Consider the following 61687-nt stretch of genomic DNA (forward strand, 5'->3'; position numbering starts at 1 on the left):
TTCCCAACTTCTCCACACCACCCCTACAACCTTCACAACTTCTCCACACCACACCCCCACAACCTTCCCAACATCTCCACACCACCCCTACAACCTTCCCAATTTCTCCACACCACCCCTACCCAACACACCACCCCCAAAACCTTCACAACTTCTCCACACCCCCACAACTTTCCCAACTTCTCCACACCACCCCTACAACCTTCACAACTTCTCCACACCACCCCCACAACCTTCCCAACATCTCCACACACCCCACAACTTTCCCAACTTCTCCACACCACCCCTACAACCTTCCCAACTTCTCCACACCACCCCCACAACCTTCCCAACATCTCCACACCACCCCTACAACCATCCCAATTTCTCCATACCACCCCTACCCAACACACCACCCCCACAACCTTCACAACTTCTCCACACACCCCCTACAACCTTCTCAACACCATCCCTAAAACCTTCCCAACTTCTCCACACCACCCCTACAACCTTCACAACTTCTCCACACCACCCCTACAACCTTCCCAACTTCCCCACACCACCCCTACAACCTTCACAACTTCCCCACACCACCCCTACAACCTTCCCAACTTCTCCACACCACCCCCACAACCTTCCCAACATCTCCACACCACCCCTACAACCTTCCAACTTCTCCACACCATCCAACCTCTGAGCCATCATTATACCTCACACTGCACCTCGTGTTCTCCGACCCTCCAGTCCTGCTCGCCTGGTCCCTCCATCTCTGAAGATATGAGGAAGGCCCTCATTAAATGTGCCCTGCCCTCTTCTCTGTCTTGAGCCCTCGGTGGTGGAATGAACTTCCCCTCGAGGTCAGAACAGCTCAGTCGCTGAGTATTTTCAAACGGCAGCTGAAGACCTTCCTCTTCAGAGAAAACTTGAACTAACTTGTAACCTTCTAACAGTCTGAATTATGTAAGGAAAGTAATAAAATGATTGTATTGATGGTTGGGGTGCTTTGCAGGCCTGGACCACCGTACGTTGATATCTTACCCGATGTGATTGGTCCGCAGCGATATCTCCAGCTCCCTCAGGACCTTGGTGGATTCCTGAACCCGCCTGCGGAATTTCTGTGGGGGGCGCAGAGGAATTCTCGGGTTGGTCTGATGCTTATCGAGAGCTTCTGTTGAGGATCGGCTCAGTTGCTGGGAAAAAGTCTCACCTTGCGCGTGACTCCGGGGTCTAAGTATCCACGCAACTTCTGGATGTACGTGTGTGGGGGGTTCTTCACCTGGAACCGTTCCTGACAAAAAATCCAGACAAAAAGGTTCTACGTGGTTTCTATGGCTGCACCGAAAACGCAGGAGCTAGGAACCAATATCATTTCTGGAAGTCATTTGTGGTAGTAGCCTAGTGGGTAACACACTCGACTATGAACCAGAAGGCCCAGGTTCACACCCCACTTACTAGCATTGTGTCCCTGAGCAGGACACTTAACCCTGAGTGTCTCCAGGGGGGGGGGACTGTCCCTGTAACTACTGACTGTATAGTCGCTCTGGATAAGTGCGTCTGATTAATGACATAAATGTAAATGTGATTTGTAGAACCATTTGCAACAATGAAGGTGGGTAGAAGGGCGTGGTCACCTGGTCACATATGAGGTCCCATTTCTTCTCGCTGTCGTACTGGCGCAGGAGGCGGGCTTTGTCGGGGGGCAGGTTCATAGAGTTCTGCAACAGAGGAACGAAATTGAATGAGAGGCGGCGTGATGCCCAAACCCCGCCCCCTGTCACAGAGGGGTCCGAGTCACACCCTCGAAAACACAGTGACACAGCACTGTGACATATATTTCCATTTGGATGAGTCCAGAATAAGAAAAAATAACAGAGCTGAACTGTCATTCAGTAACATGATCTTTTTTGCCGATGACGAGTGACAAAAATTGAGTTTTTTGGGTGCATGGAATTCAGAGACACTGCTATGGGTACACAATTCCACACCAGAAAGAAGCACGAACAATATGCAAAACCTTCCAAAAATATCAATAACAAATCACATATTGTCAAAAAAAAAAATGTATTGACGTAAAAAAAATCACTTTCATCCAGAACTTTCCACACGTGCATGAATCCTCCTCACTGCAACAACAGTGATATGTGTGTGTGAGAGAGAGACGGGAAATGGGGGGTTTATCCCAAATTCTCAGCGTTGTGACGATACTAAATCCAACGAAAAGTCCGGGACGGACTTCTCGGTTTAAACGCACATGAGCTGCAGCAGCGCTGCGCCACACCAACACGGTCCCTCATCTGAAAGAAGCCCCAGAGATGGGAGCCTGGCCTCAGCCCCGGCTTCCATAACCCACCCGGTGCGGAGAGAACAGGAGGAGAAAACCAGGCAGGCTGGTGCATTCCAGATGTCCGGAATTACGGCAGGAATGCGTCCTGTTTATAACACTTACAAATTGCCCATAAATTCATCCTCTCCCACCCAGAATGCATCTCTCCTTCTCCAGCCTCATGCGCCAGAGTGTAAAACCGGTCTGTGTGAAGGGATGCGACAGAACACCATCACAGTCGAACCCACAGAATGGCACAACGGCCACAGTTTACAGATGCACAAAATACACCCAGAACGATCAGAAGTGTAGGAATCCCCTGAAATGATGAATGTTCAATAACCTCAAAAAACCAGCAGGGTTGGGTGATACCAAGTGTTCTGCAGGGGCTGTGTAACTTTACCGGATGATTAAACATGCCATTATTTGGCAAATGAAATCAATTAAGAAAACCAACAAGTTATTAATGCAAGATAATGAATGTATTTATTAATCGGAATGGTTTGATTATATGGCTGGATCAGATTTTTGCAGGGGTCGTGACCCCCCTAACCCCGCACAAATTTGGCCTACGGACAACGTGAGACAACGTCCCTCACCTCCAGTGGGTGGCCCAGCCATTCCTACATGTTCCTATACATGGAAACAGTTTGGACAAGCCTGCTGTAGACGAATCGTCACAGCACACAGGCACACCATCACAGCTGCGGCGGGAACTCGATCGCGGGTTTTACTAATCAAGCCGCCGCCCACTCCATCAGCAGGAGGTAGAATTGTAGCCTAAATCACAATTTTCCTGCATACATGAATTTCTGTCTTAACGCATCATAATCACTGTCCTCTGAAATAAGGAACCAACTACAGTACCACCCGGCACGTTTTGTTGGACAAAGTTTGAAAAGGGGAGGAGCCTGTAGGCATGATTGACAGCTCTCAGAAAAAAAGTGAAGTGATTGTCACTGATACACAGCACACGGTGCACACAGTGAAATTTGTCCTCTGCACCCTGAGTGAGCAGCGGGCACCATGACAGGCGCCCGGGGAGCAGTGTGTGGGGACGGTGCTTTGCTCAGTGGCACCTTGGCGGATCGGGATTCGAACCGGCAACCTTCTGACTACGGGGCCACTTCCTCATTCTGACTGTCAATTCATCACATCAAAAGCATATTAGTATCATGTGACAATCACAGTTCAGATAGCGACGCTGCATGGACCAATCAGAATGCAGTTAGCTAGAATAAAATACCTAGAACACAGAACCCTGGCTATAAAACTCTCTGTTGTCCTTGTTTGGGAACTGGACCCTACTTGCTGCCATTCCAGGTCAGATCTAATTGGATGCCAGTTAACCTAATTCTGCAAATTACATTTCCTTCTTCTTCTTTCTCCTTCCGTCATCGTAAGACGCAGGAGCAGGGATGGCGTTCCGTGCCGCGAGGAGCGGGTGCAGCGGAACAGCATGCGTTTGTTCCATGGGAGACAGCAGACACCCAGCCCAGGGCCGAAAATCAAGTCCAGAAAGACTCCTCAATAACTGGCGGCCGCTGCCCACCCCAGTGGCACAAAAACAGGCCTTCTGTAGTTTGATGAGAAGAGCGCGGGCGTGGGGGGGCGCGGCGCGCCGTCCGCTGGCATTTCCAACAATGGACAAAAGCGGCGGACTCACAGCGGCCCAACAGGCACGACTGATGTGGTTCGCAGCGGCTGCGAGGTGGAACGTTACGTTTCCGGTTCTAAAAGGCCTCTGGTTGGTATTTCAGCAAGAAAAAAGGCGGACATGACAAAAACGGAGAAGGAAAGTACCGGCCTGGGGGGCGGGGCAGAGGAGGAGGACGCAGGATGTGGCGCGGTGTCGGATTGCCGGGCGACGCAGAGGCCAAGTTCAGCAGATTAGAGTCACGCACAGCTCATACACACACACACACACACACACACACTTACTCCCAAATAAACAAATGAAGAAAATACCCTGCAGGGGCAACAGGAAGTTTCCCACAGACTGACGCGTACGCCTCCCTGCTTGGCACTGGTGCATTCTGGGTCCAGCCCCCGACTGAAAGGTCACCGCGGCATTCCCGCGCTTTTTAGCCCCTTTTCGTCCGTAAACACCCGGTCTGGGTTGCGGCGCTTCCTCTCCGTGACCCATGAAGAGGTCGGTAGATGCCACTGACGCTTTCACCATCGCGACCAACCTGCAGTGCATCATGGGTATCCAGAGGCTGCCACACATAACGGTCACCACCTTGGTTATCTAGAGGAAGGGGCGGAGCACAGACAAACTGCGAGCAGGAAGTTGCAGCTGTTGGAACAGTGACCCCTCCCCATTCAGACGTAAGGGCATGTCGTCATTGGCAACGGTGGTATTATTCCCAAAATGATGCTCAAGAAGTTCCTCAGGAATGGACTGCTGTTTGTGCTAATATTTCGATATTTTTTGGTGTCATCATAGATATCGGTATTGCACATTTTCTTGAGAAATCGTGATATGACCACTATCACTGTGACCCAAATGTCTCAAGTCATGCTAAAAATGCACCGTTCTCTGTAAAGTAGCACCGGAACGTTCTCATATCATGTTGAGCAGCGCGGAGCACCGGCCTCCTAAAATCCCCTCTTCCCACACAAAGGCATATTTTCATAGTACATTTTTGCCGAACAGATCCTGGGCACGGGCGATGGGAAACGCAAACCTTGAGCGTGGCGACTGGGCCGGAGTGTCTGGACCGGGGTCAAAATAAACGTCCCCCCGAAAAAACCGGGAGACGATTCCCTTCCTTTCCTGCAGCCAGAGGAAACCCAACCCAGCTCCAGGAGAGCTTCCTGTCCTCAAGTCTCTCTCATTCTGACCGTCCAACGCTGTCATCAATGAATCAAATAATTTGGACAAAAAAACTTTATTAGTGAAATGGGGAAATTCGTGGAATGGGGATTTGCAGAGACAAATAGCCAGGAATGAAAACATTCCGACTCCACCCACAGCCTGAGCTAGACCCCGCCCCCTCACCACACTGACCAATTGTTTATAATGCAACCATCTGAATGCATATTGAACGGGTCAGTTCTTCTCTCGGATTACCAAGACACTTTACGAAGTTTCAAAAGTCAATAAGTCGATCATTTATTCAAAAATTAATTTCCCACAGCTGATGCATCAAAACAGCAATCCCAGAAGTGAAAGCTGGAACCGTGAGCAGATTCACCAAACCAGGGGTGACTTCCTCCACCCTCATGACAAAAGCCAGAAACAGATGATGTGAATGTAAACACGGTGTTCATACAATGGGTGACAAATGACGGCCTTCCACTCGCTCCTGTAGACAGGAAGTCCTGTTTATTTCCCCCGAATCCCTTCCCGCCAACATGTCACCTGCACCAAGTAGTGGTGTTGCCGGATACGTCAAAGTGAAGCAATGAACACTTAACATGCGTAAAAAATCAATCATGTTCCGCTGAAATATTGAATATTGCGATTTGTTACAGACATGTCGGAAGCGGACATGCACATAGATCCTCGGGTCGACTTTTATTCCAGAATCCTGACCGGCGAGCCAGTGAACCTGGCGCCTTAAATAACGCGGCGTTTCTCAGGTGAGCGAGTGTGAGAACCGGCGGCTTCCCTTTCTCCACACCGACACCCGATCTGACGCCATTTACACAGAAACCCGAACCCGCCAATCACAACAAAGACACCGGACCACCCCCCCTCCACGCGGCCAGCGGCGGTCAATCAGGCAAGCGCACAAAGCGCCTGTCACGCGGTTTACTGCGAGGCCACCGGCCATTAAAACACTCCCGATGACACCAGCACCTCCACGTCCAGCGGCTCAGGAACGCAGCTCCTTCATTTACACGCTCATCTCTGGCGGTCCGGCACCACTTTTAATGCCAAAGAAGACTGGAAAGGGCCACTAGGTCCAAATGCATGCTGGGAAGTGTGTGTGTGTGTGTGTGTTCTGCCCGTCAAAGAAATTCATTCCTGTCGTGCCCTGAAAGCCTTGAGCTCTCCCCAGAGGCCCAAACCACACAGCCTCCGGCCCCTGACCTTCCAGACAGGCACGCAGAAGACCCCCGTCCCCCACCCGACGCACAGGAAGGAGGGGACGGCGCTGGGCCTCATTTACAGCCCGTTAGCGCCCGGACCCGGGGGCCAGATGTGACGATTTTATTAGTAATAAACTCCCGCTGGTGCCGCACCTCAAATCTCGACTGATATCTGGTCAGCATCGTATTTTATTGGTGTATTTTTGAGGTGCTATTATAAAAACGTGTGCTGGTGAGAGTGTAAGAAAAACTACACTCCGGAATGTAGAACGTAATCTGCGGCCATCGCGGAGCAGCTAGCAATATTCCGGAGGGTTCCAGAATATCCGGAACAGGTGTGACATCTGCCGTTATCACAACATTCATACCTGTTCATGCAACCATCAAAAACACATTGCAGGGAGGTAGTAGCCTAGCAGGTAACACACTCGCCTGTGAACCAGAAGACCCAGGTTCAAACCCCACTTACTACCATCGTGTCCCTGAGCAGGACACTTAACCCTGAGTGTCTCCTGGATCAGCCTGGATCAGTCAAGCATGGACAAATATGTGATTTTTGGCTAAAAGCGTGTGAATTGTTGGGCAGTGGTGGCCTAGCCGTTAAGGAAGTGGAGTCATAACTTTGCAGTTGCAGGTTCAAGTTCGGAGCTGCCAAGGTGCCACCGAGGTCCCCTTGACGAAGGTGCCGTCCCCACACGCTGGTCCCCGGGCGCCTGTCATGGTGCCCACTGCTCACCAAGGATGATGGTTAAATACAGAGGACACATTTCACTGTGTCACCGTGTGCTGTGCTGCAGTGTCTCACAATGACTAAAACTTTCGCCATGTTCCTGTTTACTTACACCCCAATATTATAATGATATTAAGTGAAAAAAAAAAATTAATAATAAGTTGCCAATATCACATGCTGGTGCTTCCATATATAACACTGAATACCAAAAATCCTTAGTTTATGTACGTTTTTAAACCAATTTATTATATCAATAATCCACGATCAAGCAGACGTTTCGGGGTCTGACCTTAATGTTTGAGCGACTGCAGATTAATGCTGGACTCGTCTGGGTGACCGAACCCGTCGGCGCCAGAGGCCTGAGAACCCGGGAGGACCCGAGTGATCAAACAGAACCGAGTGCAGAACACGCCTGCGGTGTGACAATCATGAGATTCTCCTCGTATCGGTCATGATCGCAGGACCTGCTCAGAAAGGCAGAGGTCTGATGGGCGAGAGACTGTGTGAGTGTGTGTGTGTGTGTGTGTGTGTGAGAGAGAGAGAGAGAGGGAGGAAATGTTCCTCATTCAGTAACGTCGTCGCACAGAAGTTCTGTAGACTCTGGTCTGAGTGGATTAGCCGTACGGTATATTAGACTTTGTGCGTGTGTGTGTGTAGGAGGGGGAGGTTCTCTCTCTAAAACAACACAATCACAGAGCCCCCATTGTAGAGAGAAGGAAACCACTACCCTGAAGCACACACACACACACACACACACACACACACAGCTGCACCATGCCTCACCAACCCCCTACCACAAATGCTTCCACATGTACGCAAGCAGACACACACACACACACACACACACACACACACACACATTCCTACACATTCACACACATCTAATGCTGAGATGGAGACCTGGCGATGATGATGATGATGATGATGGAATACTTGATGTGGAACTGTCTGGTGTGTGTGTGTGTGTGTGTGTTCTCTTATGAAGAAGCTAGCAAAGCCCCAGATGGTGAAGAGTCCCGGTGGTAAATATGGAGGTGTTACTATGAGGAGGAGGAGGAGCTCCGCTCTTGCACTGTCAGGCCAGGCTCCTCCCACCACGGCAGATCAACGGAGTCAATTTCGCGCAGATTCAGGGTTCCCAGAGCCCTCCGAACGCAACTGAGAACGATTTAGGTGAAATGTCCCGTAAACACCGCGCACAGCCTGAGCCCATTAGTTCCAGACGAGTGGTGTCTATCAAACGCGCCGTCCGGGGGGTCAGGGGTCACGCCGGGATTCCGCTGTTAATAACGGACCCGTGAGAACGAGCCTGTCGGCCCACGCCGGCACGGCAGTTGCTGCCCATCGACGAGAGCCGGAACGTTGGTGGAACCGTAACGGGAACCGTGGCCCGCCGCCAGATCGAAAGGGGGAATTTTCTCCCTCCGCGGCTCAGGCCGAGCGGCGACCGCAGGAATCCGGCACCGCCGCCGAGAGCCCGGAGCGGGGCGCGGCCTGAAAGGGGATACGAGCCGAGAGCCCCGGCTCGCCGGACGGCCCACGCCCCCCTCGCGTCACCCCGCTGCTAACACCAAAGCCATCTGGAGCAGCCCGGCCCGGCCCAGACCTCAGGAATTCACCACGCCGGTCCAATCAGGAGGTTCTAAACACAGGAACCGGCCCACGTCACCACGCGCCGGAACGCGTTCCTCTAAAGTGTCTTGCTCAGGGACACGATGGTAGTAAGTGGGGTTTGAACCTGGGTCGTGTGGCGGCTGGACGGCGGGAAGATGCCTTCAGCCAAACCCGGCATTTTATTAGCTTCCACGCCACGCTTCAGTAGCGCCTCTGCTCAAGACATTAGCCGGAATGACATCAGAATGTCTCCACAACCACTCCAAGCGTGTCTCTGCACTGCGGCATCATGGGATACACGGACACACAATCCCTGGAAATGTAACGTGGCGGCTGAAAGAATGGCCATTGTTCGCGTTTGGAGGACAGAAGACTAGAAGGGAAGTCTTCGACGCCGCATGACGTTTCTCCAGAACGTTTCGACAAAATGTCTAACTGATGGAGAAAAGATCGTTAACACAATGGGAGGAGCTAAGTCTCGTTTACCTGTTCCTGCATGAACCACAGACGACCAAAAAGTGAAGTGATTGTCACTTGTGATACACAACAGCACAGCACATGGTGCACACAGTGAAATTTGTCCTCTGCATTTAACCATCACCCTTGGTGAGCAGTGGGCACCATGACAGGCGCCCGGGGAGCAGCGTGTGGGGACGGTGCTTTGCTCAGTGGTACCTTGGCGGATCGGGATTCGAACCGGCAACCTTCTGATTACGGGGCCGCTTCCTTAACCGCTAGGCCACCGCTGCCCCCAAAAAGCCACGTCCAACCAATCAATGTTCACACATGGGCAGAATAAAAACGTATAGCATCATATCATGCGTATCGTGGTAACCTAGCGGAATAAGAAGCAGACCCGGAAACGGAAGGTTGCCGGTTCGAACCCCGAACCGCCATGGTGCCACCGAGGTCCCCTTGATGAAGGTCCCGTCCCCACACGCTGCTCACCAGGTGCCTGTCATGGTGACCACTGCTCACCAAGGGTGACGGTTTCACGTGATGTTCTGACAATCACTTTCACTTAAAACAGTGAAATTTTATAGGAACGTGACATGGCAACGGGTCTTATGGAGCAATTTTGGGTTCGAAGTGCGGAGAAGGTCAGGAGAGAGCTGCAGTTTTGGGGTTTGGAGCTGCGGTCAGACAGTGATGCTGGAGATCAGGTCAAAACTGATGTTCTATTATCCATTTCCTTTAACGAACTGACTACAAATTGACCCTTTCTTCCCTACAAGACCTCGCCCCGAGAACCCAGCAGCACCCTGACCACTAAACTCCACCGAAGACCAGAGCCACGGCCCTCACTTCCTGAGGAGCTCTGATGAAGCTTCATCTCTGAACAAGCGCAGAACATCGCCTGATAGCAGCAAGATGAGGAAAACGTTCTCGTTCCCACAGATACCGAGTATCTGAGTGACTGTTCTATTGAAGACGTTCTTTATTCCAGCTGGCGAGTTTCAGAAAACCGATTTGCATTAAAACCGTTTCTGTTCCCTCCAAACATTCTCGATTCTGTTTGCTGCAACATTCCGCCGCGGCGCGTCCCTGTAACTCCGCCCACTGAACTTGTGACTTGTTTATAAACGGCAATAATAAACGCAGAACCCAGTTTTTCGTCTGGAGAGGAGGGCTTTCAATTGTTCTTTCATAACCACTCCGTGCGAGAACAATGTCCACATTGCTGCAGCTTCAAACAAGAAGCTGGCGAAGAAACAGCACGCAGAACTCGGAACCGGTAAATCACAGTACAGCCGGATTTACCAGTAGCCAAGAACAACAGGAGAACCATGCAGAGGTTCTCGACAAAACATTCTGTCTGAACAAGAGGCTGCGTTTTAACCAGAACTTCACAGCAGAACATGGACCAGTCATTGTGATGAGAGTAAAGGAGCTCAGGACAGTAGGAAGGTGTAAACCAGACATGATATACGATACAGAACAGACTTATAATAGAACACAGAAACAGAATACAGAGCTTTAACGGAGTGTTAGAACACGGAAGAGTAAGAGAACGCAGGACAGTATCAGTAACAGGACATGGGAGGGTAGCAGAACACATGACGGTAGCAGCACAATAACAGGACACAGAACTATATCAGAACATGAAAGAGTATCAGTATACAGAGCCGTAGCAGAACATGGAACAGTATCAGTATGCAGAACAGTAACAGTCCAAGACAGTATCCATATGCAGAACCGTAGCAGAACATGGAACATAGTCAGCATACAGAACAATAACAGAGTCCAAAACGGTATCAGTATACAGAACAGTAGTAGAAATTGGAACAGTGTCAGTATGCTGAACATCAGTAGAACATGGAACAGTATCAGTATGCAGAACAACAGAACATGGAACAGCATCAGTAGAACATCAGTAGAACATGGAAGAGCATTGGTATGCAGAACAGCAGAATAACATTGAACAGTATCAGTACGTAGAACATGGAACAGCATCAGTATACAGAACATCAGTAGAACATCAGTAGTACATGGAACAGTATCAGTAAGTAGAACATGGAACAGTATCAGTATGCAGAACAGCAGTAGAACATGGAACAGTATCAGTATGCAGAACAGCCGAAGAACATGAAATAGCATCAGTATGCAGAACACTAGTAGAACATCAGTAGTACATGGAACAGTATCAGTAAGTAGAACATGAGTAGAACACGGAAGGGCATCAGTATACAGAACATCAGTAGAACAGCAGTAGAACATGGAACAGTATCAGTAAGTAGTACATGGAACAGTATCAGCATGCAGAACAGCCGAAGAACATGAAATAGCATCAGTATGCAGAACACTAGTAGAACATCAGTAGTACATGGAACAGTATCAGTAAGTAGAACATGAGTAGAACACGGAAGGGCATCAGTATACAGAACAGCAGTAGAACATGGAACAGTATCAGTAAGTAGAATATGGAACAGTATCAGTATGCAGAACAGCCAAAGAACATGAAACAGCATCAGTATGCAGAACACCAGTAGAACATCAGTAGTACATGGAACAGTATCAGTAAGTAGAACATGGAACAGTATCAGTATGCAGTAAGTAGAACATGGAACAGTATCAGTATGCAGTAAGTAGAACATGGAACAGTATCAGTATGCAGAACACCAGTAGAACATCAGTAGTACATGGAACAGTATCAGTAAGTAGAACATGGAACAGTATCAGTATGCAGAACAGCCGAAGAACATGAAACAGCATCAGTATGCAGAACACCAGTAGAACATCAGTAGTGCATGGAACAGTATCAGTAAGTAGAACATGGAACAGTATCAGTATGCAGAACAGCCGAAGAACATGAAACAGCATCAGTATGCAGAACACCAGTAGAACATCAGTAGTACATGGAACAGTATCAGTAAGTAGAACATGGAACAGTATCAGTAAGTAGAACATGGAACAGTATCAGTATGCAGAACAGCCGAAGAACATGAAACAGCATCAGTATGCAGAACACCAGTAGAACATCAGTAGTACATGGAACAGTATCAGTAAGTAGAACATGGAACAGTATCAGTATGCAGAACAGCCGAAGAACATGAAACAGCATCAGTATGCAGAACACCAGTAGAACATCAGTAGTACATGGAACAGTATCAGTAAGTAGAACATGGAACAGTATCAGTAAGTAGAACATGGAACAGTATCAGTATGCAGAACAGCCGAAGAACATGAAACAGCATCAGTATGCAGAACATGAGTAGAACATCAGTAGAACGTGGAACGTGAAAGTAAGAGATGAGGAAGAACACGGAACGCGTATGAGGGCGTGTGGGTCTGCGGGACTTTTGGGGGACTGGGACGTGACGTCACCGCGGGCTTTTTATTGTAAACTCGAAGGAATAAAAGTCCGACTGACCAGAACCAGGGCGAACCTCTCCTCCAGCTCGGCGAGGTCGGGCATGGGGACTTTCAGCGGCATGATGTGGTGCTTCATCTCCGCCTGGCCGTCCGCGCTCTCCATGTTCCCCATCGTGCAGAACACAAGTAAAAGTTCCTGTCGTGAAGAAGGTCTTCAGTGCCGATCCTCCACCATCCCGGTCCAGAAAAGCGTCATGGTTCTGGTTCTCCCGGACAGTCGGTCCATGTCACCCCGCCCGGCGCACGGAGCCCATCGGTCCGGCCGCTCCGCATCTGTCCGCTGCCTCCATTCATCAAGCTGCTCCGCGCCCCCGCGGCCGAGAAGCGCCGTGCGCGCCCCCGACGCCCGGTCTCCGGTGGGCGGGTGTCGGGGACGAGCGCGCCGCCTGCTGCCCGGGACAAAAAAAACAGAAATAATAAGGACCAACAGGCCCTGTAATCCAGTTCAAAACGAACTTCCAAAATCCTCAAAAGAAAAAAAAAAAAAAAGACCGTTATGTACTTTCTAGAAAGTGAAGTGATCGTCATTGTGATACACAGCAGCACAGCAACACGGTGACACTGTGAAACGTGTCCTCTGCTTTTAACCATCACCCTTGGTGAGCAGCGGGCACGCCTGGCTTTAGCCCATCTGAAGAACATCACGGGACACCAGCTGGACCTACCGGGCAAACAGGTCGGTGGATGACGTAGTGAATATGGGGCTGCATTACATCCTGCAACATCTCGACCGCCCGGGAACCGACGCCAGGATCCTGTCTGTGGACTTGAGCTCGGCGTTCAACACCGTTGTGCCTGAACTCCTCACCTCCAAACTCTCCCAGCTCAGCGTGTCACCTGGTACCTGCCAGTGGATCACCAGCCTCCTGACAGACAGCGAGATCACTTCTGGAACACGGTCCCTCAGTACTGGTGCCCCTCAAGGATGTGTCCTCTCCCCACTGCTCTTCTCCCTGTACACCATTGACTGCACCTCCAGGAACTCAACTGTGAAACTCCTGAAGTTTGCAGACGACACCACTGTCATTGGGCTCATCCAGGATGGTGATGAGTCTGCATACCGACAGGAAGTTGAGCGGCTGGTACTGCAGGCAGCACAACCTGGAGCTGAACACGCTCAAGACTGTGGAGATGGCGGTGGACTTCAGGAGACATCCTTCAACATTGCTCCCCCTCACCATATGAGACAACCCGGTGTCTATTGTGGAGACCTTCAAGTTCCTGGGCACCACCATTTCCCAGGACCTGAAGTGGGAGACCAACATCTCCTCCATCCTCAAAAAGACCCAGCAGAGGAGGTACTTCCTGAGGCAACTGGGGAAGTCCAGTCTTCCACAGGAGCTGCTGATCCAGTTCTACACTGCGGTCATTGAGTCTGTCCTCTGCTCCTCCATCACCGCCTGCTATGGAGCAGCCACAGGACAGGATCAGACTGCAGTGGACGGTACGGACAGCAGAAAGGACCACCGGTGCCCCCCTGATCAGCTTCTTCCCCCTCGCCATGTCCCTCCTAAACAGCTGGAACTGTCTCACTGCGAATCACCATTTACAGCATTTACCAGACGCCCTTATCCAGGGCGACTTACAGTCAGTAGTTACAGGGACAGTCCCCCCTGGAGACACTCAGGGTTAAGTGTCCTGCTCAGGGACACGATGGTAGTAAGTGGGGTTTGAACCTGGTTCTGGTTCATAGGCGAGTGTGTTACCCACTAGGCTACTACCACCATGCCACTTTATGTGATTTCTGCCTATTTATTGTATTACACATTGTTTTCATCTCTATGCACTTACAGACCTACGTACATTCTTACATATATTTATACTCTACAGTAGATATATTATTTATAAATAAATTCCACAACTTGTACAATTACACTTACACTCGTCCCGCACATTGTCGGTGTTGTTGTTTGTATTCTGTACTTGAGAGACACCGTCTACCGGAATCAAATTCCTTGTATGTGCTCCACTTACTTGGCCAATAAATACAATTCTGATTCTGATTTAAAGTGTACTTGTTTAAATGCAGCTCTTCTAGATTTTAAGTGAAGTGATTGATAGATATATAGATGTTTGAATAAACGTGAATTGATTTGAAAGGTAATACAATCAAATGTAACTTGAAATATTAGTTGTAACAGTAATCCTTATGCTAAATTACTTTTAGTAAAACTGATATAGTATTTCATGTGTGGTAAAATATGACATTTACAAAAATTTCTAGATGCTACGCATAGCCAGAATTTGTTGCTGTTACCAACATGTGACCATATTGTGTTGAACAGTATCGTTATACTAAGTTGATTGATTCGTTTAAGTCATTTAAGTCCCTACTGCAAAAAGCTATATAATAATTAGCAAACTAAAATGTTAGTGTTTTTCATCCGTTCATTTGCACCGCATTAAAAATGAATTGTAATGTGTTCTGTGAACAGGTCTGTTTTGTCCCTGCTGAGCTTACAAACTGTAATAATGGGATAATCACAGGCATTAATGCACACGTGTAAAATTCAGAACATTCCCACATCAAGAACCACAAGATCACAGCTCGGTGCCTGAAGTGCAAACAGGGAGTTTAATCAATCAAATGCAGCACAGGCACAAACTCGGACATTCGTCAGCAAGAAAACGTATTTCCACGCCACCTTCCGCCATTTCATGTCTTCACGTAAAACCCGTAACATTATCGGCAGCGTAAGAACTGCCAGGCAAAGCAACACGGAGACACTGTGTCCAAGTGGAGAACTCTTTTTGTATAAAATATATTCTCTGAAAAACAGCCGATCCCGGGACATCACGGTGCACAGTGCAGCGATAGATAAGGCCGAAAAGTGCAAATATGTAAAAGAGTAACAGCATACAAACCAGACAGAAAGAAGCACAATTTAAAAACAATGCTACCATCTTTTCTTAAAGATACGATCCTTTGGTGTTTTGTGCTACAGTAAAATACAATTTACATAAATATATATAAAGCATTGCATACACAAAACAGTTTAATAACGACCACAATAGTTACTGAACATAAAAATCTGCCTTTGGCAATGGACTGGAACTCACTTAGAATTTGAAAATTCAAGACAAAAATTCTGCTTTATCTCCATCCCGATTCATCCTGCATTTCCCAAGACTCCCTGCATGCCACCCTGGGCCTTGGATGGATACGGCCTACAAAGGCCACGCCCTGATTTGGAACAAACCTGCTGTATTAAAGTAAATCACTTTTTCTGACCAATGAGGAATCTTCATGTGTCTTAGCTCCGCCTTCGATCGCCCTCCGTACGTACCACATTACTCACCAACGTAGCTACAAGTTCCGTGGTACATTACAATATAGAAAATGACGTACTGCAATGACATCAGAGCAACGAAATCAGGATTGGTACACTGACAACCAGCATTTTATATCAGTTAAGGACCACTTGATTTGCATAGTGATCATTTAAAGCGCCGTTCCATTTGCTGCAGTAGAAGACGCGGCGGCCTGCGGTGGCGCCTCAGTGCATCTCCTCCGTCAAATCGTACCTGAAGGATGGATAAGAGTGAGAATGAATGTACAGATTGGCAGCACTGGTTGAAGTTTAGGAACGTGGGGGTGGGGACGCACCACTGCGTGACCCCTGAACGGAGGTCAAGCTGATCCAGGTCCAGCTGCAGCTGAAAGAGGGAAGAAAACGAATTAAAGTATTTAGTGAAGAAACATCACGCTGCCAGCTCGTGGTGCACGTACCTTTCCGAGGACCTCTCGTTCTCGACTCATGAAGGAAACGCTGTGTTTGACGGTGAGGTCCAGTCGTCTCTGCGCGGCCTCCTCCGGCAAAAGGTCCAAGTCAAACCTGGCGGGGAGAGACGAGGTGAAAACGAGTTTGTCCTCGGATGCACGGGAGTCACATGACCAGCGGCAGTGGTGTCCACCTCTCGTTGTACTCCGGGTTGAGGTCTTTCTTCTTGATGCCGGTTTTGCGCTTGGTGGTCTTGCCCTTGTCCGGCAGCAGGGCGAACGTGACGTAAGGATCTGACCCCTCCTTGCTGCAGGCAGGCAGGTTTCTAATCAGACAGAAGGACCAAGTTGTTGTTCTGCGGGCTCAAGATCGAACAGATTCTTTCTAAACTAGTTATGTTATGTTTAGAAATGTATTTCATTTCATCCCGCCATATTGAGCTCATCCACTACTGCGTGCTTTATAGGTTTATTTTGCCATCTAATGACCATAATGATAAGAGTTTATTGTGCTTGGTTCTCTGTACAAACTGCTCATGGTCAAATTGTGATCAGGCTGTGTGAAGTGTCTGCTCAACTCATCAGATGTTCTCTAGTTGGAGCGTATTGGGGTGACGTGTTAAGCAGAATGCGGTCATATTATCAAGATGAAATGAAGCGAGGCTGAAATCACTGCAGACCTGCAGGCATGGACGGTGATGACCAGTCGGTTCTCTGCTGACGAGTGGATGAGGGACATCTTCACCTGGGCCCGCTGGTCCGATCCACCTGCGTCAGCCCCCCTGCGGACAGACAGGCACAGACTTGTCCCCAGAGACATGAAGCCAAGACGGGACTATCTGTCCATCTCTTTAGTGATTTTCTCAACCTGTTTCTAGACCGGGTGGAACATCTGCCCTGAGAAACTCACACGCTGCTAGGCACGGCCCTGTGCCTCAGGTTGGCTGCAGTCGGAGCCTCTTTGGCGGGAACGGTGATCTCCACGTCGCCCGGCTGCTTTTCCGCTGTGATGTCACCTCGCGTCACACCGCAGTCGGACCGGTTCCGGGCCGAGTCCAGCAGCTGAAACGGACAACGCAGGATGGGATCTGCGGTTCCGTTGCAGAACTCTGGGACGCGGTAAAACTACCTTGAGCTCAGCCCTCAGCAGAACCTGACTCTCGGGCAGAGCGCCATCCAGTGGCAGCCAGCGGTCCAGCAGCAGCCCCTCCTCCAGAAGCAGCTCCCGCACCGGGAGGACCGCGGAGCCCAGGGCCTGACCCCAGCTGTGGGAGAGCTGGAGAGGGGAGCCGGCACGTCACCATAGCAATAACTACCCGAGATAATAGCCAGGCATGCTCAACGTAAGAAATAGTAACCACTTCCTCACACCTTGACTATAAGGATGTCCTCTCTGGGGTCCCGGACCAGAAAGTGACAGGCTTCGTCCCAGCGAGGAGATGTGGACTGATCACAAATCTTAAAAAAACAGGGGAAAAAAGCAACACAATTCTAGTATTTACTAGTTTTCAATAAGATTGAAAATTATTGTATAACAAGGGCCACCTTAGTCCGGTATGTGGTGCGGTTCAGCACAAGCTCCGCCCCCACTTTGGGCTCCTTGCCACTTTTCTTCAGCTGTGGACCAGAGAAATTAATTCGGTTTAACGTGGCCAGTGAGCTGACAGGAGCTCCTCATGCCTCCATACGGCCACCACTGGTGCCGTTCAATTCGCTTCAAAAGAGTCATAAACCTCACCGGCAGGCCGAGACCTCGCTCCACGAACACGAACAGCAGTGCCGCGGCGGGGACGCTCTTATTCTGATAGACCTGCTGCGACTGGAACTGCATGATCTGAAAGCCCGGAGTCAATAACAGGATCGAATTCACCAGCCAAGTCTCCATCCTTACCAAAATGACAATCGCAGACCGGACATCTTTCTGTCTTTGTATAACGTTCTACCCATGGTGACTTGACCTGCTAATTTAATAGTGAACCACCATTGAAGTGTTCCATTCTAGTATGGTTTGTACTGATTTATTGGCACATTTTGCAAATAATTAATAACAATTCAATTTTGCTGTGATACAGTGTGTAAAACTATTAGAGAGGCGAGTGTGAGCCAATCAAATCCATTTATGCAAATATTCTGAACACTTTGGCCACTCAGTTTATTGCAGGTTAAGCAGCAATGTGTCCAGCATGGGTGACCTGTGTAAGCCGGGCCGGGTCGGTCACAGTTGGCAGCCACTCCAGCTGCAGGTGAACCTGGCCGCTCTGCACGTCGGTCAGTGTGTACCACTGCAACAGAAACATGTGGTGACGCAGCGGTCCCCTGGGGCGGTCATATGAAAAAATGGTTTAATATCGCTGCACATCCGGCCCACCTGGTCAGTTAACTGGGCACTGATCAGGTCCCTCAGGCTAATCTTCAACCTGCGGGGACAATGACATGACGAGAACTGGAGAGAAATGGACCTGTTAGAGGGGTTCGGTCTCACCTGCCAAGGAAGTCATCTTCATCAAGGTCTTTATCAAAGAGTTCCAGCTGAACCTCCTGTCCGGGGAGCTGGGTCAAAACCACCTGACCACACAGAGCGAGGAGGGAATAAAGATCAAATGAGCTGGAGAAACCAATAGATTCATATCAGACAATATCACTACATATCAAAATAAATGTATCGTTAAATAGAGTGATTTTCGTCCCAGAATAACGCCTCGTACCTCGTACATCTCGTTCCATGTGGGGTTGAGATTCTCTTTGATCACGTGACTCTTGAAAGTCATGCCGCCCACCCGTACCTTCACGTAGGGGTCGCTCTTCGCCGCCTTGCCCATGAACTTGTCCTTGGCAACAAGGTTCCGGGCCTCAACCAAGTGGATCCGCAAAACCCCCTGAACCCGGAGACAACGTGTTTGTAGAGGAAATTTTGGAGTGTAGGAAGACCAGGGCTCCTTCAGCGTCTCACCTCCGAGGCGAAGCTGGACTCGGGGCTGGTGTGCTGCGGAAGCATCTCAGATGGGATGGGCGTGAAACTGGACCCTCCTTCAGACGTCCCACCGCCCTGACTGGGGCCTGTGCTGGGGGATGTAGGGTGTAGTGACATGGGACTGACTGGTACAGCCTCCTCATCCAGCCAAAGGATCTGAAGACGGAATATGTCAATAATATAAAAAAAGTATTCAAATCATTTGTTCATTCTGATCACACAAGGAAACTTCCAGACTCACCCTCAGCACAATGTTAAGGTAAATCCGACTACCGGGTCCAGAGCGGTCCAGCTGAAACCACTGGTCCATCGTGAGCTCCGGACACATGAGCAAACGAGACAGGGGGACGGACAGACAGCCCAGGGACATAGACCTGTCATCATCCTTCACCTGGGAACAGCAGGCATCTACATTTCATTACTCCAGGTCTACCATCAGGCAGAAATGGCTTTTTCACTCACATGGATAAACAGTCCAAAATTGCAAGAATTGCATATCAGGGTACATATTCTTTAAAAAAAAAAAAAAAGTTTCCACGACTCCTCAATTTCCACGACTCTAAAATGTCTGTGCAAATTTGAAAATATTGTTAAAATCTTATTAATGTGAACTCTGAAAAGGTTAACTTCCTACACGTTTATGCAAGCCCCAACCCAAGTAAAACAGTCCCAGTCATTTTATATAAATGTCCAATTTATATAAATGAAAGAAATATTTCACTTTTAATGGCAAGAAATATGAATGGTGTTCACATTAATTTGACAAAATGTGATCTGATTATCTAAGTCAAGGACATCAATAAATATAATGATAACAAAAAAATACTGATCTTCCATGATCTTTTTTTCAGAACAACCGTAAACCCCTAATGATAAAAGCTATTTTATGACAAATTAATGCAGAAACACATTCAATTCAAATGGGTTCACATACTTTATCTTGTCACTGTATATAATAAAAAAAAAAAAAAAAAAAAACAAGAAAAAAATGTACTTAATTTGTACCTGAATATCAAGGTCCTGTTTTTGAGGGTTTTGGATGAAGAAAGTGAAAGCATCTTCCCAAATAGGACTGTTGGTGCCGTACGAAGTCTTGAAAAACAGAAGGAACAACACAGCTTCTCTTGACATGACATGCTTTTTCACAAATGTACGCCTATATTTGGTGGTTGTAGCCTAGCGGGTAACACACTCGCCTATGAACCAGAAGACCCAGGTTCAAACCCCACTTACTACCATCGTGTCCCTGAGCAAGACACTTAACCCTGAGTGTCTCCAGGGGGGGACTGTCCCTGTAAATACTAATTGTAAGTTGCTCTGGATAAGGGCGTCTGGTAAATGCTGTAAATGTAAATGTTTACCACCACATTTAAGTCAGTATCCTATTTTGACAACTTTGTATAGGAATTGTACTGTACTGAAATGTACAGGTGGTGGCACTACAGCACCCCAAAATATATACAATAACAACAAATACATGCATACGATAAAAGTAAGATGTTATTCCCATGACCTTACTGATAATCATGTAAAGCCATCAACCCTTGTTCAGTGCACATCCATGCAGCTGTTGATGCTCAGATGCTCCACAAACCAATAAGCAATAAGTCTTGTTTTGTGTTGAATGCGTGTTTTGAGGGGCAGTGGTGGCCTAGCAGTTAAGGAAATGGACCCTCAATCAGAAGGTTGCCAAAGTGCCACTGAGGTGCCACTGAGCAAGGTACCGTCCCCCACACACTGCTCCCCGGGTGCCTTTCATGGCTGCCCGCTGCTCACCAAGGTGATGGGTAAAATGCAGAGGACACATTTTATTGTCAACGTGTGCTGTGCATCATAAAGACAATCGCTTTAAAATTTAAATAGTTGCAAATATAGTTCCATTTTTGGTTCCATTGGCTTTCCATATGTGCTGAAGGTACAAACGCTTAAATTTGCCTCACCCTGCTTTCTCGTGTTGTGTCCTGGACAGAGAACTGCACAATGGGGCTGGGGTACTTATTGCCCTTCTTCATCTGAAGAGAACACACAGGAATTAGCCAAGAGTGCGCACACACACACACACACACACACACAGAGCAAAGCAACATACTACAAAAACCACCGAGGCACACAGGAATTGTGCTGAAAATACACTTCCTACTGCAACAGGAAGCAGCTGACCCACACCGGAAGCGGTGAGACACTCACAGGCAGGTCCTGGGCCCGGTCCAGATACACGGCCAAGATGGCCGCCGAGGGCGGCTCCGTCATCCTGCTGGAAAGAGCCAGGCTGGTGTTCCTCTGCAGGACCTGAGCACAAAGAAGCGAATTTCTTCACCATCTTCTCACTAAAAGGCATAAAGGTTCTTGTCCAGAATCCAACCGGGCTTTTAATGATGTCATTCTTTATTCTTCCCTGGGGCGTGGAGTGATCATGTCTAATAACTCCAACACTGCAGCCAGGGATCAGCCATGGACTGAAACCATTATCATATGAAGAGAAGACAGGAGAGGAACACACGTGTACGAAGTCCCAAAGTAAAAGTAAATTCAACTCCTCTGCAGGCCAGAAGATGAGACGGGGTTACCTCACTCAGACGCTCAGCGGACGGCAGCAGCGCCAGCCAATCCAGCCTGAGGTGGATCTGCCCAGACTGAGCATCTTTCAGAGGAAACCACTGAGGGGAAAAACACAGAGCGAGGGGTTCTGAAAAAATGTTCCACGCTCTGTGATGTGAAATAACCAGCAAATGTTGCTAATGATGATCAATAAGCATCAGTACTTTTTTCAGATATTAATGAGTAATTAAATGGACCAACCCTTAATAGTTTCAGTTGCAAAGTTGACATTCAATATCATTTAGATTTGATATTGCCCCCTACTGGTGTGAAAAAGCTATTATTCCAGATTACTTTAAACAATCCATATGAAAGCATGAAATATTTATATATCAACACATCAAAAACATACTGATGAAATAACTGTAATTAAAAATAATCTGATCATATCAATATTTTTCAGAATGCTGATTGCCAGATTGTGATTTTAGAAGGCAGATAATAAAAACATACTTCATCCAAAATTCTGGCCTTCTTAACAATGTCCAGATCCAGTTTGATCCTGGAAGTAAGATGACATCAGGAAAATATGACGACATGATGGAATTGAATTCTGACCCTCCTTTTTAATACTGGATATTAAAGCAGAATGCACGCTCAACACATCACGGCAGGAAGCCTTTTTAAAAATGCTGATCACCTCCCCAGGAAGTCATCCTGATCTGGGTCTTTATCAAACACGTCCACTTCCAGCTCCTGCCCTGGGACCTCATGGACGATGACCTGAAAAAACTCTTTTTATCATGAAATGTGCACAGCAGCAACGCAAACCCACTCTCATTTTCAAACAAATTAAAATGACATTTTGTCCTCAGTATTATAACCAGTATTATTTTGAACGTTGTCCTCTGACATAATCATCTCCTGTCCAAGCATCTTGTTTTTCTCCATTTTCAGCGTTTCATAACCCATGATCAGCGCACATGATGATCACATTCTGCCATCTCCCAGCTTCCCCCTGCTTGTCTGCAGCACTGTCGCAGCAGATGAAATGCAATAACAGGCATGAGACGGCATTTTAATCGCCCTCAGCATGCGGAGTCAAATTCACACATCCCTGCGGACTGTTTCTGACGAAAAGGCTCCTTCTGCGCCGACAAATAAAAATCACGTTAAATTACGTCTGTAAATAATAATTAGAATTAAGGTCTTTCCTTCTCTACAACAAACACAATGTGTGTATATAGATCCACTCTCTACATATCTACAATTTGAAGTGAAGTGATTGTCACACGTGATACACAGCAGCACAGCACACCGTGCACACAGTGAAATTTGTCCTCTGCATTTAACCCATCACCCTGAGTGAGCAGTGGGCAGCCATGACAGGCGCCCGGGGAGCAGTGTGTGGGGACGGTGCTTTGCTCAGTGGCACCTTGGCAGATCGGGGTTCGAACTGGCAACCTTCTGATTACGGGGCCACTTCCTTAACCACTAGGCCACCACTGCCCCACAAATATGTATATACTGACATAAACTCACATTCACTGGTTTTTCTTTTCTAGGACATTTTTTATATTATATTTTATATTATACAGTCTGTGCTAAATTTTTTTTGCTGCACTTATCTTGTACTGTCCACATTCTGCCATGATATAAATTTCCCACTTGTAGAACTAATAAAGGATCTTCTTATCTTATCTTATGAGAAAGGAAGCCCTTGCTTCCCAGCTTTGACAGAAGATGTCCCACCTCATACATCTCCCTCCATTGGGGGTTGAGGTTGTTGTCCACATGACGGGACGTGAAGGTCTGGGTCCCCACCCGGACCACTGCGTACGGGTCAGACTTGCCGGCCAGCACCCCCTTGATGTAGTTATCCTTGGCAGCCAGGTTCTCAGCCTCCAGCAAGTGGATCCGGACGATTCCCTGCAGCACATCGAGCACACAGACCGCTGGGTTACACACACAGGGCGGAGCTGCGGGTTGGGCGTGTCCAATAAAAAAAAAAAAAAGGTGAGGGCACTGTACCCGGGGGAGAGGGGAGCGGAGCTGGGCGACGTGCAGGTTGGCCACCAGGGGGACGGTGAGTCGGTTGGGGAGAACCAAGAAGGAGGCGATGGCATCCATGATCATGGAGTCTGACATGACGCTGTGTTCCAGGAGCAGAGACAGAGAACAACATATAAACACACAAACACATCAGATCGCTGATAACGCTTATTCTTTTATCATGATTATTTTCCACGATCATTATAAGTTCAAATATTATAAATTCTATTGATCTGTACATTACCCATACAAACATATGGGGTTATAAGATAAGAGACAAGATAAGATAAACCTTTATTAGTCCCACAAGTGGGAAATTGCACTTGTCACGCCAGAAAGTGGACAGAAGCAGAAGGTAATAGCAGCAAAAACAGAGGTAATAGCATCACAAAAAATAACATAAATATGTATCTGTATATATGTACAAATTTACAATTTAAACAGTTAACATTTTTAACAGAATGTGCCAAAGTGTGTGTGTTTGTCAGTGTATGTGTGGTCAGCTGTGAGGTCTTTGTTATAGAGTCTGACAGCGGTTGGAAGAAAAGAAGTTACTTGGTTTTTGTTTAATAACTATTATGAACTATTATTGAGAAATAGATTTTCAAGAATTTTTCATGAATAAATTGCTGATCAAAACCTTTTGATTTGAAATTGATTCTCAATTTGAACCAAAATGTCACTTACGCCCCTATATTGTTCTCATGCCTCAATATCTATATTATATAAATCTAAGAAAAAAACATAAATATCTTAGATTTATACAATACCGATATTGATTTATTAATTCTTATATTATGAAATATATAATATATATACGCACACACACAAACACACAATTTTTCAGAAGAGAATGAATATAAATGAATATACACAGAGACATCCACTTACTTTAGTCCAGGGATGTCCAGTAAGTTGGTCAGGCCTGTCCAATTAATATCAAGCTTCTGAAGAAAAAAAAAATGAATTCAAATACATCTTCTATCAAAAAGTGGTGGTCCTTCAGAGGAACACTGAGCTGGAGACTCACGGGTCTGCGAATGAAGAACATGGTGATGGCCCCGACAAAAGGAACGTCTCCAATCAGAGGCTCTAGGATCACCCTCAACTTCCCATGGAGCTGAACACAACAGGAACACATTCATGTCACCGTGTCATCATTAGCCCCTCCCCCTCCGTTAACAACTAGCTCCTTACCTGAATTCCCTTCACTCCAGCTTTGCAGAAGTATTTCTTCACCTCCACGTTGATCTCCACGTCGCCGACGTAGCTGCAACAGGAGAACGACCAGAACGAGTGAGCAGGTGAGAAACCAGGAGGTGGAGAACAGTGAAGGACGAGAAGATGACTCCACTGGAGACCTGCCTGATGTGCAGGTCGAGCAGCACCTGCCGCCGGTCGTGTTCAGTGTGAGCCTTCACCCCCACCACTCTCAGAGGCTGCAGAACACACCAAAAACGGTTTAACTTCATATCTACAGATCTTCTCTACAAAAAGAAGAGCAAGAGAAGAGCCCTGGAGACTTTCTGACTCTTCCTCTATTCATATCATCAGTGTTGTTCAGTATTATATGGTGATATAACAGGCCTGTCACATGATCCATAAGCAGAAGATGCAACTCAGAACCATCGGAATTCCAGTGGCCAGTGTGGATGCGATAAGAGCCGAAGTGAAGCAGTACCCGGTCTCCCAGGTCCACCTTAGTGAAGCCGAGGGTCTGCAGGTGGACGCTGGACTCTCGGATGGACGCCGCCACGGTCTCCACCAGCAGCTTCTCCACGTACTGTCCGATGAAGGGCCAGGCCTGCCGCAGGACCTGCAGGAAGAGGGAGCAGCGGCGTTCAGAGCGCCCGGAACACCGCGCAACTTGTTGCGAAACTGGATTGTTCAGCGTATGAATCACGTTCTCGCGCCGCTGCGCGGTTGTGGCCATGAACTGCCGGCGGTGGAGCGCGGGCAGCGTCTACGCGGTGAAAACCCCCCCGGGGTCTCCGGGAACGGAGCTTTTTAACCACAGGCCGGAGGTCTCAGGGTCGGCGTCTTGCCCTGCGCTTAAAAGCCTGAATCGAGGTCTAGGGAAGCTGATCCCAGATCAGAGGCTGGTCGGATCCTTGAAACGGCGCTGGGGCGGGGCTGGAAATCTCGCCGCCACATGACTGTGGTTGAACTACAGGGAGCTCATGGGAACGCGAACAAACGGTCCCTCTCGATTCCTGCAGCAACTCTTTACTTTCACCAAGGCAAGGGACACAAAGGGACACGTTCTCTGTTTCCGAACCACATGCTGTTCTCAAGACACCAAAACATCCTGCAGTTCATGTGGAAAAAAGGATCTGAACAAATCAGATCCTTTTCAGGGCCTGAAATGTCCGTAAAAAAAACAAAATGGCCTGCAGGAAAAGCTGAGACATTTTGCAGTTAAATATAATATTGTACCGAATCATCCCATAAATATAACAACTAAGGTTCTAATGAAAGGTTCTGCTCGAGGCCGGAGCGGGGGTTCGATTTGCAGCGGGGGTCCCTTGGTGCCATAGCTAAGGCTTGTGAGAGTAATCGGGGTGACGTGCATTAATTATGATCTTATGAAAAACGTTTACAACTTTCCCAATAAATTCAATTGATGAAAATAATCAGAATGGACACAACAAACGGACTACATTACAAAAAAAGCTCTTCGATAACATTAAAAGGGCACATAAACTGTAAGAGGGACACGTTCTCCTCACCTTGTTCAGCCATTCCACCTTCTCCACGTCTGGAAAGTTGACCTGTTCGCGGGGGAAACAGGAAAACTTCCATCAGCAACACAAAGCGAAACGATCTCAGTACCCGGCCGTGATTTATATCTAAATCCCACAATCCCATCTGCTTTACTGTCCAAAACAGCTGTTCAGAAATAATCCGGATGAAATGCAGCTATTGGATTGGCTAAAATCATGAAAATTCTGATTCTGAAACTGGGCTGAATCTGAATCTGGTTCATCATCTTCCAAAACCTTTCAATTTTGCACTTGATTTGATTAAACATTTTATCCGTATACTAGCATGGGATTCGTGGTGCAGCGCGAACGAAGAGGACAGTGAGACAGTTCCCATAAATGCAGAGAAAAACTTTTTGGATCTTGGTTCTGCAATTGTGGAAGAGGGCGGATCCCCAAAGGCGATGATGACGATTCATTTCTTCTTCAGAGCACAAGTACAGATTCGTCTGGGAGAGGACAAAATACAGAAAACCAGAGCCAGACTAACCCACTTTCAGGATTTGCAGAAAGATATTTCTGCACATGTCATATGGGAGGAACCTACCTACCAGTCCAGCGCTTTTTGTTGGTGGGTAATTATCTCCGACACCCGGAAGATGAACTTTGATGAGGCTTTTATAAACAAAGTTCAAAAGGGGGAGGAGCCTGTTGGCATGATTGACAGCTCAAATATGCTCATTCTGGACTATTTAAACCGCCTCCTGTCAATACATGACATGCCCAGGTGTAGCCCAGGGTCCATGTCCTCCTTTTCTTATCCGTTTCCCTCCGTTCTCTACACTCCTGATACCCCGTACACAAATGTGACCATGCCCACCACCAACACCAACAGGGTGGTAGTAACACACTCAACTATGAACCAGAAGACCCAGGTCCTAAACCCCACTTACTACCATCGTGTCCCTGAGCAGGACACTTAACCCTGAGAGTCTCGGGGGGAATGTCCCTGTAACTACTGATTGTAAGGGTGGTAGGGTACTGAAAGTAGGGTGGTAGTGGCCTAGTGGGTAACACGCTCGCCTATGAACCAGAAGACCCAGGTTCAAACCCCACTTAATACCATCGTGTCCCTGAGCAGGACACTTAACCCTGAGTGTCTCCAGGGGGGGACTTTTACAATGCGCCTAATTGTAATTGCTCTGGAGGGGGGGGGGGGGGGGTGTCTTATAAATGCTGTAAAACGCACTGGTTGTTAGAGCTCAGTATCTGTACAGAACTGCACAGTGCACAGTTAAGACAACAGCATCCATGTGATGAAGCTCTAGAAGCCTCACTAGAGTGCGTGAATATAGAAGCGCATGTTGAAACTTCACAGTCCCGTCAACCAAAATCACAAGATCAAGAGATAACCAGACCATCTGAGGCCTCATCACATCCACGACATTGCGAGGCGTGTGATTTCCTGTTTACACAGAACAGGCCGCCGTTATTAAAACCCATACGTTCAAATAAATTGGAATTATACAGCGCTTCGATTCCCCAACAGCCGGTCTTCTGTACGTACACGGTGAACAGAACCTTGCAACATCCAGACAGGTTTCTATTAATATTCCCTTTTACTGGATGTGCACGTCGTGGTATAATATTTACACCAGAAGAAGTTGAGTAAATATTAACAGAACGCTAGGTGTGCGTGTGTGTGTTTCTCATAATGCATGTCAATTACATCGCCATTTAACAGACCCCGGTAAACCACACAAGCGCAACAGGAAATGAATTCGAGCCAAACCACCGAAAGACACGCTTCTGCAGCCCCAACAGCCTGAAATCTCCATCAACCTCACCAAAACTTATTTTCTGGGTGGATAGGGTTCAGGTTGCGGCTGTCGATAAATACATGAATATACATACACCCTAATTTAGACCTGATAAAAGTCATAAGTACTGATGCTCGAAGCCCCGCCCACAGCACAAAGTTTCAGCCAGAAGTCTATAATATATCTGTCTTGACTATTACATAGCTGGTTTGATATTAAATTACTAAAAGGTCCCCTATTATGAAAAAAGGTGCAGAATTACAGCCATTTTGATCCAGTCCCACAATGAGATTTCCCAGGACGCGCCGTTTCGGTGTCTGTAGCTTTAAATGCTAATGAGGAGGAGAGGGGCGGGACCAGGAGGAGAGCGGCCAATAGATGTTGAGCGGGCGTTCACGGAAATGAAGCAACTTTCAGATCTCTCCTTCGACAACTGCACGCATCCAACGTCGTCAACACCATTCACCAACCACAATGTTCCGCGCAGAGAGAAAAATAACGTGAACCCACTGGTTCTTCAGAGTCTCGCGTGGCGGAAATAAAGAAATACGCTTGTGCTCGTTGTCGCATCCAATCACCGAGCAACCGCGACGAAAAAAAAGCAAAAAACGGGAGGTAACCTTTCCCCCCTTGTGACGTCATAAGGGGGACGAATTCCAGATCCGACCGTTCAAAAGTTTAGTGTCTTTTGTGTTCCGTGAAACGACTTTAACTTGCATCAACAGGCATTTACGGCGGCTTGAATGAGGCGGAATGAGCGCCGTTACCCATGCCGGTAGATCCCGCTGGCTCCTGAAGACGCCGGCGTCCTCCTGCAGGTACATGGCGGACTGCAGGCGCGCCTGCTTCTGCTCCCGGTTGTGCCGGTAGCCCGTGTAGGCGGCCAGACCCAGGAGCACCACGCCGAGACCCAGACCCCAGTAGCCGGCCAGGTAGACCGGCAGCAGGGCGCACAGGCAGCGGCCGAAGGAGCGCAGCAGCGCCGGGCGGCCGGAGGACGTCGGCGGACCCTCCTCCATCGAGACGCGGCGCAGAGACGCTGCAGCTCCCGCCGCAGGAAGTGTGCGAGATCCGGAGAGCAGGCGCGCTGTGTGGGCGGGGTTTCCGCATCATCATCACCATCATCATCATCATCATCATCACATTCATCTCGGATTCTGGCGCCACCATCGTGCACCACGGACACAGAACCAGAACCAGAATCAGAAGCACTTTATTCATCCCGGCGTGGCAGCAGAATAATGCAAAAATACCAAAAAATCCGAATAGTCTAATAAAACGCCACATAATAAACTTTAAATCTAAATGAAATAAAATCAGTAGGAAAATAATATATGGATAGAAGTAATAAAATTGCACGTCAGATATTAAGCATGGCACAGATTATTTTGTGTAGGGTTTTATGGAAAGACGGTGAAGGGATTGTCATTGTAAAAACGTGTCCTCTGTATTTAACCCTTGGTGACAGTGGGCACCATGACAGGCGCAGTGTGTGGGGACGGTGCTTTGCTCAGTGGCACCTGCCGGTTCTGGACTCGAACCGGCAACCGTTTCCTTAACCACTATGCCACCTCCGCCCCAGCAGCACCTGAAGCTGGTTATTCTCAGATCCTTCACCCCCCTGTGGAGTGGTGGCGGGGGTCTTCATTGTCCATGATAGACTGAAGTCTAAGTGGGGCTTGAACCTGGCACTCGAGGTCCACTTTATGGACGTGGAGTTGGAGAATCTGGACGGCCGGCCTTGCTAATAAAACTGTCCGGTGAGTGTACGCCACCTTTTTTAAAAAGATTTTTTCCTGCTGTTCACGTTTGCAGACATTCAGACCCTGAGAACGTTGTAGATGGACTCCAAACCTCACAGATTTTATACGGTTCATATCTCAGAAAGAAGCCAAGAGTTGAAACACGTGCAAGGACTTTTTCTCCTGACGCCCACACTAATGCGATACAGAGCAACAGAATTTTCAGCTTCACTAAAGACGTATTACGAGGATTGTCTATATAATTCCCCTCCAAACCCAAATAAGGCGGCGAATGAACACGTCCAGGGCCGCCGGGCGCCTTGAGTAAATACAACGACGGCACAAATCCTCAAACAAAGCGGCAGGCCCGTTCCCGGCCCGTTAGCCCTGCGGCCAGAGAGCGTGTTTACCCGCCGCCGCTGGGATGGGCGTGTCGTTCAGGAGTACCTGGCCGAGGTGGATTATTAATGAGCGCGCAGTACGGCTGCTGTTGCCTGGAAACGGCCGAACAGTCAACAGACTCCGACGGGCAATAACCAAAAAGAATATTTCTAACAACAAGCCCTGCGTTCGGCGAAATCCTGGCTTTACATCACCACGTGGCTCTAGATTTAATGCCGAAAGTAATTTTTTTTTTATTGTAATTAAGGTAAATATTCAGATTTAAAATAATTACACGTGCCCGGTGAATGTAGTATAACCTGCAGTGAAATGTGTCCTCTGCACCGAACCCTGAAATTTCCGGGCCTGTTTCCAACCGCAGAGTGCTGGTTACTGGAGTACATTTACCAGACGCCCTTATCCAGAGCGACTTACAACCAGTAGTTACAGGGACAGTCCCCCCCTGGAGACACTCAGGGTTGTGGGCAGTGGTGGCCCTAGCGGTTAAGGAAGCGGCCCCGTAATCAGAAGGTTGCCGGTTCGAATCCCGATCCGCCGAGGTGCACTGAGCAAAGCACCGTCCCCACACACTGCTCCCCGGGCGCCTGTCATGGCCGCCCACTGCTCACTCAGGGTGATGGGTTAAATGTAGAGGACACATTTCACTGTGAGCACCATGCTGCTGTGTATCACAAGTGACAACTTTGACTTGATGAAGGTCCCGTCCCCACACACTGCTCCCCGGGTGCCTGTCATGGTGGCCGCTGCTCACTTAAATACAGAGGACACATTTCACTGTGTCACCGTGTGCTGTGTATCACTATGACAATCACTTCACTTTAAGTGTCCTGCTCAGGGACACGATGGTAGTAAGTGGGGTTTGAACCTGGGTCTTCTGGTTCATAGGCGAGGGGTAAGGACGCGATCATGACGACCTGGTGTCTGGATGAACGTTTTATGATCCCCCTTCCACATCCAGACTGTGGTAAGTGCTGGTTGCCAGGATTCGGGAAGGATTCGGGTGTCTTCTCCCCATCCTCTGGCTCCGTTACAGGCCACACCGCCAAATGACTTCACGTGAGAACACACAGAAGGTACTTACAAGAATTATAATTCTTGTTCAGCACGTTTGAAGATAAAACATTTAAACAGACACACACGGACCGATCTGGAGAGGGGCGTGGTGTGAAATCTGAAATTGGCGGCGTGTGTTTGGAGGTACGCGCCATGTGACGGGCGGTGAAAGTACTCCATTTACAGACGAACATGAAAGAAGGTCACAATTCTGGTTTCCCTGGTGACAAAACCAGCCTTGTGGAACAAACACAAGCGGCCGCTGGGATTCAGACAGAATGCTGGAGGTTATTACAGCAAAAGCCCTAAAAAATAAAATGTTTCTCATCTCGTCATGTTCAGGGGGTACGGACAGTATTCAGACCCCATAACATTTTAGCCATTTGCTAAAGTCCTTCAAGTTTGTTATTCTCCCTCATTAAAATGTGCACAGCACTCCATAAAAAAAAAAAAAACATACTGAACTGAAATAAAATCACATGATCTTAATCACACCCTTTGCTCAGTATTTAGTAGAAGCTCCCTTTTGAGTCTTTTTGGGAAAGATGGGAAGTTTTTCCACACCTGGATTTGGGGATCCTCTCCCGTTCTGGCAGGTTGGATGGTAGACGTTGGTGGACGGCCATTTTTACATCTCTCCAGAGATGCCCAGTTGGGTTTAAGTCAGGGTTGTGGCTGGGCCATTCAACGGTCACAGAGTTGTGGTGAAGCCGCTCCTTCCTTCCTTCTTTCGGGGTCATCGTTTTGTTGGAAGTAAACCTTCGGCCCAGTCTGAAGTCCTGAGCACTCTGGAGGTTTTAGTCCAGGATATGGTTGCATCTTTCCCTCAATTGCAATCATGCTGCCACCATGCTTCACTGCTGGGACTGTATGGACAGGTGAGGAGCAATGCTCAAACGGGCAAAAAGTTCTACCTGGGTCTCATCATACCAGAGAATCTGATATCTCACCATCTTGGGGTCCTTCAGGCGTTTAGCAAACTCTTGCACTGAGGAGAGGCTTCCGTCAGGCCACTCTGCTGCAAAGCCCCGATTTTAGTGATCCTGACTGCCTCTCTGGAGCCACAGTCATCTTTGGGCTCTTCTCCCCGACAGCTCAGTTTGGCCAGACGGCCAGCTCTAGGAAGGGTTCTGATCGTCCCAAATGTCTTCCATTTACGAATTATGGAACCTCTTAGGAACCTTAAGTGCAGCAGAATATTTTTGTAAACTTCTCATTTGTAAGGTCTTATATAGACAGGGGTGTGGCTTCCCTAATCAAGTACAATCAATATATATAATCAAACAGAGCTGGACTCAAATGAGGGTGTAGAATCATCTCAAGGATGCTCAGAACAGCAGAGGGTCTGAATATTTAGGACCATGTGATATTTCAGTTTTTCTTTGTTAATAAATCTGCACAAATGTCAACAATTCAGCGTTTTTCTGTCAGTTTGGGGTGCTGTGTGTCCGTTAATGAGGAAAAAATGGCTGCAATATAACAGGAGTGAAACATTTCAGGGCGTCTGAATACTTTCTGTACCCACTGTACATACATCAAACGTAAAAAATACAATATATGTTCTACATTGTATAGAAATGCCAGGCCAGGCTTTTCATTGCTTTTCAACATTTCCAGCGCCAATATAATGATGCCAAGCAACTACTCTATGCAAAATATGCAAATTAAGGAAGCAGTTACAGTGGAATTGATCAGAGTTAAACCTATTTTAGATGCAAATCAGAATTGTTTAACTCCTCAGAATGCTGTCTAGATGACGTCCTGCAGGAGTCAGGTGTATCTGAACCTTCTTTGATGGCTGTGTCACAGTAAAGCCACCAACGAATCTTGCCTCTTAGTCTCGGTGTGATTAAAACGGCCATCGGGGTGCGTTCACTTTGTAGACGTGTCTGTGGCAGCCTGGCACCAGTTGGCCTCATTTACATTTATGGCATTTATCAGACACCCTTATCCAGAGCGACTTACAGTCAGTAGTAACAGGGACAGTCCCCCCCGGAGACACTCAGGGTTAAGTGTCCTGCTCAGGGACACAATGGTAGTAAGTGGGAGTCGAACCTGGGTCTTCTGGTGAGTGTGTTACCCCCAGGTTACTACCAACCCCAAATTAAACTGGACTGGAGCAGTTCTAAACTGACCAACACATCAAGGACGATAAGCGCTGCAGTTAAAACAAAACTAATTTATTCGTTGTTCTGCGTGATCAGTATTCAAACAAACATCAGCGGAAACCTGCCAAAGCGGCGTCAGAGTCAGGAATATTTCTCTCAAAACCATAACGCTTTATTGAAGGCCGTATGAAACGGAAACAGTGCAGAGCTGGACCGAGGTCCGCAGAGAAGATCTTTCCTGGGTCCGGAAGGCGGTGGACCTGCCCAGGGATGGACGGCTGGCCGCCGCGGACTTCTCCGCCCGGACTTCACTTGGACCTCTGCCTCATCTTCCTCCTTTTGCGCTTCAGCCTGGGAAAGCGCAGCACAGACGTTGAGAACTTCGCTTCTCTTCTGCTCCACTTGCACCAGCTGAGAACTCACCTGCGCATGCGCTTCTTCCTCCACTGAAAAGAAAAGGAGCAGGCGGGAGATGATCAGTTCCAGGTCGCGTTTAAAACCGCGTTCGCGACCACAATTCGGTACGTGGCTGGTTCCGGTACTAGACTGACGTGCACGACGCGGTTCCGTCAAGCTGGACGCCGCAGAGCTCAACGCGGCGCAGCCTTACGTGCAAGCGAGCTCTGCTGCAGCCCAGTATTTAGAAAAGGGAATTAGTTCGTTTAATTAAAAATCACGCTTCATTAGCAGACGTGAGCTAGAGACGCCTGGCACCACGGAAGCGGCCTAAACCGACGTCAGACGCGGCCAATACTCACCTTCGCCCTCATCGTCTGGAGTCGAGCCTGCAAAACATGCGAGAGGAGTTAGCAAAATTCACGGATTACCAAAAGCGACGACAGATGCGACACGAGGTCTTATTTCAGGGCCAGCGCCACCACCGTACCTCCCAAAGACGGAAGTGACTCGAGTGCTCGTCATCGGCGCGACACGGGTGATTTATAGCTGCGATGACGTCAAACGAGCGCTAGCGCAAGTGCCGCCGGGAAACGTAGTCCTTTTTAACGGCATGGCGGCGATGGCAGAACACGTGACACTGACATTAGCTTTGTTTTTAACTCGGAAGTGCTGAAGAACTTCCAAAATTACAAGTGGTAGTTGTGTTTGAAAGCGAAGCGAGTGTCATCGTGAAACACTGCAGCACAGCACACGGTGAAACGTGGTCTAAATTCCTCAGAAGGTTCATAGGAAGTGACATGCAGGCGTCGGACTGTTGCACCGAGACCATCGAAAATTGTGTTTTGAATTAAACTGGATCTTTTGATTCAAGGTGAAGAACTACCATGGATCTTAGTTTTCATTTCTGCTGTCAGCAGCTTCAAACCTTAATTTTTTTAAGTTAAACAGGTCAAACGCAATAAAGACTACCCAGTGATTCCCAACTCCACTAAACAATATACGAGTCAATATATTCTTCTAATTAGTCTTGTAATGCACGTAGAAATACAAATTCACACCATGTATAATTATTATAAAGTTTTATTTCATAAGTTCTCTGCAAGGAAAACAGAAACAAACCCAACTTTCGTGTTCACCCCCAACTTTTAATTTGTCATCCAATAACCTGGCTCCTCAAGTCCAAAATCTGAGTAGTTTTACACTTGGCCAATCAATAATGGCGGCTACAACAGGCTCCGCCTCCAAAACAGCCTTTCCTTCTCATGGTTCAGTTAAAAAAAAAAAAAAAAAAAAAAAAAGCGCAGCACTACGCAAACTTTTGATTGGTGGATCTGTAAACTCGTATCGTGGCCATAGTAAACACTGGGGATTACGCTGTAGTCCTGAAACACGTTAAAAACGCTTAACGAATGCAGAGTAGCATTTCGGTCGTCCTAAACAGAAACGAACGAATGGTGGTGGAAAAAAAAAAAAAAGACCCGGCAGAAGACCAGACGCTCGGAGAGGATCTGTGCGGCAGTTTAAGCAGAAGGCCGTCTGCACGTAGCGAAAAGGGCTCGTGCGTCGTTACCGTGTTCCGTATCAGGCAAGACACCCGGCAGGAGGACTGAGACGTGGTTCGCTATGCTACTGGCAGTGAGACAGAAGCTCCTGCTGAAACAGGATATTCAGCGAACGAAAAACGTTTTTTGGTCATTTTCTTTTCTTTTTTGGGGGGTAATTTGGAAGAAAACTGCACGCAGTCGTTTGTCCATCTTACCAGTGAAGACCAGAGAGAAAAATCACTTCATGCAAACACCACGGGATGGCACGGGAACATTTCACATCATGATTCTCGTTTTGGAACGGCCCATCCACCCGCCCCCGATTGGACGGCGAGGAGTCTGGGGACGTCACTATGAGCCTGTGTGGGCCCTATTTTCTTTCTTTTTTTTATTTTTTTCTTTAAATCGTAAATTTTGCTCCGTAGGTGCAGGAGGTCTCTCATTGGCTGAGGGCAGTGGGGGGCAGGTGAAGGTCGTGGATCTCGTTCTGCTCGGCCTGGTTTTTGGGTGGTTTCCGTCAGTCAGTCAGTGCCGAAGGCGGGACGGCAGTTACTCGGCGGCTTCGCTCTCCTCGCCGGCCTGGCCGGTGGCGGTTTCAGCGTTCTTGGAGGCCTGTCACCAGACAGTCGTATTCCATAAACAACTTTTATATTCATCATGGTGTGTGTGTGAGTGTGTATACAGGGTGGGCCATTTATATGGATCCACCTTAATAAAATGGGAATGGATGGTGACATTGAACACATTTTATAAGTGGTCAGAAACTTGTAAATAACTCATGAAAGAATAAAGTTAAAATAAAACCAAGCACAACCATTGTTTTTCTTGTGAAATTACCAATAAATTTGATGTGTCACATGACCCTCTTCCTATTGAAAAAGTGGCCACTTTGGTTGAAAAGTTTGCCCCCTCACATATACTAATGTGCCACAAACAGGACGTTAATGTCACCAACCATTCCCATTTTATTACGGTGTATTCATTTAAATGGCCCACCCTGTGTGTGTGTATATATAAAACCTTAAGGAAGAAAGAACAATACCTTCTTTTTCTTCTTCTTCTGTGCCTTGCGGCTTACAGAACTTTGAAGCAGAGCCTATAAGCGAAAACCGGACGTTAGAACATCATGAAAAGACAAAGCCAGGACACTGCTGGACATTTCTCGTGAACCTTGCCAATTTTTATCATTTTTTTTGTGAGAGCATTTTCAGTCTCACCTTGAGCTCGGGGTCCTGCACCTCATGTTCGGTCTTGAACAGATCAGGGTCAAAAGGGCCGCTGGTGATCCTCAGGGGCCCGTTGGCCATCAGCAGCACGGTGAACTTGAACTGAGCCACGAACTCGCCTGAGCAGCAGCAGACAATCACCACACGTTCACCGTTTTCCTTTCGTCCTCAATTAGCCAAATTTAACTGATAAAAGGGCGCCACCTACCATGTCCCAGTGGTATTTCAGATTAATCACAGTACTAATAATCTAATATAAATAATGTATGATTCAAAGATTATTTTTGGCTCAACGTTCCGGTCGTAAACAGATTACTTACCCTCCTTCTCATGCAGGACATTGAAAGGCTGCAGAAGCTCGTGCTTGGCACACTCCACCACACCCAGACGTGCCTTCCCCTCATCCTCAAAAGCCCTGACATGGGACACACAGCAACATCCACGGTCAATATTGTCACAGCAAGTAGATTCTACGCTGAATATTTAAACATTAATGATTTTTAAATAAATAAATTTTAGTTGTACCTGAGAGTAAAGGGCATGGTGTCGAAACGGCGTTCCACCTCGCTGAAGAACATTCTTGAGGTCTTCATCTTTAGTCCGTACTGCTTGCTGGGGTCACGTTTATAAATGGTGGTCCTCTGTCCGGAGTCTTTGGCCTTGGGCAGAATGAACTGTTAGGACCGGCACGTTCGGGAGGGCGAGACGCGCGGGAGCGTGAAATTCAGCCTCACCTTGCCTTCACCGGTGCTGATCAGCACGTCCACAGCGTACACTTCATGCACCTCAAACTCCGCTTTCTCGTGGTCTTTCCTTTATACATACATACATACATACATACACATACACACACACACACACACACACACACACATACATATTATATATATGTGTGTGTGTGTGTGTGTGTGTGTGTGTGTGTGTGTGTAAAAAAACCCTTTAAATCATACACGGCAATGGAAGTGAACACATGGTCCCCTCACCTCTGCTGGTCGGTGGGATTCTGAATGATGGTCTTCTCCCCATCGATGACGTGCTGCTTCAGCTGGTGAGACAGCATGCCTGTGAAGAGTAAAGCGTAAGTGCGTGCAGGTCGGACCGAGCGGAGGGACCGTCGCAGTGCGGGACTCACCCTCAATAGGCGCGCATTTGAAACTCTGGGCGATCTTGTTCCACGCCTCTGTGACTTGTGTGTTCTGCCAGGATCATCGAGAAAAAGGTCAAATGTTTCAGACTGTGCAGGGCGACTTTCTGTATTAAGTTAATTTAAGTGATTGTCACATGTGATACACAGCAGCACAGCACACAGTGCACACAGTGAAATGTGTCCTCTGCATTTAACCATCACCCTGAGTGAGCAGTGGGCGGCCATGACAGGCGCCCGGGGAGCAGTGTGTGGGGACGGTGCTTTGCTCAGTGGCACACAGGCAGGTCGGGATTCGAACTGGCAACCTTCTGATTACAGTGCAGTTTCCTTAACCACTAGGCCACCACTGCCCAACAATTGGCCTGAACAGGGACTTCAACCTTGGACCCTCAGATTAAAAGTCTGATGCTCTACTGACTGAGCTATCCAGGGTCACCTATCATGAAAATGTGACTTTGTGAAATGATTGAACATTAATACGAGTTCCCCGATCCTGTCTATGGTCCTGCAGTATCTAGAAATGGTGATCGCTGTATGGTGATCAGTTTTTTTTCACCGTTTTTTCAGTTTTCACCGTTCAGAGAGCGGCAGCTCAGACGGTCGGACCCGGAGTTTGTCCCCTTGTGACGTCATAAGGGGAAAGGTCACCTCCCGTTTCTCATGTTTTTTCTGCCCAGAGAATCTCCACCGACCGCCATGGCTTCCAGGTGCGTGTTTTCGAGTAATCAGTTCGAAAGCGTCGCCCTACAGAACAGAAGAAAAGACTCGTGCTCGGTCCAACGTTCGTACCTGGTTGCCGGGTTTCACCAGACGCAGCGCGGCCTCAGCACAAAGGTGGGCGGCCTTCAGGACGTCAGCCTTCCGACCAGTCACTGGGGCATCCTGAGACAGTCACATGGCTGAGACGGGCACAGCGCCGACGCTTTCCGTAAACCAGTCAAAAACATTCGTAAGACAGTTTCAAACCTTAGACGCGCCAACGACGAAGCTGTGAGCCACGTTGGAGATGAAGCCATCGACGTGCACGCCCAGATCTCTGGAGGGGACGGAACGTGAGTCATGGGGGGGGGCGAGTGGCATTAAGATATTTCCTCACGGCGCAAACCTACATTTTCACCAGGTCTCCGTCCTTCAGCACGTAGTCAGGGTCACTCTTCAGAGGCGAGAAGTGGCACACGCAGTTGTTCACGGACACGCTGGTCGGAAAGGCGATACCTGCGAAACGTGGGCGATAGCTGAACACGCGCACACACGCAACCAGGGTTCTTACACAGTCATGCTGAAGAATTCCCAGTTACTCTAAAGGCAAATTTTAAATTCACAAAATGTGAAATTTACCAGGAAATTGTGAAACTAAACTCATGTTAACCCTGAAAAGCTTAAGTGAAACGACAGCGTTTCGTCCTCATAGCTCACACAAGTCCGAACGGACTCATCGTGTTCCGGCGTAGATCATCAGCAGTCTTTTATATACAACAGAAGTGCACTAGTTTTATACGCTGTAGTTGTAAAAGTGGAAAAACGTCCTTCATTATACAGGTCAGGCCAAACGTTTGGACGCACTCTCTCATTCGACGTGTTTTCTTTATTTTCATGACCATTTACGTTGGTAGATTCTCACTGAAGGCATCAAAACTATGAATGAACACATGTGGAGTTATGTACTTAACAAAAAGTGGAGACCTGACCTCCACAGTCACCGGACCTGAACCCAATCCAGATGGTTTGGGGTGAGCTGGACCAACAAGTGCTAAACACCTCTGGGAACTCCTTCAAGACTGTTGGAGAAGCATTTCAGGTGACGACCTCTTGAAGCTCATCGAGAGAATGCCAAGAGTGTGTAAAGCAGTAATCAGAGCAAAGAAACTAGAATATAAAACATGTTTTCAGTTATTTCACCTTTTTTTGTTAAGTACAGAACTCCACATGTGTTCATTCATAGTTTTGATGCCTTCAGTGAGAATCTACCAACGTAAATGGTCATGAAAAGAAAGAAAACACGTTGAATGAGAAGATGTCCAAAACTTTTGGCCGACTTTTCCAGAACTTGTATGGTTATTTCGTATTCCAAAACCTTTCAAGACCTGGAAAAACCTCTTTTCAAACTACACGGCTTTTCCAGGAGCCCTTCCCAACGTGCCGTTTCACTCGGCATGCCGTGGTCTCCATACCTTTCTTAATTTCCTTCTCCTTCTTGAACACCTTGCCCGTTTCCGCCACGATGAAGGCGTCTCCTTTCTCGCACAGGCTGAGCACGGACACCCCAGGCTTGGCGGCATCCGTAACCACGCGCAAGGTCTCTGGATGGGGGGAGAGAGAGAGAGAGAGAGAGCGGTAGTGAGTCCCGGCGCACCAACACGGTCCGGGAGATGGATGTGTAAACGAAGGGCGCCGAGCACGCCGACGTCAACATTTCACGCTAAAAAATGACACACAACGTCTCCGGCAGCGGGGAAACCGGCCAAATGTGCAGCCAGGTGCCAACAGCTTTATAACCGTACAGCTTTGGGTCCATCAGGTAAATGATCTCTTCCTATTGGAGATCTGCGCAACGTTTGTTGGCCGCAGACGTTAAGGAGAGTGACCGGGAGGATGGAGGACCAGCACGAATCGGTACCTAGTGGGTAACACACTCGCCTATGAACCAGAAGACCCAGGTTCAAATGCCACTTACTACCATTGTGTCCCTGAGCAGGACACTTAACCCTGAGTGTCTCCAGGGGGGGACTGTCCCTGTAACTACTGACTGTAAGTCACTCTGGATAAGGGCGTCTGGTAAATGCTGTAAATGTAAAATGTAAAATGTAAAAAAAAAAAGCCTATTTCAATTCCTAAAACCTGGCAGGACACCTCACACGTCCTAACCAGACCGTCCCAACGCTCCCCGTTTCCTGCAATGTGTGCTGCTGATGTACTACACTGGTTCTATCCACGCACTTCAGCAGAACACAGACCCACTACCCACGATGCCTCTGCTTGCTTTTTACGTCTTTTATTCCATCTTATTTCTGAAACTACTACTTTTTTCTTTACTGTGCACGGTCAGAACGGACCGGTCCAGGGCGCGTTTCGCCGGGACATATAAAAGACCCTCGAATCTCGCAAGGCACGAACGGGCAACTTTTGCTTCCCTCTGTGCTAACCAGTTAGCGCCACCGGGGGACCTCGACTCGCGGCCGACGTGCACCACAACGCGCCAAATTCCGCGAAATGGCGCGCTGAGTGCGTGCGCGGGAGACGCGACAAGGTCACGACAGACGGGACAGAGTAATTCGTTTTAGTCCAGCGTTTTATTCGGTCTTTATTTACGGCCGCGCTAGCATTAGCACGCCGGCTAGCGGGCAGCCCGCCCTCCGCGGCGGGCACGTGGCCGCGCGGCCGCCCGCAGCCGCGGCGTCTTCTCGGCGGAGGGAGGGACCGGCCGCCGGGGGACACTCACGGTTGGCGATGTCCGCGCCCATCTTGTACTTGGTGACCACCAGGTCGTCGGCCACGGTCTGCTCCTGCTGCTCGTCGTCGCCCGACATGCTGCTCGGCCGCCCGCGCAACTTTCCCGTCGCGCCCCGCTGTCTGGGCGGCGCGCTGATGACGCGTCACCGGGTTCCGCTTCACTCTCACCGCGCTTATCCAGCGTTCACCAGACGCCCTTATCCAGAGCGACTTACAGTCAGTAGTTACTGGGACAGTCCCCCCTGGAGACACTCAGGGTTAAGTGTCCTGCTCAGGGACACGATGGTAGTAAGTGGGGTTTGAACCTGGGTCTTCTGGTTCATAGGCGAGTGTGTTACCCACTAGGCTACTACCAGCCTACTTTCAGTACCCTACCACCCTTACAGTCAGTAGTTACTGGGACTGTCCCCCCCCCTGTAGACACTCAGGGTTAAGTGTCCTGCTCAGGGACACGATGGTAGTAAGTGGGGTTTGAACCTGGGTCTTCTGGTTCATAGGCGAGTATTACCCGCTGATCTGGATCACAATTTATGATGTCACCCACTTTGTTTTTATCCTTGATAGCGGAAGGGGAATATATGTCGTCTGGTCATGCCTACTCTTGTCATGTCAAATTGTATTGTTGCACTTGTTTGTCTCGTGTATACTTTTGTCCTTTGATTGTGATGTCTCTCTGTTCTGCTCTGTGTTGCACCCTGGTCCTGGAGGAACGATATTTCAATTCACTGACAATAAACCTGCTTGAACTTGAACGTCCGCCTTTTCTCTAGCTCACCATATAAATTAACGGGTATTACCCAACATTGTTCAATCCTAATGATTACTTAAAATGAATTAGGGGTTAAACGATCAAATATTTTTACAATCAAGTATTCTATCAATTTTTTTATCGACACACACACACAGAAACATAAAACATATTAAGAATAATGTATTAAATGTAAATGAAATATGCTAATACATAATTATTTTTCATTTCTTTGTAAAACCTGTTGTCGGTACAATACTGAATTTACCCAGATAAACGTTAACAATCTTCCATCAGTTTTTGCACTCCAGTACCAACAATCACCCCGATGTAAATTAATAGACACTTTGGTGCGTAACAACTGCAACATTTATTTCTTATATAGCCCATAATCACGTACTGTACGTCTCAATGGGCTTTGACGGGCCATACAGTTGACACCCAACACACTTGACCCTTCTGCACACAACAAAAAACTCCACAAAAAAAACTGTAGGAGAGAGAAAAAAGGTTGTAAGAAACGTTGGGAAGGAGTGATATAGAGAGGGACGTCCTTCCAGGGTAGAGTGAACCTGCAAATGGTGTCACTGTAGGGTTTGTGATGGTTTGTCCTACAGCTGTAGAGGTGGAGAAGTGTGGTATAGAGCATCTGTCCATGTCTGGAGGTCCTGGACAGTGCAGAGTAGGTTTTAGTCCAGTGTCATGGTGGACATTACGCGTCCATTATGATGCTACTGGTCCATTTGAAGATCCCTGATGCTCTAGCTGTTACGGTGGTGGTGGCTGTGGTGACCCTCCGGTACGTTTCATACTAAGTCGTCTCCTTAGCAGTTCATTGCCAGGGACTAAGATTATTCTGGTGGTCTCTTCACTGGAGTCTGATTCGGTTTGTGTTTTGTTTTCTGCGATTTCGCTCAACCCAGGAGAAATTTATAGTGACATAATGAGCTTGGATTGACAATATTATGAATGTATGAAATGTGCTTTATTTGGAAGCCCCCCACCTCCCTCAGTCCAGCAGCAAGGATCTTGCGCTCACGTCCCACTTATGTGGGTGGGATAGAATTTAGCTCATTGTTCACAGCTCCTTAAATACCGCATGCTGCAATACTACTTATTTTACATGGAAATGGAATTAGTTGGTGCTATTTCTATTTCTGTTACTATTTCTAGTTGATACTGTAAAAACAATGAAGACCATGTGGTGTGGAGAAAAAACTCTTTCTCCCTCCACACAAAAGCACTGTATTCATCCACTCCAATTTGATGTTACCTGGCAGAAAGAAGCATGGCACAATAGAGGTTAAAAATGAACAGTTTCTAATTTATTAACACCGGTAAATAATTATTGTAGTTACATGTGAATATTGAATGTAAAAAGGTACCAAGGTTATAGAGAAAATAAAAATGAGAAGAAAGAGTAAAGAGGGAGAAGAGAAGAAGAGGGGGAGAGAAAGACTCAGAAGCCTTCTGGCTTCTGGCAAGAAAGCTCAGAGACCCTTTTCCACATGTGAGCAGACCTTTATACCCCTGGCCTACAGGAAGTTGTCACACCTCTGTTATGCAAGACAAAAGCAGGCTCCCGTGATGTCCATTCTTACAATACTGTTAGTTGATAGTATTCCTACACATCCATCAATCCAATGCACAGTTTCCTGGGAAATGTTCAGTGAAAACAGTGTTGGGCCAGACAGCTAACACTCAACACCTTTTCTAATAGTTCAGAAATTTGAGCGGGCGCAGAGATCATCACATTTACATTACATTTACATTTACAGCATTTATCAGACGCCCTTATCCAGAGCGACTTACAATCAGTAGTTACAGGGACAGTCTCCCTGGAGCAATTTAGGGTTAAGTGTCTTGTTCAGGGACACGATGGTAGTAAGTGGGATTCGAACCCAGGTCTTCTGGTTCATAGGCGAGTGTGTTACCCACTAGGCTACTACCAGCCTATATACAGAATTAAAATGTTCTTTATTTCTGAAACAGATTTCTTGGCTGTGAGCCTCGCTGGACAATAAAGGTGCCGCAGCCGGCTGAGCGGAGTTTAAAGTGGAACCGACCATTTGAATAAGCGTCGCGTTTTACTTTGTGAGCCGGTTATTGGACGCGCTCCGGCCCGTCAGAGAATCCTCTTAAAATGCAGCCGGTGCGCCTCGCAAAATGAGGCCGACCTAACACCGCAAACGGGGAACAGAAAACCGGTCGGTGGCCATGCAATCATGATGTCAGGGCAGCATGGACGCACGCATGTGAAGAAAAGCTGCGATGCCCAGGATTTATTGTTGCCCTCAGCACAAACCGCCACTGCCTTGTAGGAGAAGTGAGGATGCTTCAGTTCCAGGAGTGCATCGATATCTTCATTTTCTCAAATGAAACGCCTTTAAACTTCGAGTCTGCTTCAGTTAAACAGTTTGAGATAACAGATGGACTTTGGTGACAAATTAAACAAGGTCTCCGGGCAAAGAATTGACCTCGAATATTTTTGGTTATCGGACCATTCGCGTTACTCGAATACTCGTCTCAGCCCTAAAAGGAATCTCTCTATCACGTGCATAGACACTTTAAGTGCAGGTTATGCAGTAGAGTCTGGGAAGTAAAGACTTACTTGAGACACAAACCGTGACCTGCTTCTGTGGCCTGGCGTGGTGTCCTTCTCACATTCACATCGGAGGGACGTAAATTCCCAAAGTGTGTTTGAAAAGCGAAAGTAGTGTCATGAGCTCAGCATCAGGCTGTAGCACCTGCATGTTGTCTCTGTTGCTCTCCCAGACGTTATTGTGCACTTACGGGAAGTGGGAACCAGCATCTCATGATGCAGGATCCTCATAATCAGGATGTGAAAGGGTGAGTTGAGAGCAGAATATAATGAAGAATATACATGAGTGTTTAACCCTAATGTGACCACATGCTGTTGCCAGGGGCAACCAAGGGCTCCGGGTCGTCCGGTGATCATGTGAATCATCAGAGGCCAATATGATGCGATAAGGATCGGCTCCAAACAAAGGCGGCCTTTAATAGTGGTCCTGAAACCAGAATCCACCGTTGTGTATTATATGGTTCATATTGGACTATATTGTTACTGGACATGAACGGAATATACAGTATAGAATATATATGACCAGGAGCCCCGGTTGGAGTATTTTTTCTTTAATGTCTTATTCATGGATAATAATGTGGGGGTGGTGGTAGCCTAGTGGGGTAACACACTCGCCTATGAACCCCACTTACTACTAATCCTGAGTGTCTCCAGGGGGGGACTGTCCCTGTAACTACTGACTGTAAGTCCCTCTGGATTAGGACGTCTGGTAAATGCTGTAATAATGTAGATGGATATGATCCCAAACCGTGTGCATTTCTGTACCGTTTCCACACCAGAGGTGTCATTTTGGCTGCGATGTGTCCTTTTTTCGGCCACACCCCTTCCTGACTGCTCCTCGGCTCCGCCCACACGGCGTCACGTGTCGTGGGTTCGGCTTCCTCTTGGCTCGCGGCACCTGTCCGTCCGCGCCACGTGACGCGGACCCAGGTGAGCGGACGCGACGGGCCGGGCTGTACGGGTCATGGGCGCGGAAGGTCCCACGTATCCTCGCTGTTGACGGGGGTGAGGTCTCCTGGAGCGCCGCTGGGAATCTCGGGAATTCCCCCACCCCCCCCGCGACCTTTGGCTGGCGGCGGAAACCGGCGGGAAGGAGGGACGTCCCGGGAAGTGCGCGGTCCCCGCGCCGGGATGGCGTCTCTGGGGAACCCCGGCGCCGCCGCCGCCGCCGCCGCCGCGTCCAGCCCGGTGGTCCTGCTCGGCCCCAAGACCAAGACCAAGAAGAAGCACTTCGTGCAGCAGAAGGTCAAGGTGTTCCGGCCGGGCGACACGGTCCTCGGCGTCTTCATGTGGGGAGTCAACCACTCGGTACGACGCCGCTCCTTCCGGAATCCCACACGCGTCCTATAATACGCGCCGCCGACCCACATAAACCGCCCGCTTAGATCCTCCGCGGTTTCCACTCGAGTCCGAGGCCCGAGTGGGGACGATCGGCCGGTTCTGAGTTCCAAAAAAGGCAGCAAAGTTCGTGTAGGTTACTTTAAACCGGAGATTTGGGCTGGAAATATTGTTTAGAAAACCTTGACGAGTGATCGATGCTATTATCGATATAGATTCTGGTGCTTTATGCATGTTTTTTTTTTTCTTCTTCTTCTCCAGATTAATGATTTAAACCAGGTCCCGGTCCCCGTCATGCTGCTTCCCGACGACTTCAAGGCCAACACGAAGATAAAAGTCAACAATCACCTGTTCAACAAGTAACGCGGCTGCTTCTTACGGGTCCTGGTGTCGGGGCGCAGGGGAGGTCCAGGCCTCTTGGAATGAATGCATCACGGTGCAAGTGTGTGCAGGTCCTTTCCAGTCCTGCGCTGCTTGCCTGTCTTGCTCATATAAATCTCATTTTGGAAATTTAACAAGATTCGACACGAGTCTCTCGTGTCACGTAACAGAAGAATGCCCCAGACTGGCAATTCCCGGATTCCCAAATGCTTCCAAACTGAGAGAAGAAAAAAAAATCTTCAGTGTTTTTGCGGGTTTCCTGCAAATAATCTGTGTCTTGTTTTTTTTTCTTTTTTTCTTTGCATTTCTCATCCACAGGGAAAATCTTCCGGGACACTTCAAGTTTAAAGAATACTGTCCCCAAGTGTTCCGCAACCTCAGAGAACGGTTTGGAATTGAGGATCTGAACTATCAGGTAAATGCTCGGCTCTGATTGGCTGCTGGGTTTGTGCCGAGTAAAGAGTCCTGTCACCAAGCTGGCAACAAACCAATCCTGTAACCATAGCAACAAGCAGAGAAATTTGACCTTTTTGTTCATTTTTTTTTAACATTTTTTATCATATTGTGAACGAAAGATCACTTTCTATGATATTTGAAGTTTAATAACAGTACACACATACATACATACATACATACATACATACATACATATATATATACACACACACACACACATATTCATGTTCTGTTCATGGTCTCGTCAGGTCTCGCTGGCCCGTAGCCCGCCAGTGCGGTGGGGCGAGCTGCACCGCGAGGGTCTCCTGCTGACCTCGTACGACCGGACGCTCGTGGTGAAGCAAATCTCCAGTGAGGATGTGGCCGACATGCACAACATCCTGTCTGAGTATCATCAGGTAGACCCGCCCGACGGCACCTTCTCTGCGCTTCCTGCCTTCTAAAAAGCGCCAGATGTGTGTCTCACGAATGGAAGATGACTCTGGCCAAACAGAATTCACGGCCCTCATCTTTTTTTCGGAGCAGAGATAGTGTTTGTGTGTGTGTGTGTGTGTTCATTGTCTGTATTCCATTGTAGCTGAATAAGCAGATTCCTGTCTGGGCTCCTCTGCTGCCAGCACTTTGCTGCATCATATAAATTTACCTTCAACTTATCAGAAGTTCACAGATGTTTATCTGGTTTTATCTGAGTTTGAGACCCAAAAGAACTAAAAAAAAAAAAAAAAAAAGAACTGTACATGTACAAATATACATCCTTTACAAGAATATGCATGTGTGAGTGAGGTTACTCTGCCTGATATTTGTGGGGTGAAATGGCCACTGCTGGTTTGAATGCCTCCATTGTTCTGGTTGTTGCAGCACATTGTTAAATGCCACGGCAGCACACTGCTGCCTCAGTTCCTGGGCATGTACCGTGTGACTGTGGAGAACGAAGACACCTACCTGATCGTCATGAGAAACATGTTCAGCCACAGGCTGGTCGTGCACAGGAAGTATGACTTGAAAGTAAGTAATGAGGCTGTACTGTGCTAAATGATTCACATGATACGATAAAATTAGATCCCTTTATTAGTCCCACAAGTGGCAAATGACCACATAAGAGCAGCAAAAAGTAAAATAATCTGTTGGTGTGAAAACGTGGCACTGACCTTGTTTGCCCACAAGAGGGCACAACATGATTTATTGATACCTTATTAAATATCCTCTGTATTTAACCATCACCCTTGGTGAGCAGTGGGCGGCCATGACAGGCGCCGGGGAGCAGTGTGTGGGGACAGGACCGCTTCCTTAACCGCTAGGCCACCGCCGCCCCACATTTGGGCCACAGTTAGTGGTGCCGTGTAAAGCAGTTTGGCGCTTTAATGGGGGGTTTGTGCGAGATGGACGTCTGAATAATGATTACGTGTTCAGCAGTCTGCAATGGGGTCAGGAAATCATATTCCTGAAAATTATTGATAAATGCTTACTCTTAAAAATCAATCAATACAATACATATATAAATTCCTTTTAAATTGATTTAGCCGATGTATGCAGTGTCATCACACCATCTTTCACACTCCTTTGAGGCCTTAGTGGAGGTGATTGCTAAAAATGGCTAAAAATAAGATTAAAGTTTTGATTATTTTTCAGGGCTCGCTTGTGTCTCGAGAAGCAAGTGACAAAGAGAAGGTAAAAGCCCTGCTCAAGCTGTCTACTTGTAAAATGGTTGGCGACTTCGGATTAAAAATCCCTGTTCCCGCTCAGGTGAAAGAGTTGCCGACCTACAAGGACGTGGACTTCAGAAACAACATGCAGAAAGTGTATGTTAGCGAGGAGGACAAAGAAAGGATCATGGAGAAGCTCCGCAGGGATGTAGAGGTGACTGTGCCTTCAGCGTAGGGAATTGGATTCTGTTAAACATATAATATATGGCACTGATGCAAATATTCTAATCTGAATTCAGTGTCGTGTAATGAAGCACCACTAGGTGGCGCTATCTTACCACGAGCATGCTAACAAGTTTGCAATTTAAATGAATGAAAAATTATTTTTTTTCCCCCTTGTTTCAGTTCCTGGAGCGACTTAAGATCATGGATTACAGTCTGCTCCTAGGGATCCACGATGTGTCTCGTGCTGAGAAGTATGAGGACGAGGCCGAGGAGCCCAGCTGCGAGGACGAAGCCGAGCCCGAGAACGGCCTGGCACCCGCCCCGCTAGTGGGCTCTTACGGCACGTCTCCGGAGGGCATCGCCAGCTACATGAACTCCTACAAGCCTCTGGGGCCTGGAGAGTTTGACCCGTATGTGGATGTGTATGCCATCAAGAGTGCACCAGGTGAGTGGAGAAGAATCTGGTGCAGGGACAGTGGTGGCAGTGGTGGCCTAGCGGTTAAGGAAGCGGCCCCGTAATCAGAAGGTTGCCGATTCGAATCCCGATCCACAAAGGTACCACTGAGGTGCCACTGAGCAAAGCACCGGCCCCACACACTGCTCCCCGGGCGCCGGTCATGGCCGCCCACTGCTCACTCAGGGTGATGGGATAAATGCAGAGGACACATTTCACTGTGTGCACCGTGTGCTGTGCTGCTGTGTATCACATGTGACAATCACTTCACTTTAAAGGATGAAGTCCACGGTAACCGCTGACCCACCTGCTTCATCTCCATTTCTAGGAGCTCCACGGAAGGAAGTGTACTTCATGGGCCTTATTGACGTACTGACTCAGTACGACACAAAGAAGAAAGCAGCTCACGCAGCCAAGACCGTTAAACATGGGGTGAGTCCAGGGGTGGTAGTAGCCTAGTGGGGTAACACGCTCGCCTATGAACCAGGAGACCCAGGTTCAAACCCCACTTACTACCATCGTTTCCCTGAGCAGGACACTTAACCCTGAGTGTCTCCAGGGGGGGGACTGTCCCTGTAAGGCGCTCTGGATAAGGGCGTCTGGTAAATGCAGTAAATGTAAATGAGGATGTGTGTGGGATGAGATCAGTTTATAGGTTGTGAATGTTTACACGTGGATGAAATTTTAATGAATGTCTCCGTTCCTCTTTCAGGCGGGTGCCGAAATCTCCACCGTGCACCCAGAACAGTACGCCAAGAGATTTCGCGACTTCATCACAAACATTTTTGCGTAGTGACAAGTTTTTTTGTTTGCGTAAAGACAAGGACGCCGTCTTCAAATGGACTGTCCACACTACTGAACCGTTCCCGCTCATAATACAGAGATGCATAAATGGGGCTCAGTGCTCGGTGGTTTCATGTGGCTGCGAATGCTTTACTCTTCTTTTCCCAGTTTATTTGTGGGGGGGGTTGTGTTATTCATTCTAATCATTATATAAAATGTTCCAAGTTAATGACAATCAATATAAAGAAATCGGGGAAATTAGTGCTGAAATTGGTAGAGGCTTACTATAAACCAGATCATCTTCAGAAGGGTGCCTTGTGCTCAACCCTGTTACATTCATATGCTTTTATGTGCTTTGAGGCGAGTACTGTACATTCTAAGAAATTATTATTTTTAACGTTGCTGATTTAGCTTGGAAAAAGCAAGTAACATCGAATTTCATCACCCCGGGATGCTAGTCCGTCAGAATATATATAAAATTTAGAGAGAATGTGATCGTCTTTAAAGTTTTAAGTATAAATTTTGGACCAAATTGTATTTTTATTCTGGTGAAACGTGCCAAAATCTGTTCTGGTTTTGTCAAGCACCGGAACTTTCTGGAAGGTCATTGTGAACATTCATCGCATTTCTTTCTATCTTTTTTTTTTTTTTTTAATATATATTGACTGGGTAGCGACTGTAGCAACTGATTATCACGCAAGCACAACCAGGCTGGACGCTTAAAACGAACACGCGTGGTACCAAGGAAGCAACATTTTGGGTTACTGTTCTCTGATTTTGGCTCTACATGTGTTAGTTTCGTCCAGAATATGATAAATGTCGATATTAATGTACCGCAACTGGTGTTTTTTTTTTTTTTTTTTTTTGGTTTTATGCATATAAAATATTTGAAACTGTCTGAACTTTTCCTGTCTCAATAACATCCTGATGTATTTTTCTTTTGTTAAATTTGATCTTCCTGGGGAAGAACTGTAGCTTTTAAGTTCACCGTCTTCCCGTTCGATAATATGCAATACTCTTCAGAAGTTTTTAATGTTAAATAAAGCATTCAGAAAGCGTCCGAGATCATATTATCACATTTCATTTCCCCATCACTGCACATTACTAATGACTAGATAATGTCACATGATTTCAACGTTGTGTATTTAAATTCGTATAAAATAAAGCAGACCATGAAAGTGCAGATTGAATGAAAAGGAGAAAGTGAAACAGGTTACTTTTCATGGCTTCTTTTGCACAGTCTGAAGCATTAAACGCACTGAAATGTCCATTTAATCAGCACAAGATTTTGTTACAGCACAACTTAAACAGCATTTAAAAATTCATTTAAAAGTCCTGCAGTTTTTCAGTCCGATTTTCAAACTTCCTGTCCCCTCCGTGAAAGTGATCAGGTTTTGTGGTTAAAAGCGGCTTTAGGAAATGTGTTAATATAATAATACCTGTCACGCCTGTGGGATTTAGCCTGGATCATTTTACCCCCTGCCGTCGTAAAACAGAGAGGAATAGTTGTGTTTTGTCGGATGCTCATGATTTATGCTGAAATGCTTCCTTTCAGCTGCGTACGTCCCAACATGCAAGTTATTACCCCAACGCAGATCCTAATTTTCACAGGACCAATTAAATCGTTTTTAAGCTATTTACAGAGGGAGCTAAATAAAAGGGTATAAGGGTGGCGGTGGCCTAGTGGGGTAAAACACTCGCCTGTGAACCAGAAGACCCAGGTTCAAACCCCACTTACTACCATCGTGTCCCTGAGCAGGACACTCAACCCTGAGTGTCTCCAGGGGGGGATTGTCCCTGTACCTACTCTGGATAAGGACGTCTGGTAAATGTAAAATGCCCGCTTCCATACAATCTTAACAAACAATACAAATTTTTATTATCGTGATATCTAAATGTTAAAAATGCAAATTGCCCCCACCACTCGTAATTCGGCTGCTGGGGGCCGATAGTCCGGACGGGGCCCAGACGGGAGTTTCTTTTTACGAGGCCACGTCAGACTGGCTGGTGCTGGCGTTGCTGAGCTTCCGCTCCTTCCCGCTCCTGTCCCCGCTCCTGTCCCCGCCCGTCCCGGCGGCCGCGGTGGCGTCAGTGCAGGGCTGGGGCAGGTGCTGCCGGACCGTGTTGAGGAGGTTGGTGCGGAAGCTCTTGCTGAGGAAGTTGTACAGGACGGGGTTGGCCAGGCAGTGGAAGAGGGACAAGCACTGCACCACGCTGAAGGAGAAGTACACGAACTCCACCACGTTGCAGGACAGGAGGTAGGGGTCCAGGTCGTCCAGCGTCAGCAGGAAGTTCACCAGGTGGTAGGGAAGCCAGCAGAGCACGAACACGAGCGAGTAGACGTGGACCAGCCACACGTCCCGCCGGCCCTGGACGTCCGGCGCGTTGGCCACCGCGCGGGCGATCAGGACGTTGCAGGTGACGATGACGGCGGCGGGCAGCAGAAACTGGAACACCAGGCAGAGGAAGGAGACGCTGGCGTACCACTCTACGTAATTATCCTCGGGCATCATGTAGCACCCTGGCTTGTCCCACTCCAGGAGGTCCACGTGCACGTTCTCGACCAGGGTCAGCACCAGGGACAGGGTCCAGAGGCCGATGCACACCAGCCAGCGGCGCCGCGTCTCGCGCGGGAAGATGGACGGGGCCGAGGGACGCGCCAGGGACAGGTAGCGCTCCAGCGTCATGCAGGCCAGGAAGAAGGAGCTGCTGTAGAAGTTGACCACGTACACCAGGTGCGTGGCCTTGCAGAGGAAGCGGCCCCAGACCCACACCTTCTCCATGCTGACCTCCAGCATGACGAAGGGCAGGGTGAGGACCACCATCAGGTCCGACAGGCTGATGTTGATGATGCAGAAGAGCACGCCGCTGGCAGCGCGCCGCCGCCGCCAGTTCACCCACAGCACCAGGCTGTTCTCCACCAAGCCCACCATGAAGAGCAGGAGGTAGAGCAGGAACAGGGCGATGCGCCGGTACTCGTAGTCCAGCACGATGGTGCACTCGTACACGAACCACGGCATTCCGCTGTGGTTGAGCGAGTGGTTGTGGAAGAGCTCCTCTTCGCTGCTCATTTTCTCTGGAAACGGAGGGATTGTTCTGAGGTGAACGAGCAGAAGGTCACAGTAAAGCCTCCTGTGACGTGCAGAAGAAAGGCATTAGTGGCATTCTTCAGCCGTGGCTTAACTGGTGGTCGTAGCCCGCCTACCAACCAGAAGAGCACAAAATCCCAGGTTCAAACCCCACTTACTACCACCGTGTCCCTGAGCAGGACACTTAGCCCTGAGTGTCTCCAGGGGGGACGACTGTCCCTGCCACTACTGACTGTACGGTGCTCTGCTGAATGCCGTGAATGTTGGTAAAAGTTTCCTCAGACTAATTCATCAGGATTACAGATGAACGTGTGGATTTTTGATGGCAGAGAGAGACGAAAGTCCTACCAGATCGGGCACCCGCAGCAGTGGACCGGGGTCTCCGCCGGCGTCAGGTGACTCTGTGGGACTCGACGCTGAAGCTGGCTGCAGGCATAAGTCCCTCCCCACCCCTCCATCCGGTTACCCAGCTGTCCCCGCTCTGAAGGGACATCCTCACAGCAGGAAGAGGGGTGAGTGGGCACCGTGGCCCTCACGTCCCCTCACTACGCACCAGTAATGCAGGTGAGCTGGCGCAGGTCTTCGTCCCCAGCACCAGGTTACAGTCACGCTGTAATCTTATTGCTGCGGGTTACCCAGCATGCACGGGTCAGAACAAACATCGTTTTTTAATCTCTGGAAAAACACGCGTCCCTCTCGGCAGGAGACAATGGCAGGAAGCGTGTGTAGTAGTGAGGAAGTCTGCTGTCCACTTTCACTCAACTTTAACCCCGACCCCGACCCCGCTCTCCGCACCGTGTCAGTTTCAGCACGTGCATTTTATGACTTCCTGAAAGAAAATGAACTAATTGCGCCATCAAAAGTGCCACTGGAAAGTCCACCATACTGCTGCTGACCATCACACTGTCCCCCCTCACTGGGGACGTCATGTTCCAGCACATGGTCTGTCAGCAGATTCGTCGCACGTCTTTTTTCTCTCTCTCACCTCATCCTGCGTGTTTCCCGGAGTTGAGAGACTGTCGAAGCGCCCGGAAGGAATCGGTCAGCAAAAACTCGGCTTCTGGGAAAGACCGAGCTCCCCGTGTTCGGACTGGTCTGAGGTTGGGGTGAGATTTGAATAACCTCAACCCACCGCACTTCATCACAAGTGCTCAGCAACTTTCATCCATCACTTTTAATGCTGCCTCTCATAAATCAGCTTCCTCTCCTAGACCTGCTGTCCCGCACTCATATTCAGTGCTTTGTAACAAAATCTACTGCAACATCGTACTGATGTGGGCCAGTGGTGGCCTGGCGGGTGATGGAGCAGGGTGCTAGTAGCCTAGTGGGGTAACACACTCGCCCATGAACCAGAAGACCCGGGTTCAAACCCCACTTACTACCATCGTGTCCCTGAGCAAGACACTTAACCCTGAGTGTCTCCATGGGGTGACTGTCCCTGTAACTACTGATTGTAAGTCGCTCTGGATAAGGGCGTCTGGTAAATGCCGTAAATGTAAATGGGAGTAGACCCGTAATCGGAAGGTTGCTGGTTAAACAATGTCAATGACTTTACTTTCACTTCAATTTCCATCTGAAATGTACAGGACATATTAGTAACAAAAGGAACAAAACCACACACATATATACAGATGAACAAAAAAACAAGCATACAAATGAGATATGCTCATACAGTACAGACCAAAAGCCTGGACACCGTCTCATTCAACGTGTTTTCTTTATCTTCATGACCATTTACGTTGGTAGATTCTCACTGAAGGCATCAAAACTATGAATGAACACATGTGGAGTTCTGTACTTAACAAAAAGTGGAGACCTGATCTCCACAGTCACCGGACCTGAACCCAATCCAGATGGTTTGGGGTGAGCTGGACCAACAAGTGCTAAACACCTCTGGGAACTCCTTCAAGACTGTTGGAGAAGCATTTCAGGTGACGACCTCTTGAAGCTCATTGAGAGAATGCCAAGAGTGTGCAAAGCAGTAATCCGAACAAAGAAACTAGAATATAAAACATGTTTTCACTTTTTTTTGTTAAGTACAGAACTCCACATGTGTTCATTCATAGTTTTGATGCCTTCAGTGAGAATCTACCAGCGTAAATGGTAATGAAGATAAAGAAAATATGTTGAATGAGAAGCTGTCCAGACTTTTGTCCTGTACTGTATATACGTGTATATATTAAACCTATAGATTTACAGTCATGGCCAAACGTTTTGAGAATGACACAAATTCTCACAAAATAGTTTTTGTACAAAGTTTGCTGCTGCAGTGTTTTTAGATCTTTTTGTCAGTTGTTTCTGTTGTGTATTTAATTATAATTACAACCACTTTATAAGTTTCAAAGGCTTTTATTGACATTTACATCAAGTTTATGCAAAGTGTCAATGGCATGCTGTCAATCAACTTCTGGGCCAATACCTTACTGATGGCAGGATTGACAACAAATTCTTGGATTAAAGGTCCGTGGAGTTTCCTGGCCCAAAAATCTCCCAAAATTTCAATGCTTTGTTCCCTGAGCCATTTGGTTAACATTTTGGCCTTATGGCACGGCGCTCCATCATGCTGGAAAAGGCATCGTTCTTCACCAAACTGTTGCTGTCGGAGGATGTTTTGGTGCCATTCTTTATTCTTTATTGGAGTAAATGACGTTACCCCACTCCTCACCAGTCCAATCCCTGTACTTCCTGCAGAATATCAGTCCGTCCTTGATGTTTTTCTTGGAGAGAAGTGGCTTCTTTGCTGCCCTTCTTGACACCAGGCCGTCCTCCAGAAGTGTTCACTGTGGGTGCAGATGCCCTCACGCCTGCCTGCTGCCATTCCTGAACAAGCTCTGCACTGGTGGCACCCCGATCCTGCAGCTGCATCATCTTTAGGAGATGGTCCTGGAACTTTTTGGACTTACCTAGCGGGTAAGGAAACGGACCCATTATCAGAAGGTCGCCGGTTGAAATTCAAAGTATTCGAGTAGCCTTTCATGGCTGCCCACTGCTCACTAAGGGTGATGGTAAAAAGCAGAGGACACATTTTGTTGTGTCACCGTGTGCTGTGCTGTGTTGCACAATCACTTCACTTTCACTGGTTGATTTAGGTGCAATCTTAGGTGAAGCCCTCTTTCTGCAACGCAATGATGACTGCAAAAAAACAATTGTCTTGTCCCCAAAAATGTCCATGATTCGGTTTCAGCAGTTCACTGTCATTAATTTATTCAATCAGCCTGAATTTAAAAAGGAGCTCATATTAATTATATTTACATCTACAGCGTTTACCAGACACTCCTTTTGTGGCAGGGCTGAAATTCAGTGGAAAGGTTTTTGGGGGGATTAAGTCCATTTTCATGGCAAAGAGGGACTTTGCAATTCATCTGATCGCTCTTCATAACATTCTGGAGTTATATGCAACAGGCCAGAATAAAAAACGGAAGTGGCAAAACAGTATTTGTGTCATTATCAACATTCATGACCATGACTGTAAAGATAATAAATCCATGGAAAGGAGCTGTTTTTCAGTTTGTGATGTCACAGCAGATGCTTTCAGAAACCTACCTTCTATGTGTTTGTAGCACTATGTCCCGATGTAAATGAAGCAACACGTAAATTCATGGAAACGAAGCAGCTTTGAAAGAGGAAATATTTTTTTGATGGCAGTGGTGGCCTAGCGGTAAAAGGAATCAGCCCCGTAATCAGAAGGTTGCCGTTTGGAATCCAGATCCGCCAAGGTGCCACTGAGGTCCCTTGATGAAGGTCCCGTCCCCACACACTGCTCCCCAGGCGCCTGTCATGGTGCCCACTGCTCACCAAGGGTGATGGTTAAATACAGAGGACACATTTCACCGTGTGCTGTGCTGCACATCACGTCACTTTCATTACCGTGGGTGGTAGTAGCCTAAAAAAAAAAAAAAGGGCAGTGGTGGCCTAGCGGTTAAGGAAGCGGCCCCGTAATCAGAAGGTTGCTGGTTCGAATCCCGATCCGCCAAGGTGCCACTGAGGTGCCACTGAGCAAAGCACCGTCCCCACACACTGCTCCCCGGGCGCCTGTCATGGTGCCCACTGCTCACTCAGGGTGATGGGTTAAATGCAGAGGACAAGTTTCACTGTGTGCACCGTGTGCTGTGCTCCTGTGTATCACGTGTGACAATCACTTCACTTTCAAGAGTTATAGTGGGTAACACACTCGCCTATGAACCAGAAGACCCAGGTTCAAATCCCACTTACTACCATTGTGTCTCTGAGCAAGACACTTAACCCTGAGTGTCTCCAGGGGGGGACTGTCCCTGTAACTACTGATTATAAGTCGCTCTGGATAATGCTGTAAATGTAGAATATATCAACCCCGTCAGACAACGAATGACTAGATGAAGTATTGAAGGACAGCAGGTGACAGCAAGTAAAAAGGCCAGCAGCAGTACGGCCAACGTGACAACATGGTTGATGTGATGAAGTGCTGTGAGTTATTCAAATTTCACCTCAACCTCAGACCAGTCCGAACGCGGGGAGGGGCAGGATTCGTTTGGTTTGTACCAGAAGCCGAGATTTTGCTGACCGATTCCTTCCTGTCGCTCCAACAAAAAAAAAAGGGGGTGACATTTCTTAACTAAGGGTAACATGCAGGACGAGGCAAGATAAAGAGAGAGAGGAACAATACAACACACACAGACCAACAAGGAAGAAATATGCTGACCGCCACGCGGATGGAACACGGCGTCCAAAATGTTGCACATTAATACAAAATAATGGAGAGCTCCTGGAATCATGCAGCGAGGAGGTCACAGGTTTCCCACCAGATTAAACTGACCAGCGATGGACAGAAGCTTGCTGACGTTCTTCTAGTCATTGCATTAGCTTCTTTTCACGAAACCCTTTAATTTTCAGCTCATGTAGCAGAATTTCGTGTTCAGATTTCATGAAACATGAACATTCCTACTCGAAATGCTAATAGCCCTGCGCACATATTTCCATATTTTATTGCGAGATAGCAATGCAACATCATTTCTGTAAATTTGAACTCAACCTACAGAGAAATAACGATTTCAGGGCGTTTCAAGCCCTTAAAAACGATATTGCATTTTGCTAAAAGTGTCATCTATAATTAAATGATAACTGAGCAATATTGTTTTGAAATAAAAAGCGTGAAAAGCATTTTTCGATAGCGATGCTACGAGGAGAGCCGGGTTCGGGTTAAGGGTGAGTGAAAGTGCTTCCTATCTCACCCCCTTGGTACCTGCTCTTCACGGCTCACTAATACGTGCAGTTTCCTGCCATTGTCCTCGGTTGGGACAAATGTTTTTGTAACATATGAACCCCATTCCAGCTATATGTTGATCCAAGAATGAAAAAAAAATGATAATAATCATAATAATAATTCAAGGTCCATAACTTTGAGGGATTCATAACCGATCGTGATGATGTTCAACTTTAACTGCAAGGAGCAAGTGTTGGGACGGTCCATGCTTCTGTGCTTCGGTGTGGATCAGACACTCGGCATCGTTCCTCTCTGTTCACTCCCCCTTCTCTGCTGTGAGGATGTCCTGTCAGATTAGAGACAGTCGGGTAACCGGATGGAGGGGTGGGGAGGGTCTTTCGCCTGCAGCCGGCTACAGCGCCGAGTCCCACAGAGCCACCTGACGCCGGCGGAGCCTCCAGCAGACGCCTCCAGGACCCTGATCAACCGCACGTCCTCCCGTCACACCAGGTCAGGAGGGTAGGATTAATTTTCAGTGGATCACGATTTCTTGTAAAATACTACTATCGTGTCCCTGAGCAGGACACTTAACTCTGAGGGGGGGACTGTCCCTGTAACTGCTTACAGCAAGTCGCTCTGGATAAGGATGTCTGGTAAACGCCGTAGATCCAGTGACCTTCATATCCAGTGCAAATTTCCCACTTGTGGGACTAATAAAGGTTTATCTTATCTTAGGTTGCTAGTGGCCTAGCGGGTAACACACTCGCCTGTGAACCAGGAGACCCAGGTTCAAACCCCACTTACTACCATCGTGTCCCTGAGCAGGACACTTAACCCTGAGTGTCTCCAGGGGGGGACTGTCCCTGTAAGTCGCTCTGGATAAGGGTGTCTGGTAAACGCTGTAGATGTAGATATAAGTAATATGAGCTCCTTTTTAAAATCAGGCTGATTGAATAAATTAATGAAACCGAATCATGGACAATTTTGGGGATCAGACAATTGCTGTTTTTTTTTATTATGAATTTATGTTTGTATACTACAGTTTTTACAAAATATCTTTAGAAATATATTTGTTTTCGATGAAAAATTCCTTGAAGATTTCTACATTTACATTTACTGCATTTGGCAGATGCCCTTATCCAGAGCGACTCGCAACGTGCGCCCATGTCGCCATCGATGAAGTGATCAATGCTATCTAATTAACAAATAGTAATTGACAATGAAATAACTATTGAACCCTGATTTGTATGATTTATTTGCTTGTTTACAGCTGATTTTTATTGAATGAAAGTGTCAGACATGCCGCAGTGAACACAGCCTCATTCCAACAGAACTCAGGAATGACTGTTGCTGATATCGGGCCACTCTACATTTGATCAGGATTTGATTAGTGGAGTTCTATGGAGTTTTTATCAGTTCCTTTTATGTTCTTTTTAGAAAAGTGTGGATGTTTCTAAATGATCCTAAGTTCCAGGTACGATACATCTAATACCGGAGAGCTTGATCATTCGACCAATTCTCCTTTCCTACTTTATCCAGACGATGAGCGTTGAAGTGGAGCTTCACCACGACCTCAACAATGAATCAGCCAACCACAGCGGAATGCCGTGGTTTACGTACGAGTGCAACCTCCACCTGGACTACGAGTACCGGCGCATGGCCCTGTTCCTGCTCTACCTCCTGCTCTTCATGGCCGGACTGCTGGAGAACACCCTGGTGCTGTGGGTGAACTGGCGGCGGCGGCGCGCTGCCAGCGGCGTGCTCTTCTGCATCATCAACATCAGCCTGTCGGACCTGATGGTGGTCCTCACCCTGCCCTTCTCCATGCTGGAGTTTGCAATGGATGACGTGTGGATCTGGGGCCGCTTCCTCTGCAAGTTCACGTACCTGGTGTACATGGTCAACTTCTACAGCAGCTCCTTCTTCCTGGCCTTCATGACGCTGGAGCGCTACCTGTCCCTGGCGCGTCCCTCGGCCCCGTCCATCTTCCCGCGCGAGACGCGCCAGCGCTGGCTAGTCTGTGCCGGTCTCTGGACCCTGTCCCTGGTGCTGTCCCTCTTTGAAAACGTGCATGTGAATTTAGTGGAGTGGGAGGAACCCGGATGCTTCATGTGGCCAGAAGATAACCACAACGAGTGGTATGCTACCGCCACCTGTCTTGGGCTCATCTTCCAGTTCCTGGGACCTGCTGCCATCATCATCACATGCAACGTCCTGATCTCACGAGCAGTGGCCACTGTGCCAGATGTGCGGGACCGGCGGGACGTGTGGCTGGTCCACGTCTACTCGCTGGTGTTCGTGCTGTGCTGGCTTCCCTACCACATGGTCATGTTCCTGCTGATGCTGGAAGACCTGAACCCGTACCTGTACACCTGCAACACCATGGAGGTCTTATTCTTCTCCTTCAGCGTGGTGGAAAGCGTGACACTCTTCCACTGCCTGGCCAACCCGGTCCTCTACAACTTCCTCAGCAAGAGCTTCCACTCCAACCTCATCAACACCGTGATGCAGTACCTGCCACAGGCCAGCGGCAACGTGAACGTGAACGGAGCGGATAACGGGGCGGCCAGCAAACCGGGGAGAACGGAGCGAAAGGTCAGCGGCGGCAGCACCAGTCAGTCGGATGTGGACTCCTAGGTTCACATCATACCAGACTGAAGGGAGGATTTATCACACTGGCGTGTAAATAGCAGGAAGGAAGGAAATTCCATCCCGTGCTTAGCCATAACTATGTATTCCCACAGGGACAGCAGGTTGCATAAAGGAAACTTCTGGAAACTCAGCAGTTATCCGTGCTGTTTATGCTATAAGAATGTATTTAAGATGGCATCTGATGTGATGAATGTTTAGTGATTTTTGCTGGAACCTCTTCCCAGTAGTTCATTTGGTCTCTGTAAACCCCTGAGATACGTGAGGTTTGCATTTCCAGACCAACGTTCTCCAAGGATCTGGACTAAAATACTACGGCACATCACAATAAACGGCAATAGGGGCAAATAATTGTTTTTTTTTTTTTTTTGATGTATAATAAAAAATGTAACCCTTCAGCCCCAACCAGACTGTATTTTGAATCCTTCTTTCACTCTCAAACTAAAGCAGAGTACAATACTAGTCATTCATATTCGAAAATGCTGATCCCAACAACCACAGTGTATACGAACAGAGTTTATTCTCACCAGGGCGGACGAAACCGTGTATGGCTAAAAGGCAGAATTTCTCCAGAACAAGAGAATTTGTAATACAGCTGTATAAATACAATAAATAAGACGCAACACGATTAGACAAATCCACCCCTGTTGAGGGGGGCGGGTCAGTACAATCTTCTACAAATGTCTGTAAAAAAAATCCTGGGAA

At 47.8% G+C, this 61687-nt stretch overlaps 5 protein-coding genes, 1 long non-coding RNA gene and 1 pseudogene across 8 annotated transcripts; 2 read left to right on the plus strand and 5 right to left on the minus strand.

Annotated features, from left to right (window-relative positions):
* The window catches only part of LOC114783551 (formin-like protein 3), a 26594-nt pseudogene extending 13706 nt beyond the window's left edge, over positions 1-12888 (minus strand).
* A 2228-nt stretch (positions 12889-15116) lies between these two features.
* On the minus strand, positions 15117-29440 carry LOC114783550 (extended synaptotagmin-1-like). Its single transcript, XM_028969042.1, has 31 exons — positions 29132-29440; positions 26572-26613; positions 25524-25658; positions 25208-25281; positions 25040-25112; positions 24873-24962; positions 24734-24789; positions 23822-23942; positions 23543-23719; positions 22491-22573; positions 22304-22352; positions 21820-21909; positions 21440-21541; positions 21193-21264; positions 20258-20344; positions 19494-19643; positions 19232-19408; positions 18987-19157; positions 18764-18846; positions 18650-18698; positions 18474-18563; positions 18020-18115; positions 17827-17898; positions 17653-17739; positions 17411-17557; positions 17192-17343; positions 16962-17063; positions 16476-16607; positions 16291-16396; positions 16168-16217; positions 15117-16085 (listed from the first exon to the last, which is right to left on the minus strand). Exons 1-31 carry the CDS (start codon positions 29381-29383, stop codon positions 16058-16060), a joined length of 3195 nt encoding a protein of 1064 aa, XP_028824875.1. The 5' UTR covers positions 29384-29440; the 3' UTR covers positions 15117-16057.
* Positions 29441-33720: 4280 nt separating this feature from the next.
* LOC114783553 (uncharacterized) lies at positions 33721-34586 on the minus strand. The gene is made up of 4 exons (XR_003748513.1): positions 34556-34586; positions 34428-34454; positions 34093-34115; positions 33721-34020 (listed from the first exon to the last, which is right to left on the minus strand). It is a non-coding gene; the product is annotated as an uncharacterized LOC114783553 (long non-coding RNA).
* Positions 34587-35132: 546 nt separating this feature from the next.
* Positions 35133-41580, minus strand: LOC114783545 (proliferation-associated protein 2G4). The gene is made up of 13 exons (XM_028969035.1): positions 41425-41580; positions 40157-40285; positions 39095-39200; positions 38952-39021; positions 38775-38867; positions 37971-38034; positions 37822-37900; positions 37573-37651; positions 37364-37497; positions 37159-37253; positions 36830-36957; positions 36655-36708; positions 35133-36224 (listed from the first exon to the last, which is right to left on the minus strand). The coding sequence occupies exons 1-13, from the start codon at positions 41510-41512 to the stop codon at positions 36162-36164; spliced, it is 1182 nt and encodes a 393-aa protein (XP_028824868.1). The 5' UTR covers positions 41513-41580; the 3' UTR covers positions 35133-36161.
* A 4098-nt stretch (positions 41581-45678) lies between these two features.
* On the plus strand, positions 45679-51107 carry LOC114783554 (phosphatidylinositol 5-phosphate 4-kinase type-2 gamma-like). 2 transcript variants are annotated; one of them, XM_028969045.1, is made up of 10 exons: positions 45681-46093; positions 46385-46482; positions 46823-46919; positions 47209-47358; positions 47819-47965; positions 48590-48628; positions 48704-48817; positions 49009-49273; positions 49611-49714; positions 49995-50931. In XM_028969045.1, the coding sequence occupies exons 1-10, from the start codon at positions 45917-45919 to the stop codon at positions 50073-50075; spliced, it is 1272 nt and encodes a 423-aa protein (XP_028824878.1). In that variant the 5' UTR covers positions 45681-45916; the 3' UTR covers positions 50076-50931. The 2 variants fall into 2 exon arrangements, with proteins under 2 accessions (XP_028824877.1, XP_028824878.1); XM_028969044.1 differs by having other exon boundaries at positions 45679-46093; positions 48590-48817; positions 49995-51107.
* A 182-nt stretch (positions 51108-51289) lies between these two features.
* Positions 51290-53544, minus strand: LOC114783555 (G-protein coupled receptor 182-like). Its single transcript, XM_028969046.1, has 2 exons — positions 53503-53544; positions 51290-53197 (listed from the first exon to the last, which is right to left on the minus strand). The coding sequence occupies exon 2, from the start codon at positions 53134-53136 to the stop codon at positions 52048-52050; it is 1089 nt and encodes a 362-aa protein (XP_028824879.1). The 5' UTR covers positions 53137-53197; positions 53503-53544; the 3' UTR covers positions 51290-52047.
* Positions 53545-58492: 4948 nt separating this feature from the next.
* On the plus strand, positions 58493-61346 carry LOC114783549 (G-protein coupled receptor 182-like). Of its 2 annotated transcripts, none has more exons than XM_028969041.1 (2): positions 58493-58852; positions 59873-61346. In XM_028969041.1, the coding sequence occupies exon 2, from the start codon at positions 59876-59878 to the stop codon at positions 60968-60970; it is 1095 nt and encodes a 364-aa protein (XP_028824874.1). In that variant the 5' UTR covers positions 58493-58852; positions 59873-59875; the 3' UTR covers positions 60971-61346. The 2 variants fall into 2 exon arrangements, with proteins under 2 accessions (XP_028824874.1, XP_028824873.1); XM_028969040.1 differs by having other exon boundaries at positions 58493-58843.
* The last annotated feature ends 341 nt before the right edge of the window (positions 61347-61687 follow it).

This window comes from Denticeps clupeoides, unplaced genomic scaffold, assembly GCF_900700375.1.
Source record: "Denticeps clupeoides unplaced genomic scaffold, fDenClu1.1, whole genome shotgun sequence".
Classification (NCBI taxonomy): Eukaryota; Metazoa; Chordata; class Actinopteri; order Clupeiformes; family Denticipitidae; genus Denticeps; species Denticeps clupeoides.

What these genes read in the sequence shown, in the direction of transcription:
- LOC114783549 (XM_028969041.1), top strand. Translation starts at nt 59,876, where the DNA reads ATGAGCGTTGAAGTGGAGCTTCACCACGACCTCAACAATGAATCAGCC.
- LOC114783545 (XM_028969035.1), bottom strand. Translation starts at nt 41,512, where the DNA reads ATGTCGGGCGACGACGAGCAGCAGGAGCAGACCGTGGCCGACGACCTG. An exon ending in AATCCCACCGACCAGCAGAG is followed by an intron (nt 37,652 to 37,821) that starts GTGAGGGGACCA and finishes GTATGTATAAAG; the next exon opens with GAAAGACCACGAGAAAGCGG. An exon ending in TCAGCACCGGTGAAGGCAAG is followed by an intron (nt 37,498 to 37,572) that starts GTGAGGCTGAAT and finishes ATTCTGCCCAAG; the next exon opens with GCCAAAGACTCCGGACAGAG.
- LOC114783555 (XM_028969046.1), bottom strand. Translation starts at nt 53,136, where the DNA reads ATGAGCAGCGAAGAGGAGCTCTTCCACAACCACTCGCTCAACCACAGC.
- LOC114783550 (XM_028969042.1), bottom strand. Translation starts at nt 29,383, where the DNA reads ATGGAGGAGGGTCCGCCGACGTCCTCCGGCCGCCCGGCGCTGCTGCGC. An exon ending in TGTTCTTCATTCGCAGACCC is followed by an intron (nt 24,790 to 24,872) that starts GTGAGTCTCCAG and finishes TTTTTTCTTCAG; the next exon opens with AAGCTTGATATTAATTGGAC. An exon ending in TGCTGAGGGCTGAGCTCAAG is followed by an intron (nt 17,344 to 17,410) that starts GTAGTTTTACCG and finishes TGTCCGTTTCAG; the next exon opens with CTGCTGGACTCGGCCCGGAA.
- LOC114783554 (XM_028969044.1), top strand. Translation starts at nt 45,917, where the DNA reads ATGGCGTCTCTGGGGAACCCCGGCGCCGCCGCCGCCGCCGCCGCCGCG. An exon ending in AGCTCCGCAGGGATGTAGAG is followed by an intron (nt 48,818 to 49,008) that starts GTGACTGTGCCT and finishes CCCTTGTTTCAG; the next exon opens with TTCCTGGAGCGACTTAAGAT. An exon ending in TGCCATCAAGAGTGCACCAG is followed by an intron (nt 49,274 to 49,610) that starts GTGAGTGGAGAA and finishes CTCCATTTCTAG; the next exon opens with GAGCTCCACGGAAGGAAGTG.